Source organism: Palaemon carinicauda, chromosome 6 (genome assembly GCF_036898095.1).
Source record: "Palaemon carinicauda isolate YSFRI2023 chromosome 6, ASM3689809v2, whole genome shotgun sequence".
NCBI classification, from domain to species: Eukaryota; Metazoa; Arthropoda; class Malacostraca; order Decapoda; family Palaemonidae; genus Palaemon; species Palaemon carinicauda.
The window spans coordinates 22,823,121-22,880,731 of NC_090730.1; the positions used below are offsets into that span (position 1 = coordinate 22,823,121).

The 57,611-nt window shown below is 40.9% G+C and overlaps 1 protein-coding gene across 1 annotated transcript; it reads left to right on the top strand.

The window, feature by feature from the left end:
- Positions 1 to 7,778: 7,778 nt before the first annotated feature.
- LOC137642907 (uncharacterized) lies at positions 7,779 to 52,575 on the top strand. The gene is made up of 6 exons (XM_068375771.1): positions 7,779 to 7,886; positions 9,977 to 10,159; positions 28,981 to 29,103; positions 32,734 to 32,938; positions 33,068 to 33,255; positions 50,590 to 52,575. The coding sequence occupies exons 1-6, from the start codon at positions 7,779 to 7,781 to the stop codon at positions 50,731 to 50,733; spliced, it is 951 nt and encodes a 316-aa protein (XP_068231872.1). The 3' UTR covers positions 50,734 to 52,575.
- Positions 52,576 to 57,611: the final 5,036 nt, after the last annotated feature.

Genomic DNA, 57,611 nt, shown 5'->3' on the forward strand with positions numbered 1-57,611 from the left:
AAATAATAGACGTCTCTAACACTCTAACAGAGAAGAACAAGAGAGAGAGAGAGAGAGAATTTATTTAAAGAGCATGTTAATGCTTTGTTTGGAGAGAGACAGAAATAGAGAGAGGACTTTTTTAAAGTCACCATCTCTACCTTCTCGCTGATAGTCCGTCTCCTCCTGCGTAGCAATTCCTGTACCTGCGTTGGCCTGTCTCTAAGGTAAAGTGACAATACAAACACATTTTTTTTATTATTTCTTTATAATTATTTTTTTTACATCTTTCTTATATTATGCAATTGTGTTATTGTTATGTGTAATTATATGTAGTAATTTATTAAGGAGTTATAGAGGTTTTGGGCTGTGGAATGAATTATACAAATTACAGTGTATTCTTATGGGAATATTTGCTCCAACATACAATTGTTTTAACATATGAAGCAGTTCCTGGAACGAATTAAGATCGTATGTAGAGGTTCCTCTGTGTATATGTATGTATATATTTATATATATATATATATATATATATATATATATATATATATATATATATATATATATATATAGAAATGTTGTAAGTTTCCTTTTCAGTGTTCGTGCTCTGCGTGTGTTACGTATACGACAGGTTCTCAAGACACTTGCTCAAGGCCGGTGGATTTTTCCTATTCAGACGTCTCCCCCCTTGTCCATCGGGCTTCCCAACGGCGTTGGCCAGCACCGCAGGGGAATCGTCATCGTTTTGACCCTCTCGTTCAAATGTTGTCTTCGCCTTTGCCACTTCCTACAGGGAACTTATGGATTACTGAGGGAAGGGAGTGTGGCCTCTCAGAGATTGAATATGGTCTTTCTCTTTGCAAGGCCCTTTCACCTTTCATGGGCCTCCGACAGTGTACTAACGGGGGGAGCACCTTTCTCGTTAGGTTGCGCTTCCGATTGTTTTCTTAAATATTTAAGTGAAATTATAATTGTTTGGCATTTAACTTTTCAGCTTCTCCGTGGGGAACACTTCCCTTCGGAGGATTAGTGGTTCTTATTAGTGAATATTTTTAGCTGATTTCAATAATTGTAATTCTTGTTTTATTACAGTTACTCTCCTCTCTCCTTCTCCAGTCGATGTCAACCGGGGAAGGGAGGGCGCAGTACTTATTTTATGTTTGTTACTTATTTTATGTTTGTCCCCTCGGTGGTCTCCCTTCCCATCATGGACTAGGTGTTCCTCCTGAGGGAATTTTCTGTTACATAATTTATTTTGTTTTTCCTCAGCGATGCAGTTTTCTTCATTCGACCAAGAGTGCCGACGAAGAAGACCTTTTCTGTTCATGCCTGGGGAATCTGCTGTCACTGCCGTCCCTCAGAGGACATTATCATGTGTGTCATACCTCCTCTTAGAAGTACAGTACGTCCGTGGCAACACCTGATCAGCACTTCATCTTCGAGGAACTAGCTCTGGCCACGCTTCCTTCCGAGGGAGTTTTCCTCCTTAGGTGTGAGATTGTTTCTCCCTTCCGAGGGAGAACTTCTTGCATCTTCAACACTTCATTGACTCTGACTGCTGTTGCTGTCTTCCCCTAAGCTACGCTTCCCCCTTCCTGAATCTCTCTTCCTTCGGTGGCAAGTCTCTCCAGCGAAGTGATCACCTCTTTCGTTTGCAAGAGGGGCCACTCATAGAGACTCCTCTTCGGAGGATTGCTACTGCTGAAAGTCAGCTTGCTGGTCCACCGGCCCTCTTGGGCATCATCTGTTCCTGGACCTTTTCCTGACGACGCTGTAGCTAGTGCTCGGACTTCGGTCCTGGACTCTGATCGTTCGCGATCTCCATCTGTGGATGTGAGCCCTTCCAAAGGGCACATCCCAGTTCCTGATCGTCCTACCAGCTGACCTGCCGATCTACCAGCGCAACTTCGCCACAGAGAGCAACGTTTTCCAGCTCACCAGCCAACCTATGGTCGCTGGAGCAACAGAGCTCACTGAACCTCAGCATGCACCCACCCAACTTCAGTCTCCGGCTCGCCCAACGATCTCCTGCATGCCAGCATTTTTCTGCGCGCCAGCGCTCTGCGGCACGCCAACGTAGTAAGCCAGCGTTCTCCTGCACGCCAGTGCTCTCCTACGCGTCGGCACTCTCCTGCGCTCCAGCATTCTCCCGCGGTTGTACATCGTTGTCCTACGAGCCAGCCTCTCTTGCATGCCAACGATCTCTGCACACCAGCGTTCGCCTGCGCGCCATCACTTCCACGCACGCCAGTTGTCATCCGCGCATGCCAGCAGTCATCCGCACGAGCCAGCAGTCATCCGTGCGAGCCAGCAGTCATCCGTGCGAGCCAGCAGTCATCCGTGCGAGCCAGAAGTCATCCGCGCGAGCCAGCAGTCATCCGCGCGAGCCAGAAGTCATCCGTGCGAGCCAGCAGTCATCCGCGCGAGCCAGCAGTCATCCGCGCGAGCCAGAAGTCATCCGCACGAGCCAGCAGTCATCCGTGCGAGCCAGAAGTCATCCGTGCAAGCCAGCAGTCATCCGTGCGAGCCAGCAGTCATCCGTGCGAGCCAGCAGTCATCCGTGCGAGCCAGAAGTCATCCGCGCGAGCCAGCAGTCATCCGCGCGAGCCAGCAGTCATCCGCGCGAGCCAGCAGTCATCCGCGCGAGCCAGCAGTCATCCGCGCATGCCAGCAGTCATCCGCGCGAGCCAGTAGTCATCCGTGCGAGGACACCAGTAGTCTTCCGAGCGTGCATGTCAGCACATTTTTGTGCATGGCAACACTCTTCTGCGTGCAACAGCAGTCATCCGTGCGCCCGCCAGCCGAGCGTGCCAGCAGTGATCACGCGTGCCAGCATTCTTCTGCACGTACGTGCCAGCAGTCTTCCGCGCACGTGCCACACACTTCTGCGAGCACGCACTAGCACACTTCCGCGCGCATGCGCCAGCACTCTTCTGCTTCTGCGCCTACGCCAGCGCTCTTCTACGCGCGAGTTCTCGCCCGCAATCGCGTGCCTAAGTGCCCGCGTTCGTGCGACCAGTGGCGCGTTTGTGCGCATTCTAGGGAGACTGCACAACACCCTACACAGTGCCTTACTACGCGCAAGCGCTCTGAGATCCAGCCCTCTCCAATGCGCCAGCTCTTAACAAAGAGCCAGCGCTCACCTGCGCACTAGTACTCTTCCGCGCGCACCAGCTCTCACCTGCGCACTAGCTCTCTTCCGCGCGTGCCAGCACTCTCCCGTATCCGCTAGCACTCTTCCGTATCCGTGCCCACGCCAGCGCTCTTCTACACGCAAGTTCTCGCCCGCAATCGCGTGCATAAGTGCCCACGCTCGTGCGACCAGTGGCGCGTTTCTGCGCATTCTAGGGAGACTGCACACCATCCTACATAGTACCTTACTACGCCCAAGCGCTCTCAGATCCAGCGCTCACCAATGCGCCAGCTCTTAACAAAGAGCCAGCGTTCACCTACACACTAGAGCTTGCCTGCTCACCAGCACTCTTTTGCGCTCTCAAATCCAGCGCTCGCCAATGCGCCAGCTCTTGATAAAGAGCCAACGCTCATCTGCACACCAGCTCTTGCCTGCTCGCCAACGCTCATCTGCGCTCTCAGATCCAGCACTCTCCTGCGCAGTTGCGTTCTCAGATCCAATGCGCCAGCTCTTGCCAAAGAGCCAGCACTCTCAGATTCAATGCTCGCCAATGTGCCAGCTCTGGCCAAAGAGCCAGCGCTCACCTGCTCACCAGCGCTTGCCTGCTCGCCAACGTTCTGCGCATTCACCGAAAACTGCGCTTCAGCAGAAACAGAGTACCAGCATCGTACTGTGCACTATCGTTCCAGTACTCTCCTGCGCACTCGCTCAATAGACAAAAGGAATGGAAACTTTTTGACAGGTCACCATTGCCCCATTCCTCTCCCCGCAAATGCATAACAGCATGGCCGCCGGGAAAAGAGGGAAGAGGCTTCACAGAAGGGTTCAAGATCCCGAGGATTCCATCTTCCAAGGGGAATCAAACGCATCTACCATCGGTCGTGACTCCTCACAGGGAACCTTTGGTCTCTTTCTCTTCAGGAGTTTTTCTTGACAGTACTACCATCAGCAAACACGATCTTAACGTTGCAAAGGGCCTGTTATTAGCTCGTAAGTCTCTAATTACCGATGAGAAATTATCAACTGACTGATCGCTAGATCACTGTTTGCTGAACGCTAGCTCGCCGATCACCAGATCGCCAATGCTAGCTCATCTCTCTCTGATCATTGACCTCTAGTCTCTCCAATTGCTAACGATCTCCGATTGCTAGCGTGCCGATCGCCAATTGTTAGTCAATAACCAGTCATCAGCTTGCTGATTACTAGATTGCCGATGGGTAGCTCATCTTTCTTCGATCATTGACCTCAGCTCTCTGATCTCTGACCATCTAATTGTCAGCTTGCTGATCTCTGACCAGCCAATCGCCAGCTTGCTGATCTCTGACCAGCCAATCGCCAGCTTGCTGATCTTTAGCTCACCGATCACCGGTCCGCGATCGATCGCTGATCATCAATGGCTCACCATCACCAACTGACTTATCATTAAACCATTTTGCTGTCTCTCAGGGCTCTCCAAGCAGATTACCAACTCATTAATTTCCAACATTCCTTGGCTGACTGACCAGACAGCCTTCATCTGCCTGTCAGTTACCATCTTTGGCTCACAGATTGCTGATTCACCGATCATCGGCAATTTGCTGTTCATCAGCAGTTCGTGACTCGGACTTACTAGTCAACCTCTGCCCGTGGTTCCATAGATCAGAAAGCATACAACACACTTCTCACTACTCGCCGTTTGCCATCACACCACCAATCCACTAAAGTGATCGGCAATCCTCATCAGCGGCTTGTCGACAGGTTACTACTTGCGAGCACTCTCCAACTGCACAGTAACCACGATATCCAGCCGTTAACCATAGATTAACATTCACCAGACTGATGCTGCTTTAAGGAAAAGCATCAATCCCATCAGGGCACATGGTAGGGTTAAGCATTGCCTTACTTCTATCAGTTGAAGGAGTTCTCTCCCAGGGAAGAATCTTTACACAGGGTATCGCTTCCCATCCTTTACACCATGAGTCAAGACCCCAGCGTCAACAATCTCCCATGCGAAAGGATCCGCAAGGAGCTGTCCCTTTGGGTCGATGTCCACACCATGTTAGGGATCGGACAAGGGCTAAGGCCACAGGTCTTCATTTGCACGCGGGACCTAAAGGACACCTACTTCCAGGTCTAATCCATCCATCTTCTAAGAAGGATTGAAGAGTCCGTCTAGACTAACAAGAAACACCAGTTCAGGGCACTGTGCTTTGGTCTTTTCACAGCCCCCATCCTGATCTCATAGGATGAGCTTCTGTCTCCTCCGTTACTGGACGACTGACTAACCTTAGCAGACTCGGTGGCAACTTAGCATTAGTACCGGAACTTCAGAAGTCTTTTTACCAAGATCCGGTTATCAAGGTAAACCTGTGGAAGTCTTCCCTACTTCCCTCTCAGAAGAATGATGTATCTGGGAATGATTCTAGACACCAATCTCCGCAAAACCTTCTCATCAAAGACAGGCGTAGAAAAGTCACAAGATCCTTTCTCAAATCGAGAAGAACTCCCAGCCCAGAGTGACTTTTTCTTTTTCTCGGACACCTATCATCTCTGGCCTGTTTAGCCTCCAACTGCCGCCTCAATATTTATTCTCTCCAGGGGTGGTTTGAGTCAGATTGGAATCAAGCCTTTGATTCCCCAGACACACTGACCCCAATGGGACCAGGAGTTTGGACGAACGTCAAGGGATGGGTGTCAGTCGAGAATCTACGGAGTGGTATAACCTTCTCATCCTTCCCCACCCCTCGGACTTGATGCTGTGCTTAGACACATCAAAAGAAGGGAGGAGGGACCATAGTGCTGCACCACACGACCTCAGGCCTCTGGACAGAGTCCGAAAGTACCTTCATTTAAATCTCTTTAAAGAGATGAAAGCCAACTTTCCGGTCCTTCAACAGCCTCATCAGTTCCTAACGGGCCACTCAGTGATGTGATGAGCGACAACACCACACACCACAGAGGCTCAAATCAACAAGCAAGAAGGAACTTGCTCGCAGCCTCTTCCCATCTAACAGTATAAATAGTAAGATGGGCTAAAGTCCGTTCGGTACCACTATCAGCCCGCTTCATTCCAGACAAGGAATGTGCTTGCCGACAATCTGTGCACAGCATCTTAGATAAGGTGTACCGAATAGTCTTTGGATTACCTTGTAGCTGACAAAGTCCCTACTTTACGGGATTCTCCAACTAGGGATCTGTTCGCAACGCCCCTTAACTTCAGGCTTCCGCTGCTCCCCAGTCCTAGACCGCAAGGCTCTCTGGTAAGAAGCTTGACAACAACGGTGGGTACAACAATGAAATTTATGTCTTGTCCCTGTTTTGTCTGGAGAAGGGTACTCAAGAAGGCTAGAACATCGGTCAGCCTCTCAAGGGCTCTCATAGCTCCGCTATGGCATTACGCAGAACGGTTTCCAAACCTTCTGCAGCTCCTGATAGAGCCTCCAAGAGAATCCTCTCCACGTCATAGACAACTACACTTTGACATCTACCACCCCTCAGATGCTGAAGCCTTGACGAGGATGGGGGCTTAGGGATTAGCAGCTGGGCTCTAATGAACAATGGGAACTGTTTTCCCGCTGGACCTCAGTGCCCAAATGCTGATTTAACTAAATCAGTCAGCACTTTCTCTTTTCCTTTTGGTTATTTCTTTTATTCTCCCATCTCTTCCTTTTGGGCTTGAACTTGCTGATGTCTTTGGCTTGTTTGATTATACTTTGGCTGCTGCTTTGGATTTGGCGCAGTGTGGGATGGACAGCATTCCATCTCAACCTGTACCAATTTAGACGCCATCGCCCTCTGGCAGACCCCATTGGGTGCAGACCAAGTCTCTTAGAGTCAGGCTCCAAAGATCCGGTTTTAAGTCACACCTATTTGCGGGTAATGGGTGACGTTAGGCATTGGAGTCGCCGGTGGGAGGGGCTAACCCTCCCCACTGACCAGTGTACGCCCACCTTAAGAGAGGCAGCCCCTCTCTAATAGAGAACTGGTCCCCGCTGAAGCCTCTTCTCGTGTTGGACCACATGGGATAGGAGGACTGACATCCTCCAATAAGAGGTGGATTACCTGGCTTGCTTTTCAAAAAAAAAAAAACCAACCCCTCAGTTGACAACCTGGAAAATACAAACATGGACCCCGGTACAGACAGCTCCAACTCGGGTTCTAATATCGTAACATTAGATCCTTAATGATAAGAAATCACTAGAGAAGAGAGAGAGAGAGAGAGAGAGAGAGAGAGAGAGAGAGAGAGAGAGAGAGAGAGAGAGAGAGAGAGAGAGAGAGAGAGAGAAAGAGAGAGAGATATGACAGTTCCGAAAAATATAGAAAAGTAGAAGTATTACCTGGTCAGTATGAAGTAGTGAATTATTAGAAATATTTTATTTTGGAATTTGAAAATGGAAGACATGAATGTGTAAATGTTTTTAAAGGTAACAAGGAAATAGCTGCTATATGTGGAGGGCAGCCAAAAATTCTTCCCCAAGGAAATGGAAGTCTCTTGATAGAGACACTATCGTCAATACAAGGTGAAAAATTAAAAACGCTTTCAAAATTGGATGGTCATAGTGTTAAATGTGTTTCGCACCCCACTTTCAACCTAAGTAGGGGTGTGATATATGCTCCAGAATTGCTTGACATAGTGGAAAAAGAAATTGAAGATGAACTGAAAAGTCAAGTAGTAAAAGTAGTCAGAATGAGAAAGAGAGTAGGAGAAAAACGTATTCTTCTTGCTACTTTGATTGTAACATTTGATCAAAGCAGATTACCAAATATTATTAAAACTGGTCGGCTATCTTTGAAGGTAAAACCATATATCCCTTTACCATAACGATGTTATCATTGTCAAATGTATGGTCATTTAAGCCAGAAATGCAAGGAAAAACTAAATAATAAGCCAGCTGTTTGTACCAACTGTGGAAAAAATAATCATGGTGCATGCATAGAAAATCCAAATTGCATACATTGTGGGGAAGCACTCCCAGCTACATCTAAAAGCTGCATTAAGTTTATTTTTGAAAAAGAAATTCAGGCCATTAGGACCATGGAAAGGGTTACTTTTAAAGAGGCTTGTAAAAGAGCTCTTGAAAAGCAGATAAGACCAGGGCAACCTTTTCCATTGGTTCTGAAGAAAAACTTACCAAAACACACAGACGAAAACTTTATCCCTAATTATAACATAAACATATGAAAGTAGTTAAAGAGGTTGAAAAATCCCATTGAAAATTTATATCCAGAAATTATAGAAAATCAAAACAGATACTTAAAGATCTAAAAGCCATCTACTCCCATTCTAAACAATAGTACAAACCTCTCTCAGGCCGTGTCCTTGCCTGATCTGATGGAGGTTCCACTTGAAACCAATTTACCTGGTGAAAAAACCTGATAGCCCACAACCTTTTAAGTGAAAAAGAGAGAGGCCTCCATCACTCTCCCTTCCTACCATAAGAAACATTAAAGTCACGACTTCAAATAAATATGATGTCTTGTCTGCTGATGTTTCTGATCAACTGGAAGGTAAATTGAGTAAATCCAAAATTCAAGTCGAGGTCCACCATCCTCCTCAAAAATTAGATCAAAAGGATACAAAGAAAAAGACAAACACAAAACCCAATTTATCAAGATCCTCTATAGAGATACCACCTGGAAATAGTGTTAGAACAAATACTGTATTGCCAATGGAAAGACCTCATCCAAGGTGTCTTCCAAAAAATAAACCATAGTTTTTTCCTCCATTCTGCAATGGAATTGCCAGAGTTTAAGGGTGAAATGTGAAGAAATTAGGCTCCTCATACATGAGCACTCCCCTATAATTGTATGTCTACTGGAGAGCAAGCTCGATGCTAATACTCCTTGTCCTCGAGAGTATATTAGCTATAGGACACCATATGATCAAGCAGGGAGCCATGGGGGAAGTCTTGTATACGTTCGTCGAGATGTTCCCCAAATATCTTTGTCTATCTGTACCCCTCTGTATTCAGTGGTTGTACAGATTGATATAGGGAGAAAATACACAATCTGTTCTCATTACTTGCCTCCAAATGATAATGATCTTGGATGGCAATTTAGTAGAGGTGATTAAACAACTCCCACAACCTTTTCTCTTACTAGGAGATCTTAATAGTACACATCCTTTATGGGGTGATGCTTTGGCAAACGCAAGGGGGTAATATTATATCATCAATTTTGGAGAATGAAGGTGTAGAACTCCTTAATACAGGAGAGCCCACACACTTTCATGTACAGACAGGTGCCTTGTCCTGCATTGATCTATCAGTTGCAAGCTCTAACTGTCTTTTCAATTTTAATTGGAGAATATTAAATGATTGACATACTAGTGATCATACACCAATCATTTTAAACACCAACAATGGTCCACCTTTACAGAGATCGCCACGATGGAATCTTGATAAGGTGGACTGGGATATATTTCGGGAGCTAAGTGAAATTGAAGGAAATGCAGAACAGTTTGAAATTGTTGATGATGCCATAGACTTACTTAATGGAACTCTTCACACAGCAGGAGTCAATTCCATTCTCAAAACAAGAGGGATATTCAAACGACGACCAGTCCCCTGGTGGTCATCAGAACTAACTGCCCTTCACAGAGCCACAAGAAAGGCTCCGTACTGAGGAAAATATAGTCATATACAAGAAATATAGAGTACAGTTCCGTCGTGCCATGAAAATAGCTAGACACCAGTTTTGGGTGTCATTTGTTTCGTCCATTAACAGTAGAACACCAACATCATCTGTGTGGAAGAAAATGGAAAAGATAGCAGGCAAAATCACCCCAAACCCACCACCAGTGTTAGGGTAAATGGTCAGTATATAACTGGAGCAACCAAAGTTAGCAATGATCTGGCTGATCATTTTTCAAATGTATCATGCAAGTGTGAAGCAGCTCCTGGTCACCAGTATAGGAGCATTGAAGAAAAGAAAGTTTTAATTTTCGCAACAAGAAAAGAAGAGTCGTACAATTCTCCTTTTACTGAAAGAGAATTGGATTCTGCATTTGCTACGTCTACTGATACAGCCCCTGGACCCAATGGAATTCCATATGCAATGATTAAACACGTACATTTTAATACAAAGTTATTTATTTTAAGCAATATTAATAGAATATGGCATGATCATAGTTATCCAAGTGTTTGGGAATTTGCCATTATTTTAGCCTTTATAAAACTGGGTAAGGATAAGTTTTTAGCAGCAAGCTATATAGATCTATTGCATTGACATTTTGCTTATGTAAGATCATGGAGAATATGGTCAATGCAAGGCTGATGTGGTACCTTGAAAAGAAGGGCATTTTATCACCCATTCAATGTGGATTCAGGAAAGTGCACTCAACAACTGATGTGTTGATATGACTTGAGTCTTCTGTTTGTGAAACCTTTGCTTCCAAACAGCACCATGTAACACTTTCTTTTGACTTTGAAAAGGCATATGATACTGCATGGAGATATGGTATACTGTACTGTACTTAAAACCATTCATGAATTGGGTTTAAGAGGAGAGCTACCACTATTTATTCAGTCATTTCTTTCACATAGAGTTTTCTAAGTGAGAGTGGGGGAAACTATTAGAGAGTAAATGTCAGGAAGGAGGAGTTCCACAGGGTAATGTGCTGAGTGTGACTCTATTCGCACTAGCTCGCGATTGATGAAGTTATTCAGTGGGCTGATATGAATGGGTTTTAAGTTTTCAACAAGCAAAACTACTATTGTCCATTTCTGTCGTATCCAGGGATTACATCCAGACCCGGATATATACATGAAAGGACAACGGATCCCATGTATAGGCAAAGCTAAATTTTTAGGATTGATCTTCGATTGTAGATTGACCTGGGTCCCACACTTACAGGCATTAAAAGCTAAATGTCTTGAGGCTCTGAATATTTTAAAAGTATTGTCCCATACATCAGAGGGGGGGGGGGCAGACCGTATAACTATTTTAAAATTATACAGGGCTTTAATTTTTTTCCAAAATTAGTTATGGGTGTGAAATATACTCCTCAGCCACCCCAAGCAGGTTGAAAATATTAGATTCAGTACATCATGCTGGTATTAGATTGTCCACAGGTGCGTTTAGAACCTCACCTATCCCAAGTCTCCTTGTTGATGCCAGAGAATTGCCTCTAGACCATTACCGAATGTCTTCCATTATTCGGTATTTGTTTAGGTTACAAAGGCTCCCTAACTCTTTAGCCTTTCAGACTGCAAGCCTTGTAAGACACTCAACATACTTTGAGTTGCACCCAAAATCTCCTCAACCTTATGGCCGTCGGGTAAAACAATTATTAAACAGGGTTGATACAATTAGAGGTAAGGTGCTTCCATTTAAAATATCAACCCCTCCGTGGAAATTACCAGAGATATCTTTTCGTAAATATTTTATTGGTGTTAAGAAAAATATGACTGACTTAGAAGCTAGGTCTCTTTTTATGGAAAATTTTGAGGAACATAAGGAATCCACTTTTATATATACTGATGGCTCTAAATCTGATGCTGGTGTTGGATTTGGAGTATATAGTAGTTCTTTTAACTGTAGAGGGGCACTTCCTCCAATATCTAACATATTTACTGTGGAATTATATGGCATACTAACCACTATTGAGAAAATGGTGTTAAAAGAGGAGGGTAATTTTACCCTTTTTAGTGATTCAAGAAGTGTCCTTCAAGCTTTAGAAGTTTTTAATTCTAGTAACCCTTTAGTTTTAAAGATTTTAGTAGCTTTTAATCATTGGCCTGAAAGGTATAACAGTTCGATTTTGCTGGGTTCTGGCCCACGTAGGTGTATCTGGAAATGAAGAGGCAGATTCACTGGCAAAGAGTGCTACAGCAGAGTTGCTACTAAGAAGGTATCCTATTCTTTGTAATGATTTTTTACCAGCAATTAAGAATTTTACTTATAACAATTGGCAACAGCATTGGGATAGTTTAACCGAAAATAATATGAAAGAAAGTGCGATTGTTATATCCCCTTGCAGATATAATGGGATGCCCCAAAAATGGTAGACTACTCTTTGTCATCTCCGCATTGGTCACACTCCAATGACACATGAGTTTCTGTTGGCTGGCCAACACCAACCATATTCTGACAACTGTTTAATACCCTTGACTGTGTTGACTGACTGCCCCACTTATAGCACAGAGAGAAATAGATATCTGTTAGAGGCTCGGGGTGAAGATGGCAGGTTCATCCATAGCAAGGTCCTTGGGCATAATTTGTCGTACAATGATAGTGGCATTTTTAAATTTATATCAGAGGCAGGTCTTCATATTGCTATTTATCTTTTATAACATATTTAATTTTCTGGTTTTAATTGAATATTCTTTTAATCTTTATTTATAATAAACACTATTGGTGTCAATGACCTTCGATGTCAGGATGCCAGAGAACTCCAAATCAATCAATCAATCGACCTCTACCACAAGCTCACAAGCTATAGCTTTGCTATGATTGTACGCCTGGAGACTACCTAGTACCTCCTCTCTCACAGAGGCTTTTGGCAATAAGTTGTGAAGAGGTTATCTAGATATCTGAGGAATTCCTCAGCATCAGTCTACCAGACAAAGTGTAACATCTTCTGTGGCTGGTGACATGAGAAAGCGTATCTCTCCACTCGATACCTCTATTCCAGCAATAGTGGAATCATCGAGTATTTGCAAGAGGAAAAGACCCCCCCTTTTCAGTTTCAACGGGTAAAGACAATCACTCAACCTTGAGCCTCGCCTTCAAACTGAAAGGAAGGGACATCCCCTCATCGCTAGATCTTTCCTAATTCATGCAGACTTACAACTTGCATTTTTCCAGTCAGAATTGAGACCTCCCTCTTGGAACATGGTTCAAGTTCTCCGGTCTCTAAGGAGACCTTACGTTCCACTTCACCAGGCAACAAATTTTCACCTCGTTTAGAAGACAGTGTTCCTACACACTTTGACAGCAGCCAAACGAGTCAAGGAACTTCATGGTCTCTCTTTCGACATCGCCCATTAATGAGAAAGGTGAAAGGCAACGTTCAGTTTCGTCCCCGAGTATGTTGCCAGACACAGTCTCCAGAGGTGACGGATCTTACACAAGTGTCTACTCGGTAACTGTTGATCCAGATCATCTGTTACTGTACCCGAGGTAAGGTATGAGGCTCTACCTTAAGAGAACGGCAACAGCCCACCTGAGTCCCTTCTCTTGTCATCACCACTGGGAGAGACAAAAGGAGGATCTCCAAAACATCATCTCTGCTGGATTCACAGAGTCACCAATTATGCCCTGAATCCAGATTCTCATCCAACATGTCGACTCATGAGGTCAGAGGCACAGCTATGCCCCTGGCCCTTCTAAGCAGATAACTCTGACGCAGGTTTTACAAGCAAGGGTGTGAATGCTCCAGGTGACTTTCACAACCTTTCTCCTGCAAGACGTGACCCACAAGAACTCGATACAATCTCTATTGGTCCTGTAGTGGCTGCCTAACAGCTGGTTGTATACCTTAAGCTCCTTATTGGACAAGTAGCAGAAGGTTGAGGGCGCTATTACCCAGTTTTAGTCTGCGTGAATTAAAAGATTTGACTGGCTCTTATTCTTTTCTTTTTCCTCCTGTCTCTTGGGGAAAGCAGCTTCCTGGGTTCTCTGCATAAGCTGACCTCAAACAACTGCAGGTAAACCATGCTCCCTTGTGTACCTAGTATTAAGCTAATACTGTTGCGTCCCCATACCCTGGCGAGGTGGTATTGGGAAAGTCTTGGTTACAACAGTATTTCCTACAAAATAACTCGGAATAACTTTACCTAGACAGTCACACTTCTAAATATCTCGACACACAGCTTGCGTAGGCCGCGGACCTTGCGTAGCAAGGTTTTAGCGAAGTGCAAGGGCTCCTTATTGTTGAGTACTAAGATACTCAGATAAGGATCCACCAGGTAAAGCCAAAAGCCAGATTGTCAGGGACGTCCAACCTTCGTAATGGGTGAGTTACCGCTAAATAAATAGCGTTTGTTTGCATTCCAATTACGGAACAAATGGCAAATTTGTAGATAATTTGTATTTTTCCTAACGATACAAACCTTAGCTATTTATACAAACTTGCCCGCCAACCCTATCCCCCTTGAAGTCCTATCTCCAAGCAAAGTGAGCTAAATCACCGGTGTGTGAGAGGGAGAGGTAGCAAGCTACCGTCCTCCTTACCCCCCACTAACTAGCGGTGTGGGTAGTTAACCCTCGCTAAATTTTAATGGCTCGTCATTTCAGCTTCGCAGAAAGTAAAACCCCTAAATAAATAGCTAAGGTTTGTAGCGTTAGGAAAAATACAAATTATCTACGAATTTGTCATATTTTGAAGAAATCCCCCCTTTCATTTGCACTAAATATTTTATTGTGTCTTGGCACACAAGAGCTGTTTTTGTTTTTACAGTTGAAAACAATCTTCATTATATTCCACTATTTTTATGGTATTATATCATCATATATTTTTTTTTATTTTGCTTTTTTCTATTCATTTGGTGATGGGTTTTTGCTATTGGCTTAGTGAAAAGTTTTTAAGGATTTTAAGTGATCAGTCTATCCAAAAGAAATATGTTTTGATTATTTCATTTTACACTGTTTCGAGTCAGCTACTGACTCTCGTCTTAATTTGTTGTCTATTAAATTTTGTATTCCTGATCTGTCATTCAGTTCTTTATGCATGTTGCACAAGATTTTTTAATAATTCTGTCCATCTTTTTCATTCAGACCTTCCTAGACTTTACCATCCTGTATGCAATACTAGTTGTGCAATTAATTTCAACAGTCTTGCTTTCATCATAACTCTCAAAAATACACAGTATTCTAGAAGTTATTTTTTCAGCTGTGGACAGATTGTGGAATGATTTTCCTAATCAGCCAATTGAATATGTGGAACTTGAGAAGTTCAAACTTGAAGTGAATATTTTTGTTAAACAGGTTGACATGAGTTTCTCTTAAAAAATATTTTAACTTTATTAATGATCGTAAGGTATTTCATGTTCAGGTAGTCGTCTACTTACGACTGTTCGACTTTATGAGCCCTTTTTTTACTGTGATAACATCACAAGTCTGTTGGGAATAGAACACTAACAGGACAAATATTTCCTTAGAAATAATCTATTTTCTTTTATTATAAAATAGAACTTATTTTTCTTGGCAAGTTATTATTTTATTATATTGATAATATACAGTATCCATTTTAAATAGAATACACATTAAGAAAAATTTTAATATCTGTTAAGTTCATATCATATGTATAGTGACATATATCCGGCAGAAAGCGAGCAGTCAAAATGAATGATGTCCTTTCAATAGGTAAAGATTAATATTAGTAAATAGTAACAATACAAAGTATTTTATGGGTCTGTATCGGATATGTGCACTGTACTACTTAGCATAAATTTGACTCAACTGGGATAGAATTATTATTATTATTATTATTATTACCTGTTAAGCTACAACCCTAGTGAGAAAATCAGGATGCTGTAAGCCCAAGGGCTCCTACAGGGAAAATAGCCCAGTGAGGAAAGGAAATAAGGAAAAACTACAAGAGAAGTTTAAGAACATTATTAAAATGAATCTTTCATACATAATTCATAAAAACTTGCAAATAACAAGAGGATAAAATCTTCAAAGTAATAAGAGGAAGAGAAACAAGATAGAATAGTGTGCCCGAGTGTACCCTCAAGCAAGAGATCTTTAACCCAGGACAGTGGAAGACTATGGTACAGAGGCTATGGCACTACCCAAAACTCGAGAGCAATGGTTTGATTTTGGAATGTCCTTCTCCTAGAAGAACTGCTTACCATATCTAAAGAGTCTCATCTACCGTTACCAAGAGTAAAGTATCCACTGAGCAATTAGAGTGCTGAAGTTAACCTTTTCAGAGAAGAAGAATTGTTTGGTAATTTCAGTGTTGTCAAGTATATGAGGAAAGAGGAGAATGTGTAAAGAATAGGGCAGACTATTCTTTGTATGTGTCGGCAAAGATGGAATGAGCTGTGAACAGAGATAGGGATCCAATGTAGTACTGTCTGGGTAGCCAAAGGACCCGATTTTAAGCACCTACCGTAATTTTATTTGCTTCATATCTGATAGTAGATCGATATTCGTCTAATGAAAGTACAGTACAGGTAATAGGATAAATATTTTCTTAGGAATATATTTTCTTTTATTTCTTAAAAATGAAATACTTGATATATACATATCTCAAGTCTGGCAATGTCATAGTTCTGACGAAAGGCAAACTGGCAAATCGAGTGATATCCTTTCTATGCTTTACCGTGTAGTATTAGTATTCCCATTATCGAAACAATCAAATGATGATACCAAGAATTTCTAATAATGTCTAAAGAAATATGAAGATTTAACAATGAAGTAAAAATTGAGAGTGAGTGTGTGTATTCATATAATAACTACATTATATACAATACTCTTGTATCATGCTAGTTGATGTTAAAATATAGTGAGTTATAATCTTCAGCATTGTCTATGTTTTATAACTTGATCAACACTTCGGTTTATGCTTTCCAAATCAGCTAATTGAGACAAACTACCAAAAGATATTTGTATTTCCTAAAGAACAAATTATTACTTCTAACGTCATTTTATTTGAATTATTTCTCTCATATTTTATTTACTGTTAGTGGCATAGATAGAAGTTTATCAAAGTTTTATCCATGTTGCTGGTGCATGATAATTTATAGTTTTTAGAAACTTATCTATTATGTTGTGTTATAAGAAAACATTTTTTTATGGCTTTCAGACACTGTCATGTTATCTTCTATATTCGACATTTTCATTTAATTACGCGATATACACACTTATAAGTTCCCACTAATCCTTCTGTTTTGTTTCCTCTAGTTTTGAACACAGCTTTTCCCGATTCCAAACACAATAGCAGCTATGAACATTGTTTGATTTCTCACCTTCAACCACAGCATTAATGTTTCTTGAATTTCCTCTATAGTGAATATGCTACTTAACTTTGTAACAACTACAGGAATTTTTTACTATCGTACGGTGATTGAAATACGATAAAAAAAAACCGCTATCTCATTCGACTGTTCATGACAAAACAGTTAGTTTTTGTCTGTTGGTTATTGTAGCTGTATGTGTTTACACAATTATTATTACATCTTTTATCATCCTCTTAATTTTTTACTTGTTGAACTAGAAGATGGTTTACAGAAATGGAGTAAAGGAGGTTAGTCTGTTGTAATTTGGTTTTTCGAACCAGGAAATCTTATGATACTGGAGATATAGAAACCATATTTTATGGGCTAAAATTGGGGGTCGCACAATGAAACCTATGATATTGTTTAACATATTGGTGTTGATGTATTCATTATGAAGATATTTTGAACAATTTAAGAAACTATATAAATGATACTCCTTGTTATTTGTGTGTGCAGATATTGTTGATAAAGTAGCAGGATCTTGAAATCAGCTGATCACTGCTAAAGATAATAAAAAAAAATTGGTGATAGTTAATTGTTGAAATTCTCCCTAAATGGAAAAATAAATACAAATAGGCTTTAATAAAGCATGCGTTAATCATATGAACAAAGAAAAGTGATTAAAGATATACACTAAGAAAATATCGATAAAATATGACCAAAATTATTTCAGCATCATGACACAAAATAATAAATCTACAGAAAGTTCAATTCATTACTTCTAACGTTTAGTTTATTTATTTCCTTTCCCTACTCGGCTATTTTCCATGATGGAGCATTAGTATTTGAACCATTTTGATTTCCAACTACGGTTTAATTAAGCTTAGTTGGTAATGATAATAATAATAATAATGAGACAGTAGTTGGGCTCTGTTATCTACTGATCCACTTACTCTATTTATCCACAGCTGTCTTTAAGGAAAGTAAAAGAGGAGGTTTATTAATGTTTTATTTCATTATCAACCTTCAGAAAATAAATTCACTCTTCCTATTATTATTTTCACCACATCAAACATTAAAACCTCTGTGAACTCCAGGAAATTAGGAAAAAGATGCTCAAGTCTGCATCACTTTTATTCAGCCTTGTTAATTATTGAGCTCTAGCCACCCGTTGAGATACTACCGCTAGAGAGTTATGGGGTTCTTTGACTGGCCAGACAGTACTTCATTGGATCCTTCTCTCTGGTTACGGTTCATTTTCCCTTTGCCTACACATACACCGAATAGTCTGGCCTATTTTTTAAAGGTTCTCTGTCTTCATACACCTAAAAACACTGAGATTACAAAACAATTCTTCTTCACCCAAGGGGTTAAATACTGCACTGAAATTGTTCAGTGGCTACTTTGCTCTTGTTAAGGGTAGAAGAGACTCATTAGCTATGGTAAGTGGCTCTTCTAGGAGAAGGACACTCCAAAATTGAACCATTGTTCTGTAGTCTTTGGTAGTGTCATAGCCTCTGTACCATGGTGTTCCACTGTCTTGGGTTAGAGTTCTCTTGCTTGAGGGTACACTCAGGCACACTTTTCTATTTAATTTCTGTTCATCTTGTTTTGTTAAAGTTTTTATAGTTCATATAGGAAATATTTATTTTAATGTTGTTACTGTTTTTAATATATTTTATTTTTCCTTGTTTCCTTTCCTTACTGGGCTATTTTCCCTGTTGGAGCCCTTGGGCTTATAGCATTCTGCTGTTCCAATTAGGGCTGTATCTTAGCAAGTAACAACAACAACAATAATAATTATAATAATAATAATAATAATAATAATAATAATAATAATGATAATTAATAATAGATGTAAATGTCAGGATGCCTCCAAAATTTTTATTATTGTTGTTCTGGGATTTGAGTTGCTGAATTGATATTCCAAACAAAAGGTATCCATAGATAGTATCATAAAGTTGGTGGTGGCTCCTCGGTCCACCGGCTGCATTAAGGGAATGGTGCTGGCAGCAGTAAACAAATAAAATTTTTAAGTGATGGCATAAAAATAAATTGCAGGGTTGTCAAAAATTTGAAAATTCTGAAGAGGATTTCTATTCTCTATAGAGTATCTTTTCTCTTAGAGTTAAAGCAATTTACAAAATTATATAAGAAAACGTTAGTGAATTTCATGCCTGTATTTGACTATAAAGAGACTGGGAATACCAAAATAGGGTTAGCTGATGTGGTCATTAGTAGAGACTTCATACATTATTGATCCATTTCCTGCAAGCAGAAATACTACCGATTATTTCTTATGCTTTGTGTTTAGGTTTTCTCTTTTTCTGTGTGGTGAAATTCATAAATACCATGTTTGGGTATTGTAGCCTCATTTATTTATCATTTTCTGGGTCGACCTGTGACGGCCGGTGAAAAGGTCCTTCTTTCTACTTTATCTGATATAAATCTCCCAAATATACCAGAGAAAATAAAAGCATGGACTGCAGAGGTTACTACCCTCGCGCGAGCACCTCGTGAGTGTCGTGTATACATCAGGGGCGTGTGAAAGCCACTATTCACAGGCTGTCTTCCAATTAGATAACTCCTTCATCAAAGGGAAGGGCCATAACAAAGACCTCAGAAACCCCACTTGGACCACGCCCCGTCACCCACACGAACGCCTTCTAGGTCATCCTTCTGTTTTGGACTTGCCCGCAAAGTCGCAGTGTGTTTGTGTTTGGTGTTTTCGCAAGTGGTTGTCGTTAATTCAACATGACTGACGCTGCTACTTCACCTTTACCAATGTTAAGTACCATAGTTTGTTTTGACAGTTTTTTCAGTACCGGGCATTTGTTCTCTTTCCAGTAATGTGGATTTTAATTTTGGAAGCAGCTTGACCTTCCTCGGTGACGGCAGCCATTTTAATTTTGTTTGCTTCGGTAGTTTTTCAAGTTAATATTGCCCATCTGGTACTCTGTCATCTAGGTTATATCACTTACGTTTTATGACCATGTTTATTATCATTATTTTATTATTGTTTTTATTATGGTATTTTTTTGCTAGCAAGTCCAATTTGGACGAACGAAGAATAACGATCTAGCCTTTGTTATTGTTTATGTACACGCCTCAGGAAGGTGCTCGTTTTAGGCTATATCTTTATATTTATTTGTTACGTTGTCGTTATTCTTTGTTCTTGGTTATTACAATTTTATCGTTATTTTTATCATATTGTGTGATTTGGTTCTTTATAATGTAACCATGAGAACGTGAGCATAGAGTGCTCGTTTTCTGTTACTACAGTTACGAGTTACCCTTTCTCTCGTTTTCTTTCTTAAGCTCGGTAAGGAGAGGTGGTTTTCCCGTTTTCTGTTTTATACGATCACGAGTTATTCCTGCCTCCGCTTCTTCTCCGGGTTTATAATATTATGTTTTATGGTATTTACGTTTTATTGATGTGGTTACTGATAATATAGCTAGCATTATTAATAGGTTCCGTTAGTGTATGAGTCATTATTTTGGGATCGCTTTATGCCGACACCCGTAGCTCCGTTCTCTTCGGAACGTTCACCGCCTTGAGTTATACTCTGCTATAATGGATACTCATTGGGTTGGGAACTAGTCAAATATTTGGAGTGCAACGGTGAAACCCGGCACTCAGACTTCGGCTTCGGCCTTATGCATGCGAACCTTTTTTCATGATTAATCACCGCCTTGAGTTATACTCCGCTATAATGGATACTCATTGGGTTGGGAACTAGTCAGATATTTGGAGTGCAACGGTGAAATCCGGCACTCAGACTCCGGCTGCGGCCATATGCACACGAATCCTTTTTCATGGATAATCACAATTTCATTATTACGGTCCTTTTTCATCGAATCTCCGGCTTAACCGGATATCACACAGACGTTCAGCATTGAGGTTAATATTATCTTACCGCTGATGTTCACGTTTTCACTATGACGGACCTTTGTCACCGGATCTCCGGTGGCAACAGAGATCACTCAGACGTTCAGAACCGGGGTTAACATTATTTTACTGATGAGGTTTATAGTTAGATGTTACGTGGTTACTGGATATTAGTATATTAGTTTGTAGCTCTAGCTAACAATTTTAAAAATCATATTAGTCACACATAATTAATGTTATTTATATCTATTGATTCATCTGTTCACTGACCAGTCTCTCAAGTAACAGTAAATGGCCTCTCATGGCATGGTTGGTTTCGACCTGGCTTTTCATTAGAAGGGGCTAACGTTCGATCCCAAGTACTGAGTAGAAATTTATTTCTATTTGAACACCATGTTGTATGGATATTTATCCATATATATATATATACATATTTATAATTAAATATATGCATAAATATAGACATATGTATTATATACATGTACAAATTTATACATAAACATGTATATTATTATTTATAGATAATTTGGTTGATCCCAGCCTGTGAATAGGAGCACTAACCAGAGTTTCAAGGAACACCCAGACTTATGTCTCCTTTCTTTTACAGAAGGTCCGCCTACATGGTATGGTTCCCGGAGTCATGCACGCTCTGCTACGAGCTTTCCTCCCTACTCCTGACCGATGATGTAAGTTGGTTCTAATTTGTTTCTTTTTGGTATCCTTTGGCGATGATTTAATTTGTTCTGGATTTATGTATACATTGCTTATTGAAGAGAACGGTCTTCTCCTTCATCACTAATCCCCTCTCTTCTTTCAGGATGATGAAGAATCTCTCCGACCTGCAAGAGCGGCTCTCCGCCCTTGGGTATCAAGATTTGGAAGGAATGCTCCATCTGGCGGACTCTATCTCCTCGGCGTGTCCTCTCTAGGGTTGGACGTCGACCCCATGGACGGGCAGGTAGGTGGTGATGAGTTTTGAGCCTTCAGCTTTGCCATTATCTGCGTCACCAGCCTAGGACCCTCAAAGGATCCTGATGTTCATATTACCTTGCATAAAACCGTGACTGCTAAAAGTCAGGGATAGGGTTAAAGAGCAGATACAACACATTCTAGGGCAAGCCAAGGAGCTATGACGGAGTTCAAAGATATGGTGGCGAATCTGATCCGCTCAGGAACTCGGATGTCTCCCCCTACAGCCCCAGACGCATCGAAGTAACCTCCTTCGATAAAAACAACACAAAGAAATTTGCCTTACATGTCCCATATATAGATGGTACCATAACTCTGGAGGGCATAGACGTCCGCCCTCTGGAGGTCCTAGAATTTACTCTCAGGGACTAGAATTCCCATTCATTGGATTCGTTCGATTGAAAGAGCATGCCTTGGTTAGGTTAGACAAGGTACCGAAGGTAACGGTAATATTTCCTAAAGAGCAGGCCCAATCTGTCTGGACCAGGATGTTGTCGGTCTGGGGGTACGCTAATTCCAAGCTCACCCACACAATGGGTCTATGCCATATCTACAACTGCTCTCATTATTACCTTGCCTATTATGGATAAATTGACAGGTCTTACTATTCAAGTTGTCAAAGAAGGTTCGGCCATGCCAGCTCTTAAAGAGACGGACCCCACCTCGGGGAGTCCCTAGCCTTGATTTATCCCACTGAGACTTTGTTTCGGATATTCACGAAGAACCAATCTCTGTCCTACCAATTCGACCTACACGCTTTGTGGTCTGCTCAGGTTAGTTGTAGGAAATACGTTCTGTCTGAGGCCTCTATCAGACATGAACCGAGCAGGCTGATAGCTTCCTCCTGCTGGGGTGAAACCCTCTTCCCTCAGGAGGAGGTGAACAAGGTTCTACAAGATGATACGAGAGCAAACCAAAATTGCAGGTGAGGCGGGGCCTCACTGCCAAAAAGAAGGTCGAAGACCAAAAGCAAGCTTTCTTCAAGAAGAAGCAGACAGTTACCCTCTACATCAATAGTCAATTACCCACTCGTCATCACTGTCTTCCTCTGATTCGACGTCTATGCATCCGAATCCCCCTCATCAGGTGGTCTACCTCACTGATTCCCCAGGTACACAGCCCAACCCCGTTTGGATGTCCTCGCCTGCATACAGCCCTAGCTCCGAACCCTCAGGTTCCTTTCGTGGACACCAGAGAGAAAGCTACAGGAGTAGAAGACAGTTCCGTCATCGAGGCGGACCTAGGAAAAAGGGGGCTCGGGGAAGGAAAGGACCTAGATTCACTCCCTCACAACGAGGTGGTCCCGGTAGGGGAGAGACTTTACCACTTTCGAGACCATTGGACCTTCGGTCCGTGGGCTCATAGCATAATCTCTAAAGGTTTGAGGTGGAAATGGCCAGAAGGTCCTCCTCCTCCACCAGTGACCTTCTCCCAGAAATCCACTCCCATCATGAAAGAGTACACCACAGAGTTACTCAAGAAGAAAGCAATCAAACGGGACCGATCACTGAAGTTCCAAGGCCGCCTGTTCACAATTCCGAAGAAAGGCTTGTCGGCATTGAGAGTGGACCTGGACTTGTCAAAGCTAAACTCTTACATTCTCTGCAACAAGTTCCTGTTGTTGACTATCTCTCAGGTACGGACCTTACTTCCCCGTGGGGCCGTCACCACCTCTGTCGATCTTACCGACGACTATTATCATGTGCCTATAGCTCGAAACTTCTCTTCTTATCTGCGTTTCCGCCTAGGCAGGAAAGCCTTTGCGTTCAAGACATGCCCTTCGGCCTCAACATTGATCCCAGGATATTCACGAGACTGGGAGAGACAGTGTTAGAACAACTCAGAAACCAAGAGATACAGATCATTGCTGATCTGGATGGTTGGCTCATTTGGGCCCGGTCGGCCATAGAAGGCAACAGAGTTACAAAGGAAGTACAGTACTTCGATTTCTCGACAACCTGTGATTTCGGGTCAATCTCCAAAAGTCTCGCCTGCAACCATCAGGCCACTTAGAATGGTTAGCCATTCAGTGGGACCTTTCGAAGCACACGTCTCTCCCTTCCAAAAAGGTAAGAGGAATAGCTTCCAAGATCAAGAATTTTCTCAAACACAAACAGGTGTCCAGAAGAGCCTTATAAAGTATCCTCGGCCTTCTCCAATTCACTTCAGTAACAGATCTCCTATTAAAAGCCAAACTCAAAGACATCAATCGAGTTTGGAGAAAGAGAGCTACAGTACCTTTCAGAGAAAAGGTCTCGAAGATCCCCTCTGTCTTGAAAATGAGACTACACCCATGGTCCGAACCGAAGAACCTCTCCAAATCGGTTCCTCTACAATTCCCACCTCCACAAGTGACATTCCATACAGCCGCGTCTCTAAGTGGATGGGAGGATTACGTACTCCGAACATCAGATGTTTCAGGGCTCTTGGTCACCCGCCATGAAACAGTCCCATATCAATGTTCTCGAAGCCATGGCAGTGTTCTTGACCCTGAAGAGACACTCTCCTCCGAGGTCGACCCACATCAGAGTAGTGTCAGACAGCGCAGACGTAGTACACTGCGTCAACAGGGGAGGATCCAAGTCACCCAACCTGAATCAGATCCTGGTCACTATCTTCGCCTGGGCAACAGAAAAGAACTGGTTCCTGTCAGCAACTCACCTAGTGGGAGTCCAGAATGTGAGAGCGGACTCACTATCCAGGACGAAACCACTGGAGTCAGAACGGTCTCTAGACATAATTTCATTCCGATGGATACTCAGACTGGTTCCGGGCCTCCAGGTAGATGTATTCGCAACTCAGATGAATCACAAACTTCCTTGTTATGTGACCCCAACCCTGGACCCTCAGGCTTATGTCATGGACACATTACCCAGAGATTGAAACCATTAGAAGAAGATTTACCTATTTCCCCCAGTGAATCTTCTAATGAAACTTTTACACAAACTACGCTCCTTCCGGGGCGCAGTGGCTTTAGTACCACCTCACTGGCCAAGAACAGTTGGTTTCCTCTCCTCCTCGAGTTGAAACTCCGTCCCTTCTGGATCTCGTTCCCCAAACTGACCCAAGTAATCCAAACTCACTGTGTCAGATTACTCAAGGATAGCCAAAACTCTAACTTTGTGGACTACAGGAAGTTTGCAGCTCGTAGAGACGCGAACATTGAACCGGAAAACGATCTCTTCATCGAATCAGACAAAAGGGACTCTACAATTCGCCAATATGATTCGGCCGTTAACAACTAGCAGATTCCCTAAGAGTTCAGACCATACTCGTATGTCTCCGAATATAGCCATCTCTTTCTTGAGGTTCCTATTTGGCAAAGGCCTAACAGTTAGCACTTTAACCACCATCAAGTCAGCTTTGAAGAAAATCTTCCTTGTTGGGTTTAACATTAACCTAGCTGATTCCTATTTCTCATCTATTCCAAAAACATGTGCTAGGCTCAGACCTTCGGTTCGGCCACAAAAGGACTCTTGGTCTCTGAACGGTGTCCTCAAACTTGCGATGGACACGGACAATGAATCCTGCTCTTATATCACTCTTCATAGGAAGACTATTTCTAACGGCTTTGGCCTCAGGTGATGGAATATCAGAACTAGCAGCTCTCTCACGAAACCCGGAAAACATAGATTTCCTCCCTTCAGCCGAAGTACTCCTTTCTCCAGACAAAGCTTTCCTAGCTAAAAAATGAGGATCCGCAAAATAGGTGCTCCCCTCGTAAGATTATTCTTCTTCCCCAGGATCTTTTCTCTGTGTCCAGTCTCTACTCTCAAAGCCTTTTTAGCTAGAACTGCCACCCGCTTGTCTGGCCCCTTGGTTATCAGGGAACAAGGAGGTACTATTTCCATTCACGGTATCAGGCAACAAATCCTCTACTTCTTTAAACATACTAATCCGGAATCATTTCCCCAGGGTCATGATATACGGACAGTAGATACCTCCATCAATTACTTCCAGAACAGGGACTTTGATGATTTTAAAAAAATATACTGGTTGGAAATCCCCTATGGTTGTCAAACGCCACTATCTAAAGATCTTACAGGCCCTTAAATACCCGACGATGGCAGCGGGGAGCCTTATCCCTCCCCATTAATCGCTTCTTCTTCCTTTCTTCCATCTCTTCTCTTTTCCTTCCTACCCGCCACTCACACCACGTCGCCACTCTCCTGGGTAGTTCGTTAGCCCTATGATATTTGCCATGTTTAATTCCTATGGTTTAACTGTTATTGTAGTTACCGTTCCTTTAATGTTTAGATATGCGTAGACATGTAAGGTTTGATGCCTTTTGCGATTCGACACTCAGTTGATTCCTTGTCGTCATAGTTATTTAGCCTTACGTTCCCTATGTCAATTTGGCTAGTTGGTAATTGGACGTTTACTTATATTATTATATTATATTATTTTCGTACATGGTGATTGTATTCTCCTCATTATGTTATTACTTTATTGGGCTTGGAAGGCATTCTCTGGTACATTTTCACCGGCCGTCACAGGTCGACCCAGAAAAGGGATTTTGACGAAGGAAAAATCTATTTCTGGGGAGAGACCTGTGACGCCCGGTGAAACCCTTCCCGGTTATTTTTGTACGGACCCACCCTTTCCTTGCCAAGCCATATGTAATTGCAGAAGAATGACCTAGAAGGCGTTCGTGTGGGTGACGGGGCTTGGCCCAAGTATGGTTTCTGGGGTCTTTGTTACGGCCCTTCCCTTTGATGAAGGAGTTATTTAATTGGAAGACAGCCTGTGAATAGTGGTTTTCACATGCCCCTGATGTATACACGACACTCACGATGTGCTCGGGCAAGGGTAGTAACCTCTGCATTCCATGCTTTTATTTTTCTCTGGTATATTTGGAAGATTTATATCAGAAAAAGTAGAAAGAAGGACTTTTTCACCGGGCGTCACAGGTCTCTCCCCAGAAATAGATTTTTCCTTCGTCAAAATCCCTTAACCTGTTAAGCGTCACCCACGTGATAAACCATTCACCACGATCTACTCGGTACCGCCTTCAACTGCATATTCCGTTCGTGACTTTAATTGCCTTTTTCAAGCCGTCAGTCTCGTGATATTACGTTTACTCGTATAGTAAGTATAAGATCACCACTTGGCAACACTCTCAGCATATGGGGGCTGTAAGTAGAAGCTTATATGATGTCTGGCAACTATTTTTCTGAAGGTAGCTTGGTGTTAGAAAACTGGTTTCCTATCAGTGCGCTTCGGGCGTTCATGCGGAAGTGGTTATTTGTTGTTCCTTTTGTAATGAACGGTCTAAAGAGGAAGATTATGTCTTTAGATGAAATAAATGATATTCTTGTTGAGGAATTTGATAATGATAACCTGTTTGATAATGAGAGCACTAGTTCTGAATCCTCCAGTGATGAGTATATTGAAGAAACAAAGTTTTCTTTCGATGCCGAAAGCAAAAATGACTTCTCATTACCGAATGATTGGATAACGAGATTTCACAAAACTATATAGGAAAGGAAATGCCGAGAGAGAGAGAGAGAGAGAGAGAGAGAGAGAGAGAGAGAGAGAGAGAGAGAGAGAGAGAGAGAGAGAGAGAGAGAATAAAGTAGATAAGTAATGTACAAATGTATGACGAACATAATTGAAAACTATACAGGAAACGATATGGAGAGAGAGAGAGAGAGAGAGAGAGGGGAAGAGACTTATCCCTTTGCTTTTGTTGCTTATCCAGGCGTAAGATTTACGATTGAAGATATAAAGAACCCATTAGAATATTCAGTATTATGTAGCTATTTGAAATGAAACAATAGTAGTATTAATTGTTTTTTTTACTCTACCATTTATTTGATATCCCTACTTTTAACTATAAATACGAATTATAAGCATAAAGAAATGATATTAACTTTGAAAAATTATCATTAGTGAAATGACCGCTCAGGGCAAAAAAAGCGTGACGGTACGTTAGCGGCAACCTGGTCCAGGGGGGACGCTTAACAGGTTAATAGTTTTAGTAGGGGTCATTCATCAGTGACTTTCTATATTCACTTTGTTTTTTTTAACATGCCTGGCCTTCTGAAACCTAAAAGATATGAAATCCTTCAAAATTTTGAAACTGATTAAACCAACCCATTTTTGCCTATTTACTATCAGTAAATTTTCCTGCTATATCTTCAGAAAGACTTGTTTTTTTATTAGAATTGTTAGCATGCCTAATTTTTACATCATGCTCATTGTTTTTTAACAGTTATAGGTTACTATGGTTGTTTTCATTCTTGTAGTTTCTTTTGTAGGCTATTATTGACTAAGGGCAACATCCCTCATTATGAAGTATCAGTAAATGGAATGGAGCTACTCTCATAAACTATGGAAGTTAGTCTTAGCCTCCTTCATACCTGTATATCATATTCATCTCTGTGTTTAAGTCAGTCAGTGTATCTTTATATAAAATCTTATTTTTGTAATCAGATGAGCATATTTTACTGGGAACTATTATTATTATCAATATTATTATTATTATTATTATTATTATTATTATTATTATTATTATTATTATTAAAAAGCAGAATGCTACAAACTAGAGATCTCCAGTAGGGAAAGGAAATACTTTGCTAAAAAAGAAAATAAACTATATACTGTATAAGTAATGAATAAGTATATAAAAGATTTTGAGATCAGATACAACATTGAAATAGGTCAGACACATATAAATGATAAATGCTTTTCTGTTAAACAGGTTGACATAAGTCTCTTACGTTATCCTGCTCAACAGTAAAGTATTTACAGAATGATCTCAACGTTTTGGACAAATAACAGTCAACATTCAACACTACTCATAGAATTATATACATTTACATTTTCAAATACACTATAGGAACTATGACAAAGTAGAAGTTATTACGTTTCCTTAGAATTCTGTTACAAGCTTTTTGTATCAGTTTGTATACTATATGTTACTGTTCCTCTTTAACCTTTACCATTGTGTACAGTGTGGGAAAAGAAAGAAAATATAGGACTTTTACGTAAAAAGTAAATTGTTACAGAGTGATTATTTTCATTCACATTGTTTGTACTCTTTTCAAAGCTTCCATTAACTTTAGGACTTTCTTATATTTTTATATAAATTCCAACAATTTATTATAAATATTTATATCTAATCTAAATAACCTGAATAGTTAATATTGTTTTATCTGATTTATCTTGGTTATTTTTTGATCTTCCAGAGCATCATTTGTGAATTATTTTTCAGAATAATACAAATTGATTCTTCTGATGAAGCTAGTGATGAAGAGACTAAGGTAGAGTATTAAGAAGTTATTTACATTTCCTTCCATGTGTAGTGTGTTAATTTTATTCATGAAAAATGTGTTCCTAATTTGGATGTTTGTGTATACACAAACCTTTTCAAATGGGATACATGTCAGAATTTGTACTTGACTCCTAAACTGTTAAGACAATTGTATTGTACCGTACTTGAGTTGGTTCCAATGGGAAGGTATTTAAATCTAAATTACTCAATTTGGAGATCAAATTCTCTGTGAAAAGATTTGCCAGCAATCCAAGATGACGGCCAGAGCTTTCAATCCAGGTTCCTCGCCAAAGAACCTTCTAAGTCACCTCATAAAATTTATTTTTGTTTTGCACATAATCCACAAGAATGAAATTTTAATCACTGACCTGCAAATAAAAACAGAACCCTGGAGATATATATTGTAAAATTCTAATTTATAATTTGAATTACTGTACTTTGAATGGGTGTACTAACTTAAACTATCATCTCTTAAATCTTAAGGATATGGATGGTGGGTCTTTATCAGAGGCTAATAGTCTTTCATTGCAAATACACCTTTTATATGGTTATCAGTACTTTATAATACATCATTCATATGGTTATAAGCACTTAGTTAGTAGGTTGGCCAGGGCACCAACCACCTGTTGAGATACTACCTCTAGAGAGTTATGGGTCTGACTGGCCAGAGAGTATTACATTGGATCCTTCTCTCTGGTCACGGTTCATTTTCCCTTTGCCTACTCACACACCAAATAGTCTGGCCTATTCTTTACATACAGTATTTTCCTCTGTTCTCATAGACCTGACAACACTTTCCTATTGGTGTGGGTAGAAGAGATCTTTAGCTATGGTAAGCAGCTCTTCTAGGAGAAGGACACTCCAAAGTCAAACCATTGTTCTCTAGTCTTGGATAGGGCCATTGCCTCTATACCATGGTCTTCCACTGTTCAGTATTGGATTAGTTATTTTTTGTTTGAGTGTACACTCTGGTACACTTTTCTATCTTATTTTTCTTCATTTTGTTTTGTTAATTTTTTTTATAGTTTATATAGATATTTATTTTAATGTTACTGTTCTTAAAATATTTTATTTTTCCTTGTTTCCTTTCCTCACTAGGCTATTTTCCATGTTGGAGCCCTGGGCTTATAGCATCCTGTTTTTCCAGTTAAGGTTGTAGCTTAGCAAGTAATAATAATAATAATTATTATTAGTTTAAAGAAACTTAAGATTTATATTTCTAGACTCCCGTGAAGCTCACCCAAAAGTTTTATTCTTAAATGAGAAAGGAAAATAGGAGCAAGGTATAGTTAAGGAAGATGAATAGCCATGCCATCAATATTCTATTTTAAAAACGATGGTTCTTCTTTGCTTTGCAGATAATTTCATTTTAAACCACATATATTTTATATTTCTTAAACAAAGATTTGTTATATAAACAAGACATTTTTGTAAAGTCAACCACAGTGTATGATATAGAGTAGTTTTGTTCTGTGAACTAAACCAGAATATTAGCCTTTCCAGTTTTTTCCAGTCCCAGATTGGTGCTTTCTTGTCATCCATAATTTATCACTGCAGAAACTAATATGATACTTTACTCATACTTCTTCAGTTGCAGTGCATAGACAAAAGAACAATTCTGAGAGTTTGTCCTCCTTGATCAGTCTTGCATATTTCAGATCTTTAAATATTGTACATGGAACTGCAATACTGTCAAACGAACAGCTTTCCTGCTTCAAATAAAGTATTTGTCATTAAATTTTTCTGTTGTTTGATGGGAGGAATTTGCCAAAATATATCATAGTCTTTAACTTTTCCTTTACGATGATGCTTTATGATTCTATCACTGGCTTTGGCATTCTGGTTCTCATTGTATTAATATTTGTTTAACAGTAAACAAGGAACTGACAGACAATACCAATGTGTTAAGATAATCAAGTACCCCACCTATGGGTAGGATAGAAATTTATTACCCATAGTCTGTATACATTTATATCTAGATGACTTAAATGATGTATTTCTTCCTGAGGAAAAGAAATTGAGCTTTTTAAGAACTTGTAGTAATTAAGATTTGATATTTTTATAGTTTTTTTTATAGCTACAAATTTGGACCCCTTTTTTCCTTCGCTAAATCAAAGATTTTGGGAAGGATATGTATTCATCCATCTTTTTCGTCTGTTTGTTAGTTTATTTGTTTGTTTGTTTGTTTGGGAGAAACTTTACACGAAAGCTACTTTACCGATTTTGACCAATCTTTGTAGTCATGTGAGGTATAATTTAAGGATTAATCTGTAACATTTTGGGTAAAGCACATTAAAGTACAAGGACGCAGTAATTCTTTGAAAATAATTGCTTGTATTAAACCATGTTAGGATACTGATAGACAGTGATATTAGATAAGTTCTGTGTTTTGGTCACTAATTTTTACAATGTTTTTATATTTGTATTTTTGCAACCTATTCAAATAATTAGGTTTCAGTTATAACAGCCCTACTCCTATAAAAACTTTAAATCATATTTTTATATAATTTCCTTAGCGAAGAGTTGGGAACTGTATTGTGTTAGATGTACTTATCATAGTAGAGGTAGAGTATTTCCATTACCTTAGAAACCAACAAGATTTTGTGAAGTAGGAGTTGATAGGATATTACTAAAAGAATATGGGTAGCATGGATTAAATAGAGAGATATTGCCAGATTACTGGCAAATAGATGTGGCTTTTAGGAGATAAATAAAGAAATATGTTGGTTACGCAAGGCTACACATTTATAGATTTTCAGTCAATACAGCTAATAAATACCAAGTTCGTAATTGTCTGTCTAATTATTATTTAGTAAATTCCTTGGAAAATATAAATATCTTCTTGAAGAAATTAGCATTATATAAGATACAAACCTTGTCTACAGTACAGTAGTTTATCGTGATGAAAAAGTAATTTTCCATTTAAATACAGTATTTGTGTATTATTTAAACAGAATTAGTTTAATTTACACTTAGTCATTATGGTCAAACACTAAATACCAGAGTAATTATTGTAGTTTTTCTCAGTACATGTTTAGTCAAGGTCACAGTTGGGTTATACTATAGAAACACACCCACTGAGTTCATTTAACAAAGGTCTAGCACTTCTGTGATTGCTAGTCACTTGTCCTTCAAAGTCTAAAATTCTTTTGTAAAGTAGATGCTCTAATGAAAGGTCACTCAGAAATATTAAAATAAAAACCTTCCTTATAGGTGCAAAAACACTTGACTTTAACCTAACTAGAATAATTGGCAATTCATATTATGGACTCAAAATGGTCAGGAAATAAAGGATTATTCAATATTTTTTCCAATTTCAGTAGTAATCCTGTGTTGTTCTTAGGGAACCACCTTGCTGATAGCTCTTTTCATCATTTTGGATTAGTGGTAATTGATCTATTTGAGAGTCAAGGTGTCCTAGAGTCATTTATGTACTCTTAATGCATTCACAAATAAGTCTTAACAAAATATGTCAAAGAATCACTGTTCTTGAAGTGGACAGGTTAAACTATTCTGTATTATAATATTATTGTTGTTTGGAACCAAATGTTCCAGACTGTCTTCATGCCGAGGAACATTATTGTGGTCACTAAAGAAATTATTAATATATTTATTGTAGGGTGCTGGGAAACATATTGGCTCTCATATTAATCCTGAGGATACTACTGAGGAAAATGTACAGGACTGTGCTGGCAGCGTGGAGGTGGAAATTTTGTCTGGTGTCTCACTTTTTGATCCTCAGAAAAGTCAACAGGAGTTTAAACGATTGGAGCAACAAATACTGACTTTGTCAGAAGAGGAATTTATGGCTGCAGTAGATCAAGGTAAGATTGTGAAGGAATTACAGGATCATTATGTTGTGTATCATAATAAAAAGGTAAGTTTCCTCATATATAAACTAATTGTATTTTACAAATAGTAGAGGCCATTATAAGTTTTTTCTTTGTCAACAGATGACTATCCGGCATTGCTGGCATCTCTTCGCAGTGATTATATTCCAGTTTTGGAATACTCAGCCCTTTTTCTAAAGGCAGCACGTAGAGGTAGCAGAGGTATAGCACTTCTCTTAGCAACTCGAGTAAAGGATCTCTCTGTTCGTGATGAATATGGTAACTCTGCAATATGCATGGCAGCTGAACAGGTTGGTTGTTCTCACATATTAACTGTGACTTATACTGTTGGATTTTATGCTTATAATGAAATGTACTTACAGTTTTAGATATAGGAGGTGCTCGGGCTACGAATGAGATCCTTTCTTATGATACGTCGGAAGTCGATTTTTGTTGTAAGATGTATTTATATAGAGAACATGCTGTACATACATACATACATACAAACAAACATACATATTCAATATGTATAGTATACATTATTAAAAGAGAGAAAACAATCCCTTATCATTCATAAATTACTATACCCTATAAATAAAAATACCTGTACCCTATATGGCAGTGTACCTACACTTATACAGTACTAGTAGACAATAAGTAATACATACAGTACAACAATTTCTTACCTACTGTATATTCCTATGGTTGGCCTACCCACTGCCATCAGAAGTATCCCTTACACTTTCCAGACAGTGCACAGCAAAAGATAAAAAGGCACAAAAATATCCAAATAAGAACAGCACCAAAATTCCAAATGCGTATCATAAACAAAGATGTTGAAATGGATTTTTTCAAAAAAATACCTTGAGGTAGCCCGTTCGTAACGGCGAATTGTCAACCTTTGTAACCCGAGGACTTCCTGCATGTAATATTAAGCTGTTGGTGTGACCTCTTCCACATCAATTCCTGATATTCAACGTCCAAAAGGACAAAAACTATGTGATCGATGGTTGATCTTTTATAAAAATTTTCAAAAGACTAAACACAGGAAATTGAAAGAGTGAAAATGAGTGCAAAGGTAAGGTGTCGGAAAGTACAATACAGTGAGCCCTCGCTACTTCGCGGTTCGACCATCGCGGATTCACCACTTCGCGGATTTTTTTCATAACCCATATATATAAACATATCGCGGATTTTCCGGAAATTTCAAAAATACCGCGGTATATGAAGACCCCAAATACGATATTTCGTTACCTGTAATTCCATTAATGCTGTAATTAGTAATATATGCTCTTACTGATGGTTCATTGCATTACATATGACATATAATTCAGTACAGAAAGAAATAAAACACGAAAAGAGAATGTGATCATACGATAATTCAGTACTGTATACAGTACGTAGTAAAATTAAATCGAACATGAAACGCAAATCAGATGCAGTCATACCATATTAGAATGGTGTAAGCTGCTGATGGCTACTACTGTACTACAAATGTAATGGATGTGCATCTTTTCCATGAATCTTTTGTATGTATACGTACGTAGTACTGCATCCAATATTCTTTGTTGCAAAAATCACATCTCGAATAAGCGTACATATCCTACAACAAAACAAGCGTAAAATAGCGTACGTAAAACTGTACTGTATACGTAGGGTACCTTGTATTTGAATTGGTAACTACTACGTAGCATATAAGACGGATTGTGATTGGTTCAAGCTCTGATAGTTGACGAATCAGAACCCAAGTTTTGTAATCTAGCCTGTGATTGGTGTTTTGACCGCTTCTCCAACCTCCAGCATCTTTTCGCGGCCACTTCGTTTCCCGCTCTCTCGTCGTGTAGATGCTGCTACGTTATTGTGAACTTTAATCTGTGCTGTGCGTGACTGTTTCAAGTTGAACTTTTTGTTGAACTTTCTGTTTAACCCCTACTGTACAATGGATCCCAAGCGTTCTGCTTCTGCTAAAGCTGGTAGTGAGCCTAAACGCCACCGAAAGATGATGACGATTGCTGAGAAGGTGATGTTAAAAGAAGGCAGAAGTTACGCGGCCGCAGCCCGCCATTTTGGAGTGAACGAATCCACCGTTCGCTACATCAAGAAGGACGAGGCGAACATTAGAAAGACGGCTACCATCACCTTTAGCAGATCAGCGAAGCGAGTCGTTACCACGCGTAATAAAACGATCGTACACATGGAAGGTGCTTTAGCAGTGTGGATTGCCGACTGCCGGAAGAAGAACATAGCCTTGGATACGAACACCATCCGAACCAAGGCTTTGAGCTTGTATGAGAATTTTGCGGCAAAGGAACCTCAAGACGACGATGGCAACCATGCTGAAGAAGATGATGATGTACATGAACCTCAACCAGGTACATCCACTGATTCCCAGCCTCAGAAACAACGTTTTTCCGCCAGCAAAGGATGGTTCGCGAAGTTTCAGAAACGCTTCGGCCTGAAAAGCGTTTCCCTGCATGGCGAGGCTGCTTCGGCTGACACTGCCGCTGCTGAAACTTGCGTGAACGAGACGTTCAAGAACATTATCGCTGAAGGTGGATACAAGCCGGAACAAGTGTTTAATATGGATGAGACCGGCTTGTTTTGGAAGAGAATGCCGTCGCGAACTTTCCTGTTTAAAGAAGAAGCCAAAGCCTCTGGCTTTAAAGCGTTCAAAGACCGCGTAACCCTCGTGATGTGTGGCAATGCTGCTGGATTTTTGCTAAAGCCGGGGCTTATTTACAAGTCGAAAAATCCTCGCGCTTTGAAAAATAAAAATAAGAATCTCCTTCCCGTGTACTGGATGCATAATAAAAAAGCATGGATTACGAAGATGCTGACCTCCAACTGGTTCTACCAGTGTTTTATCCCGCAAGTCAGTAAATATCACTTAGAGAAGGGCTTGCCATTTAAGATCCTTCTCCTTATGGATAACGCTGGTGGACACGCAACTGACCTGTTGCATGAGGGCATTCAGGTTGAGTTCCTGCCACCCAACACCACGTCATTAATTCAACCGATGGACCAGGGGGTTATCAGGGCGTTCAAGGCCCTCTACACGAAGAATACCTTGACGGACCTCGTTGCGTGTGTGGATGCTGCCCAAGAAGATGAAGATGAAAATTTCAATTTGAAGGCGTACTGGCGGAAGTACACAATAGCCACGTGCCTGCAGAACATTCAGAAGGCACTGCAAGAAATGGAACCTGCAACCGTTAATGCGAGCTGGAAGAAGTTGTGGCCCCAGATTGTTTACGACGACGAGGGATTTACACCTTCTGAAATTCAACACTCTGCAATACGCAAATCTGTGCAGTTGGCTGCGATAATTGGAGGTGATGGGTTTGGCGACATGACGACTGAAGACGTCGACGAGTTGTTGGACTGCCATTCCCAGCCGCTAACTGACGCAGACCTAGAAGACCTGATGAAATCGGCCAGTGAAGAAGATAGTGAAACGCAGGAAGACCCAAGAAAATGTCGAAGAAACGGGCTTAACATTAGAACGGCTTGCCAAGTTCTGCAACCATGCGAAGGAGTTGAAAGAAATGTCGCAAGAGTGGGACGAGGATATGGTTCGGTCTATGCAATTCTGCAACAAGATCGATGACGACATGACTCCCTACAGGATGCTCTTTGAGCGAAAAAAGAAGCAGCGGCAGCAACTTCCGATCACAATGTTCTTCCAGCCTCGCAAAAAAGAGCCAGTTCCTCCTGCTACTATGCCTTCGGAAGAAATTGAAGAAGTGTCCCAGGAAGAAATTGAAGAGGTGTCCCAGGAAAAGACACCTCCATCTGAAGAGACGTAAAATACTATCATTGGCTGCACAGTAGAAGACATCATCAGCTTCATCATCATCATTTCTACTGTGCAGCAAAGTCATCGCCATCATCATTCAAGTTTTTCTTACACTTCTTTCGTGGTGAGTACAGTAAACAATCTTTATTTTTTACTTTGATATTCTAACATTTTAATATTTGTGCCTGTTTTAGTTTAGTATGCATTAAGTTAAAGGGAAGGTTTTAAAAGTCTGAATATACACGTTGTAACCTATCATTTTTTTTTGTTTAAAATTTACATTTACGTATGTAAAACAACTCTCTCTCTCTCTCTCTCTCTCTCTCTCTCTCTCTCTCTCTCTCTCTCTCTCTCTCTCTCTCTCTCGTAAATTGTTTTCCTGCTTTGCTACGTATGTACTGTATGATTTTATCTAGATATGGTAAATAATATTTGTAATAACATATTTTCTAAAAGCTTTTACTGTAATATCATTATTTATCACTTTCATCATGCGCCTTAAATGCCTTCGTTTGTTTACTGAGCGTGGTTGTTTACTGAGCGTACTTTATGACGGCGCCGTTTCAGGCGGCGTCATAAAGAAAAACATTTCATTTGGAAGTCCTTAGAAAAATTAATTACAGTAAAACATTGGTAATAACAAAATCAACATACTGTACTGAATAATCAATATAATCGATGCAAAAACTAACCTATACACAGATGTGTAAATGCGCTTGTTTCTTCATTATGATCAGAGATAAACGTAAACAAAACATTGGTTGCCATTTTTTATCGTGCTTTTTGGCGTGTTTAGGAAACGCATGATATAAAATCGCCTTTAATATTTCTGCCTGTTTTAGTTTAGGGTACTGTAGTACATGCATTAAGTGTTCTGTACATTAAAGGGTAGTTTGTTAACAGTACTATGTACAAGGGAAGGTTTTAAAAGTCTGAATATACATGTTAAATAAATACGTAAATATGGTGTCACTACTTCGCGGATTTTCACCTATCGCGGTCAGGTCTGGATCCTATCTACCGCGATAAACGAGGGCTCACCGTACTGTATACTGTAATGTTACTGATGATACTATTATAATTATCGTTTATTTTTATAGCCCATTGAAGTAGAAGATGGAATAGGTATAATTACCAGGTTACAGCACGTAGATAAATCATATTGCGCAAAAGACGACACAAGTTGCGTCATGTTTCAAGAAAACGCATAGGCTACGTCGAATCATCTGAACAAAGACACCGATCACTTACAGCACAGTTAAGCTGTATTTTAGTGATATTACTGTACATATATTACAGTAACATACACTACAGTATCTGCGAGTGATAGATTACAGTATTTTATTACTGGATAGGACTAACTGTTTTGTTATACAGAACTGTAAGGAAATTATACACTGTAAAGAATAAATACTGTACTCAACTTTCCTGTGGTGAAAGAAGTTGGAGATTGCATATTAAATCCTCTCAAAAGCGATCAAAATGTTAGATCAACAGGGAACACCACCGTGCGAAATCGCTACAAAAATAGGAATGAGCGCCATCTTGGATACAGCGCCATCTAGATACTCAATAGTAGTATGGTAAGAAGGGTAACCTTGATAACGGCTCCCCTTCTATTTTTGCCGCTCTTTCCCCTCGAAACGAAAACGCTTTTCGGGGTGAATAGCAAAGATTGCTATGTGTCGTATCAAGATATATATCCCCTGTTATCATGCGATATCCTTAAGAGAAATTTTAAGGATATCCGTGCCAGGAGTTAGAATTCTGGAGACCTAAAGGTTAATTCTCTGGGAATATCACTGTAGCCAAATATCCCTTAGAAAGCTACCTATAGGAACCTTCCATCAGGACGTTATGGCTATCTCACCCAAAAATAGATTTTTGCTTCGCTCAAAATCCGTTACTTAGCACAATACTGTACTGTAGTCTTATTGTGTCCAGTATGTAGTGTACATATGTGCACATGTACTGTACACTGTACATATGATAATAAACTGTGGTAGAAACAGTATTTACTGTGTTAACCATCAGCTCGAGCACTGCTCATGGCAAGGGGCAGTGACTTTAGGTTAGGAGGTAGCCCACCCTAGTGCAGCCTATATTCGCTTATTGCACCTATGTCTGTAACCTAACCATCGCGTAAAACGAAGGCCAACTGTACTAAAAACTATGTACCTTTATATCCTAAAGTAAAAATGATAGTACAAGTAATAATAATGTCTTATATCAATTAAAAAGGAATCCTTTGGTACATACATATACCAAGGCACTTGGTATAAACTTATGATAAGAACAGTTTTTCATTTACTAATTTTGTTCTTTTTCATCCTTTTCTAATGTTATTCTTTTATAGATTTTTTTTCTAGTAAAATTACACTGCACTACACACTATATATCAGAATCTGATGCAATCCAGGATATTGCATGATCAGCTATTATTTTGCTTGATTGCTCAAACAGTAATCATAGATTGGTTTGTTTAGAGGAGCATGCTTCCTTAAAAAGGAAATTATTCTGTATGATATGTATTGACATTATTTTGGAAACTACAGTTATACCTTGAGATATGAGCTTAATGCGTTCCGGGACCCTAGTTCGTATGTCAATTCGCTCGTATCTCGGATCAATTTTTTCCCATATAAAATAACTAGAAAATAATTAATCCGTTCCCACCCTCTGAAAAAACACCTAAAATTAGTATATTACAGTGGAAAAACATGTTTTTAATTGTTCTAATTCACAGCCTACGCTTACAAAATAACAATATCTATGTACTGGTTATGATCTGCGATAAAATGTGACGTTATTATGGAGTTCTTACCTTCGAGACAGATGGTAGCTCGGCTAACGGCAGTGTGTGGTGAGGAGGAGGGAGAGAGAAAGGGGAGGAGAGAGACTTGACAGCAACATGTTTGGTACGCTACACTTTTGTAACACTACGTAACATAACTTAAACTTTAAATCTAACTTAAAGGAAATTAGCTTACTGTACACACACTTGGAAATAAATGTTCATCTTTCGTGACACTAAACTTAATTCTAATTTTGTTGTCATTTTATTTTTAAGTTTCTTCTTCCGGCTTGGCTCTTTTTGCCTCGCTTTTTGACTCCCTTTCAACTTCACTTTTTGCTGGCCTTTTTAAAAGGAACCTATCTAGGGATGTTTGCTTTTGTCTCCCCTACAAAATGTTATGAAACTGACGTACACAAGTGTCGTCACAAAAGGCTAATGCACGACCACCCGCCAACTTGTCCGGGTGCCTCTTTTCCATAAAATCAGAAAACTCCTGCCACTTAGCTAACATGTCTCTGATTTCCTCCGTAGAAAAGCGATCCTCCTCTTCCACCTCCTCCTCGCTAAATAGCTCCTGCAACACCTCCGAATGTTGCATCTCCTGGAGCTCTATCAATTCCTGTGTCTTGAGCTCTTCCTAATGCTCCTCGACAAGGATGTTCACGTCCGCCTCGTCTACCTCCAGCCCCATGGACTTTCCAAGAGACACGATTTCATCCACCACAATAGGTTCGGGTTCATCAGGGTCTGGCGTATCGAACCGTTCAAAGTCCCTCTCAATAATGGAAGCTGGCCACAATTTCTTCCATGCTGAATTAAGAGTTCTTCGTGTGACACCCTGCAATGTATCGTCAATAAGTTTTAAGCAATGGATGATATTGAAATGTTCCTTCCAAAATTCACGAAGCATGAGATCGGTGTTGTCTGTGACATCGAAGCATTTCTTAAACAAATGCTTTGTGTACAGTTTTTTAAAGTTGGAAATTACTTGTTGGTCCATGGGCTGGAGGAGTGGCGTGGTGTTGGGCGGGAGATAAAGGACCTTGATGAACCTGTACTCATCAAGAATCTCCTCTTCGAGACCATGAGGGTAACCACGGGCATTGTCGAGAGATCACGAGACATTTCATTGGCAGGCTTTTCTCAGCCAAATATTTTTTGACTGCCGAACCAAAGCACAGATTAACCCATTCTGTGAAGAAATGCCGCGTAACCCAAGCCTTAGCATTAGGGCGCCACATCACTTGTAGTTTTTCTTCCAAGATCCCTTGGTTCTTGAAAGCACGTGGGTTTTCTGAGTGGTACACCAGCAGTGGCTTGAACTTACAGTCACCGCTGACATTGGCACACAAGGCTAGAGTAAACCGGTCCTTCATGTGTTTATGGCCCGGTAGTCTCTTCTCCTCTGCCGTGATGAATTTCCTCCTGGGCATATTCTTCCAGAAAAGGCCAGTTTCATGACAGTTGAACACTTGTTGGGGGATGTATCCTTGTTCTGCGATAACTGCGGCAAAGGTTTTGATGTAGTCCCCCACGGCTTTCGAGTCTGAACTTGCTGCTTCCCCATGCCTCACAACCGAGTGTATCTCAGTCCGTTTTTTCAAATTATCCAACCAGCCACGACTGGCTTTGAAGGTTTCCGCTGCCGTCGAAGTCTCTCCTCTCTCAGCTGCTTGCTTTCCTTTCAAGTCATTGTGGATTCTGCTGGCCTTTTCACAGATGATCTTCTCGGTCACGCTATCTTCCGCCAACTGTTTCTCCTTTCTCCATATTAAAAGAAGCCTCTCCATCTCGTCATGAATATCACTGTGCAGCTTGGAAAGGATGGTTAGTCCTTTTGAAGGCTTGGTGCTCTTTATAGCATCCTTCTGCTTGAGGATGGTACTTATTGTTGATGTACTCCTCTCATATTGGCGAGCCAGCTCAGTGACTCGTACACCACTCTCATGATTTTCGATTATTTCATGCTTTATCTCGATTGTCATTATACGCTTTTTCTTTTCACTACCCTTGTTTGCACTCGCTTGCTTAGGACCCATTACTTATTCACTTAATTCTGTACTGATTAACGCAAAAAACACGTAAAAAATGCAAACACTACAGCTGATCCTCGGAGATAACTTTATGTGATGGAGATCCTACGGCACACCTAGCGGCCGCATAAGGAACTGTCTTGTATCTTCGTATCTCAAATTTGTCTCGTATCTCGGGGCAAAAATTTCCTCGAAACTTTCCTCGTATCTCAAATTTCTCGTATGTTGGGACACTCGTATGTCGAGGTATTACTGTATACAGTAATACCTCTAAATACAAAATTATATTTGTTCCTGAGTGGCTATTGTATCACATTTTTTTTTTATAATGATGGCATTTTTACATGTAAATCACCTAATTCGCTCCAAGCCCTACAAAAACACCACATTAAGTTTTATAATAAAACTATAATCACAATGAAATACAGCCAAATATATTTGAATCATTCAATATACATACCTTAATTGTTAATACCTGTCAATGTAGTTATTAGAACATAATGCAATAATAAATGGAAAATAATACTACTGTATATGTCTAGTAAAGGGATTTTGACGAAGGAAAAATCTATTTCTGGGGAGAGACCTGTGACGCCCGGTGAAAAAGTCCTTCTTTGTACTTTTTCTGATATAAATCTTCCAAATATACCAGAGAAAATTAAAAGCATGGAATGCAGAGGTTACAACCCTCGCGCGAGCACCTTGTTGGTGTCGTATATCTAACAAGGGCGTTTGTAAAACACTATTCACAGGCTGTCTTCCATTTAGATAATCCCTTCATCAAAGGGGGAGGGCCGTGACAGGCCCTAGAGAATACAGTTGGGTTACCCTACCGACACCTACCACTCGCGCTCACCAGGTCATCCTTCTGCAAGAACATATGGCTTGGCAAGGAAAGGGTGGGTCCGTACAAAAATAACCGGGAAGGGTTTCACCGGGCGTCACAGGTCTCTCCCCAGAAATAGATTTTTCCTTCGTCAAAATCCCTTTTCTGGGTCGACCTGTGACGGCCGGTGAAAATGTACCAGAGAATGCCTTCCAAGCCCAATAAATTAATAACATAATGAGGAGAATACAATCACCATGTACGACAATAATATGATATAATAAAGTAATCGTCCAATTACCAACCAGCCAAATGACATAGGGAACGAAAGGTTAAATAATAATGACGACAAGGAACCAACTGAGTGTCGAATCGCAAAAGGCATCAAACCTTACATGTCTAAGTATATCTAAACATTAAAGGAACGGTAACTACAATAACAGTTAAACCATAGGAATTAAACATGGCAAATATCATAGGGCTAACAAACTACCAAGGAGAGCGGCGACGTGGTGTGAGTGGCGGGTAGGAGGGAGAAGAGAAGAGATGGAAGAAAGGAAGAAGAGGAGATTAATGAGGAGGGATAAGGCTCCCCTCTGCCATCGTCGGGTATTTAAGGGCCTATAAGATCTTTAGATATTGGCGTTTGACAACCATAGGGGATTTCCAACCAGTATATTTTTTAAAATCATCAAAGTCGCTGTTCTGGAAGTCATTGTTGGAGGCATCTACTGTCCATATATCATGAGCCTGGGGAAATGATTCCGGATTAGTATGTTTAATGAAGTAGAGGATTTGTTGCCTGATACCGTGAATGGAAATAGTACCTCCTTGTTCCCTGATAACCAAGGGGCCAGACGAGCGGGTGGCAGTTCTAGCTAAAAAGGGCCTTGAGAGTGTGACTGTACACGGAGAAAAATCCTGGGGATGAAGAATAACCTTCCGAGGGGAGCACCTATTTTGCGGATCCTCATTTTTTAGCTAGGAAAGCTTTGTCTGGAAAAGGAGTACTTCGGCTGAAGGGAGGAAATCTATGTTTTCCGGGTTTCGTGAGAGAGCTGCTAGTTCTGATGTTCCATCACCTGAGGCCATAGCCGTTAGAAATAAAGTCTTCCTAAGAAGAGTGATATAAGAGCAGGATTCATTGTCCGTGTCCATCGCAAGTTTGAGAACACCGTTCAGAGACCAAGAGTCCTTTTGTGGCCGAACCGAAGGTCAAAGCCTAGCACATGTTTTTGGGATTGATGAGAAATAGGAATCAGCTAGGTTAATGTTGAACCCAACAAGGAAGATCTTCTTCAAAGCTGACTTGATGGTGGTTAAAGTGCTAACTGTTAGGCCTTTGTCAAATAAGAACCTCAAGAAAGAGATGGCTAAATGCGGGGACATACGAGTATGGTCTGCACTCTTAGGGGACCTGCTAGTTGTTAACGGCCGAATCATATTGGCGAATTGTCGAGTCCCTTTTGTCCCATTCGATAAAGAGATAGTTTTCCGGTTCAATGTTCGCGTCTCTACGAGCTGCCAACTTCCTGTAGTCCACAAAGTTAGAGTTTTGGCTATCCTTGAGTAATCTGACACAGTGAGTTTGGATTACTCGGGTCAGTTTGAGGAACGGGATCCGGATGGGACTGAGTTTCAACTCGAGGAGGAGAGGAAACCAACTGTTCTTGGCCAGTGAGGTGGTACTAAAGCCACTGCGCCCCGGAAGGAGCGTAGTTTGTGTAAAAGTTTTTAGAAGATTCCCTGGGGGAGATAGGGAAATCTTCTTCTAATGGTTCCAATCCCGGGGTAATGCGTCCATGGCATAAGCCCGAGGGTCCAGGGTTGGGGTTACATAACAAGGAAGTTTGTGATTCATCTGAGTTGCGAATAGATCTACCTGGAGGCCTGGAACGAGCCTGAGTATCCACCGGAATGAAATTATGTCTAGAGACCATTCTGACTCCAGTGGATCCGTCCTGGATAGTGAGTCCGCTCTCACATTCTGGCCTCCCGCTAGGTGAGGTGCTGACATGAACCAGTTCTTTTCTGTTGCCCAGGCGAAGATAGTGACCAGGATCTGATTCAGGTTGGGTGACTTGGATCCTCCCCTGTTGACGTAGTGTACTACGTCTGTGCTGTCTGACACTACTCTGATGTGGGTTGACCTCGGAGGAGAGTCTCTCTTCAGGGTCAAGAACACTGCCATGGCTTTGAGAACAATGATATGGGACTGTTTCATGGCGAGTGACCAAGAACCTGAAACATATGATGTTCGGAGTAATCCCCCCATCCACTTAGAGACGCGGCTGTATGGAATGTCACTTGTGGAGGTGGGAATTGTAGAGGAACCGATTTGGAGAGGTTCTTCGGTTCGGACCATGGGCGTAGTCTCATTTTCAAGACAGAGGGGATCTTCGAGACCTTGTCTCTTATAGGTACTGTAGCTCTCTTTCTCCAAACTCGATTGATGTCTTTGAGTTTGGCTTTTATTAGGAGATCTGTTACTGAAGTGAATTGGAAAAGGCCGAGGATACTTTCTAAGGTTCTTTGGACACCTGTTTGTGTTTGAGAAAATTCTTGATCTTGGAAACTATTCCTCTTACCTTTTGGAAGGGAGAGACAACATGTGCTTCGAAAGGTCCCACTGAATGGCTAACCATTCTAAGTGGCCTGATGGTTGCAGGCGAGATTTTTTGGAGATTGACCCGAAATCACAGGTTGTCGAGAAATCGAAGTAATTCCTTCGTAGCTCTGTTGCCTTCTATGGCCGGCCGGGCCCAAATGAGCCAACCGGCCAGATGAGCAATGATCTGTATCTCTTGGTTCCTGAGTTGTTCTAACACTGTCTCTCCCAGTTTCGTGAATATCCTGGGATCAATGTTGAGGCCAAAGGGCATGTCTTAAACACAAAGGCTTTCCTGCTTAGGCGGAAACCCAGATAAGAAGAGAAGTTTCGAGCTATAGGCGCAAGATAATAGTCGTCGGTAAGATCGACAGAGGTGGTGACGGTCCCACGGGGAAGTAAGGTCCGTACCTGAGAGATAGTCAACATCCGGAACTTGTCGCAGAGAATGTAAGAGTTTAGCTTGACAAGTCCAGGTCCACTCTCAATGCCGACAAGCCTTTCTTCGGAATTGTGAACAGGCGGCTTTGGAACTTCAGTGATCGATCCCGTTTGATTGCTTCTTCTTGAGTAACCCTGTGGTGTACTCTTTCAGGATGGGAGTGGATTTCTGGGAGAAGGTCACTGGTGGAGGAGGAGGACCTTGTGGCCATTTTCACCTCAAACCTTTACAGATTATGCTATGAGCCCACAGACCGAAGGTCCAATGGTCTCGAAAGTGGTAAAGTCTACCCCCTACCGGGACCACCGCGTTGTGAGGGAGTGAATCTAGGTACTTTCCTTCTCCGAGCCCCCTTTTCCCTAGGTCCGTCTCGATGGCGAGACTGTCTTCTTCTCCTGTAGCTTCCTCTCTGGTGTCCACGAAAGGAGCCTGAGGGTTCGGATCTAGGGCTGTATGCAGGTAAAACATCCCAACGGGGTTGGGCTGTGTACCTGGGGAATCAGTGAGGTAGACCACCTGATGAGGGGGATTCGGATGCATAGACGTCGAATCAGAGGAAGGCTGTGATGACGAGTGGGTAACCGACTATCGATTCCTGTCTGATAGAGGCCTCAGACAGAACGTATTTCCCACAACTAACCCGATCAGACCATCAAACGTGTAGGTCGAATTGGAAGGGCAGATCTTGGAATTATCGTACCCCCCAGACTGACAACATCCTGGTCCAGACAGATCGGGCCTGCCCTTTAGGAAATAATACTGTTACCTTCGGTACCTTGTCTAACCTAACCAAGGCAATCTCTTTCAATCGAACGAATCCGTTGAATGGGAATTCTAGTACCTGGGAGTAAAATCTAGGTCCCCCAGAGGGAGGACGTCTATGCCATCCAGATTTATGGTACCATCTATATATGGAACATGTAAGGCAAATCTCTATGCGTTGTTTTTATCGAAGGAGGTTACTTCGATATGCCTGGGGCTGTAGGGGGAGACATCCGAGTTCCTGAACGGATCCGACTCACCACCATACCTTTGAGCTCCGTCATAGCCCCTTGGTTTTCCCTAGAATGTGTTGCTTTTAGCAGTCACGGTTTATGCAGGGTAACATGAACATCAGGATCCTTTAAGGGTCCTAGGTCGGTGACGTAGGTAATTGCAAAGCTGAAGGCTCAAAACTCATCCCCACCTACCTGCCCGTCCATGGTGTCGTCGTCCAACCTTAGAGAGGACACTCTGAGGAGATAGGGACCTCTAGATGGAGCATTTCTTCCCAACCTTAATACCCAAGGGCGGAGAGCCTCTCTTGCAGGCCAGAGAGATTCATCATCATCCTGACGGGAACCATGTAGGCGAACCTTCTGTAACAGAAAGGGGACATAAGTCTGGATGTTCCTTGAACTTTGGTTAGTGATCCTATTCACAGGCTGGGATCATCTGTATAACTCATAAAAATCAATTTTAAAGAAAAGTCATTTAATGTACTATCTTTTGGGGTATAGTTCGACACTTGTATTCATGAAATGTGACACTGTTGGCGCATTCGCCACAGGTTGGCCACCCCTGACTCAGACGTTCAGAACCGGGTCTAACATTATTTACTGGATATTAGTATTCTATTGATTCATCTGTTCACTGACCAGAGTCTCAAGGAACAGTAGATAGCCTCTCATGGCATGGTTGGTCTCGACCCGGCCCTTCATTAGAAGGGGCCAACGTTCGGTTCCCAGTACTGAGTGGAAACTTATTTCTATTTGAACACTATGTTGTATGGATATTTATCCATATTTAGGCATAGTTAGAATTGAATATGCATAAATATAGGCATAATGAATTTATTTCCATTTGAACACGATGTTGTATGGATATTTATCCATATTTATACATAGTTAGAATTGAATATGCATAAATATAGGCATAATTAATTCATTTCTATTTGAACACGATGTTGTATGGATATTTATCCATATTTATACATAGTTAGAGTTAAATATATGCATAAATATAGGCATAGTTATGTTCATATATTTTTATTAGGACTTTCAAGAATAGCTAATGAATATTACCAACGCAAATTCAAAGTGTCATTAAAGTAAGTACAGTTTACTTTGTATTCATGTTAAATCCTTTCCTTCACAGCTAAAACAAAAGATTGGCCACCCGTGGTCTGAGTGATCTCTGTCTGTACCGGAGCTCCGGTAACAATCTCCGGTACAAACAAAGGTCCGTCATAGTGACAACGTGAACACCAGAGGAAATCTAATATTAACCTCAATGCTGATCGCCTGTACAATATCCGGTTAAGACGGAGATTCGATGAAAAGGATCGTAATAACGATATTGTGATTATTCATGAAAAAGGGTTCATACCCTGATTCTGATCGTCTGATTGATCTCTGTTTGTACCGGAGAACCAGTGACAAAGGTCCGTCATCGTGAAAACGTGATCCTCAGCGGTACGATAACATTCTCTAATACTGAATGTCTGTGTTATCTCCAGTGAAGCCGGAGATTCGATGAAAAAGGGACCGTAATAATGAAACTGTGAAATCTTCATCGGTATCACATTGTTAACTCCGGTTCTGGACGTCTGCTTGATCTCTGTTTGTACCGGAGATCCGGTAGCAAAGGCCCGTCACCGTGATATCATGACCGTCCCCGGTACGATAACATTAACCTCAATGAATGTTTGTGTTATCTCCAGCGAAGCCGGAGATTCGATGAAAAAAGTTCTGGACGTCTGCTTGATCTCTGTTTGTACCGGAGATCCGGTAGCAAAGGCCCGTCATCGTAATATCGTGACCGTCCCCGGTACGATAACATTAACCTCAATGAATGTGTTATCTCCAGTGAAGCCGGAGATACGATGAAAAAGGGGGCCGTAATGGTGTAATTATGATCAAACATGACAAAGGTTCGTGTGTAAAAGGCTTCAGCCGGAGTCCGAGTGCCGGATTTCACCGTTGCACTCCAAAAATCTGCTCTGGTACGATAACTAGTTCTCACCCAATGAGTATCCATTATAGTGGAGCATAACTCAAGGCGGAGCTAAGCATAACTCAAGGCGGAGCTAAGGGTGTCGGTATAAAACGACCCCAATTAATGACTCGTACACTAACGTACCTATTAATAGTGTTAGCTATATTAACAGTAACCACATCAATAAAAACGTTTATAATATTAAACGTACTATCATCAACTCTGATACTAAGAGGAGGCCTGAATAACTCGTGATCGTATAAAAACGGAGAACGGGAAATTCACCTCTCTTACTCGAGCTAACAAAGAAAACGAGAGAAGGGATAACTCATATCTGTAGAACAGGGAACGAGCACTCTCTGTTTTCGCTCTGAAGGTTACATAATAAAAAACTAACATCACACAATAAAATAAGAAAATTAATAAAATTGATTGCTTTTTCTTAGTAATTGTAATAACCAAGAACGAAGAATAACGACAACGTAACAAATAAACAAGGATATAGTCTAAATCGAAGCCTCTGAGGCGAGTACAAACTAACAGACTAAATCGCTAAACTTAATTTGCTATACTTTAAACCGCTATTCTTTAAATCGCTATTCTTCGTAGGTCCAAATTGGACTTGCAAGCAAATAAATACCATAGTAAAAACTAATAAAAATTAATGATAACACAAAAAGGCCATAAAACATAAGTGATATAACCTAGATGACAGAGTACCAGATGGGCAAAAATAACTAGAATATTTACTGAAGCGAACATAACCCAAAATGGCTGCCTATACCTTGGCAGGACAATCGCTTCCAAAACTAAAAACCACCATATTGGAAACAGAACAAATGCCCGGTACTGTCAAAAGCTGCCAAAACAAACTATGGTACTTAACATTGGTAAGGGTGAAGTAGCAACGTCAGTCATGTTGAAATAACGAGAAACTCTTCGAAAAAACACTGTGCCCAAAAAACTTAACTTGTTTGCAAGTCCAAAATCAGAAGGATGACCTGGTGAGCGCGAGTGGTAGGTGTCGGTAGGGTAACCCAACTGTATTCTCTAGGGCCTGTCACGGCCCTCCCCCTTTGATGAAGGGATTATCTAAATGGAAGACAGCCTGTGAATAGTGTTTTACAAACGCCCTTGTTAGATATACGACACCAACAAGGTGCTCGCGCGAGGGTTGTAACCTCTGCATTCCATGCTTTTAATTTTCTCTGGTATATTTGGAAGATTTATATCAGAAAAAGTACAAAGAAGGACTTTTTCACCGGCCGTCACAGGTCGACCCAGAAAATAGTTTTTTCAACTGATATTTATTTACCAAAATGAAAAAAAAATATATCGCTGTTTTGATGTGCAAAGTAGCGTTGTGAGTATGTACATAATATACATGCACACAGTACTGTACTGTTCATTATGTTTTAAATTTAAGAAAGTACTTATTGATATAGATTTAATTGTAAAAAAATAATCCTGACATTAAAAGGGAAAAATGTGTTATAATCTGTTATTTATTTACTGAAATGAAAGAAAAATATTTTGCTAATGTGTTTTACTGTATATGCATAGTAGCATTGTGCGTTCGTACAAACAATACAGTTCTGTTCATTGGGTTTTTTAATTTAAAAATATACTTATTGATATGAAATTAATTTAAAATAGATAATCATGACATTAAAAGGGAAAAATATGTTTTGATCTGTTAATTATTTACTGAAATGTAAGGATAGTATATCGTTAATGTTTTGATATGTGTAGTATCATTGTATGTACATACTGTACATACATACAATACAGTACTGTGCATTGGGTTTTTTAACTAAAAAATATACAGTACTTATTGATATGAAATTAGGAGAGCAGTTTCTTATGGCAGTAACCAGCATCAACGTAGGAAGAACCAATGGCAGAGCAGGACGATGGTGATGAGTTCATAGTTTTGCGGCACACAAATTTAAAAATTATTTTTCAGTGGCCAGGTAAATCTCGTTTGTATCATGAGGGGTTTTTCGTAATATGAGATGTAAAATCTTTGTATCTCTTTTCACATCAGGAATTTTCGTATGCAGAAACTTTCCTATCGATAGGTATTACTGTATCTACTATTTAATCTGAAGAAGGCTCGGTGTTCTATCTCTTACAGTACTTACAATATATTGTTTTTTCTTTTCAGGGGGACATATGCTTTGCTCATCATTTGTTTGCCATGGGTGTTTCAAAACATGAGTGTAATGGGGCCGATGAAACCTTACAGAAGATTGCATCAAAGTATGGTTTCAGGCATTTCATTAGGTTTTTACAGAGGTGTGAAAAGTAAGATGATATGGTTATATTGAATTTTCTGTTTCCAATGTCTCAATACTGTACTTTGAAACATTGTGCGGTATATGATTATCCAAACACATTCAGATTTTAAGTTTATATGATAGGAAATTTTACAGATTGTTTCTTAAACCAACAATAATTAATTTTGTTTTTGATTACCAACTTGTACATTGTACTTGTTTATTAAGGTTGTCTGTTTTTCTTAAATATAGTTCATTATATTTTCATGCTGACACATTGAATTCAGGTTATGAAAGTCCTTTTCATAGGATTTTATCATGTTTTTTGTTTTAAATACTATTTTTAAAAGGCCAAATCTCTTTACTTTAAACTTACTGTACTTTGTAAATATCTGATTTGCCTGTTCATCTGCTTAAGAGATTATTGCATTTGTATTCAGAAATGATTACCTTATTTGTTAACTGTTTTTTTTTTTTCTTCAATGTATGGATTTATATTTCATAACTGAAGTCTTCTTTCTAAATGCAAATGCATTTCTTTGCTCTTAAATCTTTTTTTTTTATTTTTTTTTTTACTGATAATCAATTAGCAGGTGAAGCAATCCCACTGGTGGTTACATCTGTCTCCGTTTTCCACGTTAATTTCATCACAATACTGTTAGTGTATTATTTTGATATTGGAATTACTTGTTTCATTTGGCAATTACTATTTGATGTGGCAAAGTGTAGTCTATTGCCTATTGAGTGCTTATGCATTCAGTTCATCTCTTTGTGCTTTTATAATAATATTTTTGGCCCAAATTAAAAGAACTTCTCTTAAGAAGTGCTTTTATAATGATATTTTTGGCCCAAATTAAAATAACTTCTCTTTAGAAGTGCTTTTATAATGATATTTTTGGCCCAAATTAAAAGAACTTCTCTTAAGAAGTGTTTTAGATCCATGTATAACCTCTGAAGCTAAATCTCCCAAGAGTAACACGCCATAAATTAAAAACCGTGTCCATATCAATTCCCGTGAAAATTCGCAAAAGGAAACCTTGAAAACAATCCATAGATTCATTGACTGGTCCACCTACTTACCTGAAAAGCTGCTTTAAAATTAGTGATCTACCCAGTGCCTTTGAAATTTCCTTTTTTTGCCATAAATAGGCAAGACAAAATGAGTATCCAGTTTGATGTATGTTTTATTTATGTATAATGATGGACTTGAAAAAGCTTTTTAAGGCACCCCAAACTTACCATATATGCCAGGTTTATCTGTGTTACATTCATACTCACCAGGAAGGGTTCATAACAGATATTTCTCTTTTCTTTTTCTTTTTCAAAACATGAATGTTGAAAAATATTTACGTCTGTCAAGTGTATTTTTATTAGAAGTAATGATCCAGTAGCTAATCTTTGTATTGTAAACTCACAAATGTAGCAAGATGCCTAAATGCTAAGAGTCAGTGCAGCAAGTTTTTTTTAATCAAATTGGTCTGCTATCTCTACATAAGAAGAACATTTGTTGCAGTAGCTAGTAGCTGTTAGCCAATAGTAGATATCAGGGTAGGAGTGACAAGTGCATTCACTGTCTATGTTTAAAGGATCAGATTGAACATCCAAAGTTATTTGTTTTTCTTACCTTTAGTAAAGGTTAATAAGTGGGGGACTTGGTACTGAGCCAAGGTAACAGAAGTTGATTGAAATTTCAACTACAAATTCTCTAATCAGTAATAAATTCTGTTCTACTTCTGTAGTGAGTATCCTGATATTTAACAATCTTTCGCATAGATAATAATTAAGTATCTACCAGTCCCATTATAAGTGAGGTCTTGGAATTGGCTGTAGAAGTAACATTGCTCCCAGACTTGAGACAATTGGGTCACAGGTTTTTTATTTCTGGGGCGGCCTGTGACGGCCGGTGAAAAGGTCCTTCTTAACACTCTTCTAATATAAATCTTCCAAATATACTAGAGAAAGATAAAAGCATGGAATGCAGAGGTTACAACTCTCGCGCGATCACTTTGTAGGTGTCGTGTATTAATAAGGGCGCGTGAAACCACTATTCACAGGCTGTCTTCCATTTAGATAATCCCTTCATCAATGGGGAGGGCCGTGACAGGCCCTAGAGAACACAGTTGGACTACCCCACCGACACCTACCACCCGCGCTCTCTAGGACATCCTTCTGTTTTGGACTTGCCCGATAAGTCGTTTGTGTTTTGCTCAGTGTTTTTTCGAAAGTGATTGTCGTTAATTCAACATGACTGACGTTGCTACTTCACCTTTACCAATGTTAAGTACCATAGATTGTTTTGACAGTTTTTTCAGTACCGGGCATTTGTTCCTTTTCCAGTATTGTGGATTTGAGTTTTGGAAGCGTTGGGCCTGCCTCGGTATCGGCAGCCATTTTGGGATTTGTTCGCTTCGGTAATTTTTCAAGTTAATATTGCCATCTGGTACTCTGTCAGCTAGGTTATGTCACGTTTTATGACCAATTTTGTTATCATTATTTATTTTTAGTTTTTACTATGGTATTTATTTACGAGCAAGTCCAATTTGGACCTACGAAGAATAGCGATTTAGTCTTTGTTATAGTATGTACACGCCTCAGGCGTTTTAGACTATATCTTTATGTTTATTTGTTACGTTGTCGTTATTCTTCGTTCTTGGTTATTACAATTACTAAGAAAAAAGCAATCAATTTCATTATTTTTCTTATCATTTTATTGTGTGATGTTGGTTTTTTATTATGTAACCTTGAGAGCGAGAGCATAGAGTGCTCGTTTTCTGTTTCTACAGTTATGAGTTACCCCTTCTCTCGTTTTCTTTATTAAGCTCGAGTAAGAGAGGTGGAGTTCCTGTTTTCCGATTTTTACGATCACAAGTTATTCCTGCCTCCTCTTATTCTCCGAGTTGATGATATTACGTTTAATGATATTCACGTTTTATTGATGTGGTTACTGTTAATATAGCTAGCACTATTAATAGGTTACGTTAGTGTATGAGTCATTAGTTGGGTCGCTTTATGCTGACACCCTTAGCTCCGCCTTGAGTTATACTCCGCTATAATGGATACTCATTGGGTGAGAACTAGTCAGATATTTGGAGTGCAACGGTGAAATCCGGCACTCAGACTCCGGCTGCGGCCTTTTGCACACGAACCTTTGTCATGATTGATCACAACTACATTATTACGGTCCCTTTTTTTCATCGAATCTCTGGCTTCACTGGAGATAACACAGACATTCAGCATTGAGGTTAATGTTATCGTACCGCTGGCGGTCACAATATCACGATGATGGGCCTTTGTCACCGGATCTCCGGTACAAACAGAGATCAATCAGACGATCAGAACCGGAGTTAACAATTTGATACCAATGAAGTTTATAATTTCATGTTACGTGTTTACTGGTTAATAATATATTTTCTTAATACTGTATATTAATTTGTTAGCTATTAGTTTACTCACACATAGTTAAAATTAATTGTTTTACTGGGGATTCATATGTCACTGACCAGAATCTCAAGGAACATCCAGACTTATGTCTTCTTTCTTTTACAGAAAGTCTGCTGCGCTGCCAAGGGCTGCTCCGCTGCCTTTACTGATCGTATGGGCCATGATCTATGCCGGTCCCATGCACATTGCGCCATATCCTTCTCTCGGGAACCGGGACAAGCCCCCTACATGATATGGTTCCCTGAGTCATGTATGCTCTGCTATGAGCTGTCATCCCTACTCCTGAGCGAGGAGGTAAGTTGGTTCTAGTTTGTTCCTGTTAATATCCTTTGCGAGGAATTAATTGGTCTTTATATATTTACATCGATTATTACTTCATCATTAATCCCCTCTCCTCTTTCAGGCTGATGATGAATCTCTCCGGGAGGCAAGAGCTACTCTTCGTCCTTGGGTGTCAGGTTTTGGGAGGAATGCGCCGTCTGGAGCACCCTATCTCCTTGATGGAGACAAGGCTTCTCGCCTATTCCCGGGCTCTACTACTGCAGCAGTTCCACCGGAGACAGCGGTACCGTTAATTGAGGCGGTTAGAGCATCCATTCTAACGGAGGAAGAGGTTTTATTGACGGAGGACGCGCCCTTTCTAGATCTGGACGACGAACCCATGGATGAGCAGGTAGGTGGTGATGAGTTGGTGGACCCCCTTTCACCTCACACTCCTTCCTCTACTGCTTCCTTTCACGGCTTTGATAAATCTACGGCTTCTCCTCGAGGTCCCTCCGTTCCTGTACGACCCAAGGTGAAGCCACTATGTACCTTTAAGCCTTCAGCTTTGCCATTATCAGTGTCACCGGTCCCGGGACCCTCAAAGGATCCTGATGTTCATATTACTGTACCTAAAACCGTGACTCCTAGAAGGACGAAGTCCGCTAAGTCCAGGGCTTCGTCAGCGGATCGGGCTCGGGAGCCCGCCTTATCCGCCACCATGGTCAGGGATATTGTGAAAGAGCAGATAGAACAGCATCTACAACAACATTCTAGGACAGACCAAGGAGCTATGACGGAGCTCAAAGATATGATGACGAGTCTGATCCGTTCCGGAACTCAGATGCCTCCGCCTTCAGCCCCAGACGCATCGAAGTTACCCCCCTTCGATAAAAACAACCCTTGGAGGTTTGCCTTACATGCTCCATATATTGATGGTGCCATAACTCTGGAGGGCATAGGCACCCGCCCTCTAGAGGACCTGGAATTTTACCCTCCGGGACTAGAATTCCCATTCAACGGCTTCATCCGATTGAAAGAACATGCCTTGGTTAGGTTAGACAAGGTACCGAAGGAAACGGTAATATTTCCTAAGGAGCAGGCCCAAGCTCTCTGAACCAGGACGTTGTCGGACTGGGGGTGCACTAATTCCAAGCTCACCCCACACAAAGGAGCCTATAACATATTTACAGCTTCCCCAGGTATTACCTTGCCTATTACAGATAAAGTGGCAGGTCTTACTTTTCAAGCTATCAAAGAAGGTTCTGCCATGCCGGCTCTTAAAGAGACGGACCCCACCTCCATGCTCATCTCGAGTACCGTTACTATCTGGGATGATGCCCCCTCTACTTTCACAGTAGGGAAGTTAGACCCAGACTGTGCCTCTAATCTGTTTTCCGAGAAGCTCCCCAAATTACCAGAGAATCTTCTCAAGACTGAGTTTGAGGCACGGAATAGGTTAGCTAGGTCTCTCCACTCCATTACCTCTGTTGAGTCTCTAGCCGCGCTTTATCCGACTGAGACCTTGTTCCGGGTATTCACAAAGAACCTGTCTCTGTCCTTCCAAATCGACCTACACGAGTTTTGTTCGGCTCGGGTTAGTTGCAGGAAACATGTTCTATCTGAGGCCTCGATCAGGCATGAACCGAACAGACTGATAGCCTCCTCCTGCTGGGGTAAGAACCTTTTTCCTCAGGAGGAGGTGAACAAGGTTCTACAAGACGCTGCGAGAGCAAACCAAAATTTGCAAGCGATGTGGGGCCTCACTGCCAAAAGGAGGGTTGAAGTTCAAAAGCAAACCTTCTTCAGGAAGAAACAGAGGTTTGCCCCTTACAAGACGAGCCGAGGTCACTACCATCAATCGTCTGTTACCCACTCATCTTCACAGTCTCCCTCTGCTTCGTCGACTCTTCAACCGAAGCACCCTCAACAGGTGGTCTACCTCACTGCTCCCCAAGGTACCCAACCCAACCCCGTTTGGATGCCCTCACCCGCATACAACCCTAGCTACGAACCCTCAGGTCCCTTTCGTGAACACCAGAGAGGTAGCTACAGGGGTAGAGGACAGTTCCGTCAACGAGGCGAACCTAGGACAAGGGGTTCTCGAGGAGGGAAGGGACCCAGATTCACTCCCTCGCAATGATATAGTCCCGGTAGGGGGGAGACTTTACCACTTTCGAGACCATTGGACCTTCAGTCCGTGGACTCACAGCATAGTCTCCAAAGGCTTGGGGTGGAAATGGGCACAAGGTTCTCCTCCTCCACCAGTGGCCTTCTTCCAGAAACCCACTACCATTCTGAAAGAGTACACCACCGAGTTACTAAAGAAAAAAGCAATCAAACGGGTTCGATCGCTGAAGTTCCAAGGCCGCCTGTTCACAGTTCTGAAGAAAGGCTCGTTGGCATTGAGAGTGGTCTTGGACTTGTCAAAGCTAAATTCTTACATCCTCTGCGACAGGTTCCGGATGTTGACCATCTCTCAGGTACGGACCTTACTTCCCCGTGGGGCCGTCACCACCTCTATCGATCTTACCGACGCCTATTATCACGTACCAATAGCTCAAAACTTCTCTCCTTATCTAGGTTTCTGTCTAGGCAGGAAAGCCTTTGCATTCAAAGTCATGCCCTTCGGCCTCAACATTGCACCCAGGATATTCACGAAACTGGGAGAGACAGTTAGGCATACAGTGGGACCTTGCACAGCACAAGCTGTCTCTACCTCCCAAAAAGGTAAGAGAAATAGCTTCCAAGATCAAGAATTTTCTCAAACACAAACAGGTGTCCAGAAGAGCCTTAGAAAGAATCCTCGGCCTTCTTCAATTCGCTTCAGTAACAGATCGACTATTGAAAGCCAAACTCAAAGACATCAATCGAGTTTGGAGAAAGAGAGCCACAGTACCTTTAAGAGACAAGGTCTCGAAGATCCCCTCTGTCTTGAAAATGAGACTACAGCCATGGTCCGAACCGAAGAACCTCTCCAAATCGGTTCCTCTTCAATTCCCACCCCCACAAGTGACAATTCATACAGACGCGTCTCTGAGTGGATGGGGGGGTTACTACGAACATCAGATGTTTCAGGGCTCTTGGTCACCCGCCATGAAACACTTCCATATCAATGTTCTCGAAGCCATGGCAGTGTTCTTGACCCTGAAGAGACACTCTCCTCCGAGGTCGACCCACATCAGAGTAGTGTCAGACAGCACAGCCG

What these genes read in the sequence shown, in the direction of transcription:
- LOC137642907 (XM_068375771.1), top strand. Translation starts at nt 7,779, where the DNA reads ATGAGAAAGAGAGTAGGAGAAAAACGTATTCTTCTTGCTACTTTGATT. An exon ending in TATGGCTGCAGTAGATCAAG is followed by an intron (nt 32,939 to 33,067) that starts GTAAGATTGTGA and finishes CTTTGTCAACAG; the next exon opens with ATGACTATCCGGCATTGCTG. An exon ending in TATGCATGGCAGCTGAACAG is followed by an intron (nt 33,256 to 50,589) that starts GTTGGTTGTTCT and finishes TTTTCTTTTCAG; the next exon opens with GGGGACATATGCTTTGCTCA.